The following is a 72,089-nucleotide window of genomic DNA, read 5'->3' as shown; positions in this document are numbered from 1 at the left end:
ATATTGAACTGCTGTAATTTTTTTTCGTTATTGTAGGATTATGGAGGAAACATACTTGTTAGCCATACAGAATGAATTATATGGAGAAACGGAATCATGATAGAACTCAATTCTGAGTACACAGCAAATAAACGAAGTAAGGAGTTTTCCCAGTATGCTTCACGTAAAATATACAGAACAAAAAGCCTGATCTATTTTACACATTGGCCTCATCATATAACGCCCATGCACACATGATAAGTTTTTTTGAACGTAAAGAAAATGCTTCCACTTATCTTTAAACAAGAAGAAAATTGCACTTAAAGCCCCCCATACACATTACACGTAAGAACCCAAACCTTCTTAATATTCTAACAAAACCCCATTTTATACTCAAGCTTATATTTGGGCTTGACCTAACCATCAAGAGTGGATATCTCAACAGTTATGATAATGAGGAGAACACGTTTATACTATGTTATATAACTATTGTTGTGAAAAATGATATTTATTATCTAAAAACAAAATATATCAATCTTGTGTAAATTTATGTTATATATATATATATATATATATAGTATAACTTATTCTTATATTCGCACTTTTATTTTAAATATATTAACTTTTTTATTGGACAACCTACTATTTTAGACTTATTACCTTATTTCAATTGGAAGATTTGACAAGGTTCAAATTAATATGAATTGATGAGTTAAACGGATTACAAAAGAAGGCACTACAATAAAAAAATACTTTTTACACCAATTAAAAAGGAATCGGTATAAAAACTATGAGCTATGACATTTTTGTAAATAAATAGATTTGAAATAACACTTTTTACACTAGTTTAGCTACCACTACAAGAAAACAAGGGATTTGGGACGGAATTTTGTGACAGAACATAAAGAGTCACAAATGCATCTCAAATCCATTCCAAATTTTGTCCCAAATATTTGCCACAGATTTTGGGACACTAAATTCTGTCCCAAAAGTTTGGGTTGCAATTTGGGACACAATTTGGTGTTTCAAATTATTGCGACGGACTTTGGCATAACAAACGGCGTCCCAAATATTTGTGACAGAAAGTGTGACTAATTTATTTGTCCTAAAAATATTTGTGATGGATTTTTGGGATGGAATATTCCTTCACAATGGATTTTGTCCCAAAGGCGTGACAAAGCCGTCGCAAATATTTAATGATATATATTTATATATTTTAATTATAATTATTTTCATAATAAATATGATAACAGGTCAATTTAATTAATATGAAATTATATAATTTTTTTAATTTTTTATTTAACACAAATGTCAATTTTAGTAATATTTTAAAAAAATATATTTATACTAATTTTTTTGATTAATTTATATTATTTAATTATAAATTATTTGATTAGAATAATATGTTATTGATTATAATTAAAGTTAAAATGATGAAACACAAGGTTTTATAAATTGTTAGTTTGAAAATTATTGACATTAGCTAATAAAAATAGGTAGAACGGAATCTTTGATTACACTATTCTGTTTATAGTTAAAATACAAGGGCACATTCCAATCTTTGATTATAAGTGATTTACCTTTTTCAACAATCTCATCATGGTAAGAGTAATCTTGTTTAACTTCTCTACTAATCAAATTATTATCTTGTTTAGAATTACTATATACACCTCACATTTCTTAAATCTTTGTTTGACCAAATATTCTATTGAATAATTAAAGTTTTATTTTTGATATAGCACGTGGGAGGTCATCCAATAGATTTATAAAATCTTCAATCCAATGTATATTAAAAAATAAGTTTATAATATAAAAAAAACTATAAAATATTAATTTAAATATTTTAGACATTATTTAAATATATTACATATATATTTAATGTTAAAGTACTGTCAAAGGATGATACCTAGAGTAGTGGGTGTTCAGCTATTTTCCTTGCGTGATTTTTTTTTCCCAATCAAACATTAAAAGTTAAAAACTGATGGTTCAAACACAAACCCATTGGATAAAAAAAAGTTCCCTCAACTAACATGCTAACGTGATACAAGCACCACTGAGTTCCATTTTTTATTTAAATAATTATTGTTTCAATTAACAAAAGTCCAAATATTAGAATATTTTCCTCCCTCGGTTCCCTCGTTCATTTCGAAGAAAAGCCAAAAAATTCCCTTTTCTCCCCTCTTACTTCTCATTTTTGTAGTGGGCACTGTAGACCTCGTTCATTTTCTCCATTTTCAGCGGTAAGTCTCTTTTTTGTTCCTTTTACAACTCTCTTTTTCTTTCTCTCTTCATTTCAACAACTTACTCTAATTTTTTCCCCTTCATTTCTCAGTTATAACAGAGATTCTTTTCACAATTTTATCTGACTTGGGGTTTTAAATGCGCACTTTTGAAGTCTTCCAAGCTTTATATTCAAGTGTGACATTGTTCTATTTGAGATCTTTCCCAGGTTTGTCTTTTTTCTACTTTACTATTTATTATTTTGTCATGTGGGAGCTGCTATTGACTGAAAAAAAAGTGGGGCTATTATTTTCTCAAATTTTATCTTTTTTATGCTTATTATAATACATCATTTTTGTATTTTAGTGTACTCTTATGGGTCATGTTGGTATGCTATGAAAGGCTTTGTCTTTCTTTATCTTATGATGCTACCAAATTCTTGTCGGTCATGTATAGGATCAAGAATAAAATATATCTCTCCATTTTCCTATTTATGAAACAACCTTCGTCATTGTTGTAGCTCGTGCGTCTTTTTCTCATTAATTAACTCTAATGTTCTTCCAATCACCCATTCTTCCCACAAGAAAGAAAAGCTAGTGTCCTATCTACATTATTATTCAACCTCCCCTGCTTGTTTTGATATTAAAGCATTTTACTTTGATACATGAAAATTTTAGAAGCCTAACCTTGTTCCTAAATTATCATGCATTAATTAAACAAAGAATGTAGCTATAACACTCCATTATAATCAACTTGTGCCTCTTGTTCCCAATCTCTCCCACCTACAGTAACTATGTGTCAAGTGCAAATATTTTCTTATTTGAAGACTATTGGTTCATATGCTTATACCTTTATAATGTTTTAGACTTGTTCATTTGTAATTATATATCTTGAATTCTTTAGTTTATATACGGAGTTGTATATTGAATGAAACTCACTTTAAATGAATCTCAAAATAAAATAGTGAGGAGAATGGATGCTTTAAAAAGTCATAGATGGATGTACAATAGAATAGATTCAAGATATGGATACTTGACAAAAGAATTTATTGAAGGTGTCAAAGGGTTTCTTAATCACGCATGTCAATTGCCTTCTTACATAGATTCAAGAGAAATTAGGTGTCTATGTGCTAGGTGTAAATGCCTAAATCATGTATCTCTTGATAATGTAAAGTCACATCTCTATAAATATGGGTTTAAGGTAGATTATTATCAGTGGACTAGTCATAGTGAAGAGTCTATTGAGGCAAGTACAAGCCTCAATCCACTAAATATTAATAAAAGTAATTCTCATGATCAACTTGGTGAACATTTCATCTGCTATGAGTCTATGGTGATAGATGCAGCAGGGCCAAGCTTTAGGAATAACTACAATGACAATCTAAAAGAAGCACTAAATCTTGATGCACAAGCCTTGCATGAGATGTTGCATGCTGCACAACAACCTTTATAGGAAGGTTGTGATGATTGGTCTCAACTTGCAGTAGCTGTACACTTGCTAAATATTAAGGCAAATTCCAACATGTCACATCAAACTTATAATGAAATTTCATGGTTTGTGAGGGCTGTGAATCCTAAAGGCACTTGTATGCCAAAAAATTTATACTAAACAAAGAAGTTAATGTCAAAGCTAAGGCTTGATTATAAGAAGATTGATTGTTATGAGAATGGGTGTATGCTATATTATAAAGATGATTTAAATGCAACCCTTTGTAAGTTTTGTGGTGAAGCAAGGTATTTTGAAAAAAAAATAATAGGGGAAGAAAAAAGAAAATTGCAAAAAAGCAATTACGGTTCTTACAACTCATACCTAGACTTCAAAGATTATTTACTTCTAAAAAAAATAGCAAAGGAAATGAGGTGGCACTATGAGAATCATTGAGATGTTGGCATCCTGTCTCATCCCTCTGATGGAGAAGCATGGAAGGTGTTTGATAACACCTACCCTGAATTTGCATGTGATCCACAAAATGTGAGACTCAGGTTATATGTTGATGGGTTTAACATATTTGCCCAATATGGAAGGAGTTACTCTTATTGGCCAATTATTGTCACTCCATATAACTTGCCACCTGAGTTGTGCATGAAAAAAGAGTACATGTTCCTCACATTGATTATTCCAGGACCAAATAATCCTAAGAACAAAATAGATGTTTATCTCCAACCGTTGATAGATGAATTGAAGTTGTTATGGGAAATGGGTGTACTAACATATGATGCTTCATTAAGACAGAACTTTCAAATGCGTGCCACATTATTATGGACAATCAATGATCTTCTCGCATATGCCATGCTGTCCGGTTAGTCAACCGCAGGGAAGTTAGCATGTCCTGTATGTATAGAGAACTTAAAGGCATTCACATTGAAGCATGGGAGGAAAATATCTTGATTTGATTATCATCGTCAATTTCTTCCACATGATCATCAATATAGGAGAAATAAAAGATCATTTTATAAGAATAGAGTTAAGAACTCAATGCCTCCACCACGGCTAGATGGGGAAGAAGTTTCATGAAGAATATGCAATTTGCTAAGAATAATTGAGTATGGAAAAGTTTGAATTGAGGGGTATGGGGTCACTCACAATTGGAAGAAACAAAGCATATTTTGGGAGTTACCGTATTGGAAAACTAATCTCATTCGACACAATCTTGATGTCATGCATATTGAAAAAAATGTGTTTGACAATGTCTTTTATACTATCATGGACATAAAGGAGAAAACTAAAGATACTTTGAAGGCTCGAATGGACTTGCCAGAGTATTGTTGACGCAAGGAACCTAAAGTACAATATTCATTCAATCTTGAACAAAAACGAGCTATTTGTCAATAGGTAAAGAACCTAAAACTCCCAAATGGGTATGCATCTAATTTGGTTTGATGTGTTAATATAAAGGAGGCAAAATTACATAGAATGAAAAGTCATGATTGTCATATGTTTATGGAACGTTTGCTTCCTATAGCTTTCAATGCTTTGCCAAAAGTTGTTTGGGAACCTTTAGCTGAGTTGAGTCTATTCTTTAGAGAAATTTGTTCAAACACCTTAATGATTTCTAAACTAAAGGTGTTAGAGAAAAATATTATTGAAACATTGTGCAAGTTAGAAAGGATTCTTCCTTTAGGGTTTTTTGACTCAATGGAACACCTACTAATTCACCTTACTTATGAAGCTAAGGTTAGAGGACCAATTCAATATTGATGGATGTATCCATTTGAAAGGTAGTAAAAGTTGTCTATATATTTTAATAAACTTTAACTTTATTTTAAAACTAGGTCACCATGCTCATGGTCACTTGATGTAGGTTTCTACACACCTTAAAGCTTAAAGTGAAGAATAAAACTCATGTGGAAGGCTCTATTTGTGAGGCTTATATAATAGAAGAGATTGCAACATTTTGCTCTCATTACTTTAAGCTAGATGCTCAATCAATAATGATGCGACTTCTAAGAAATGATAATGGTGGAGAATAAGATCTACCTATAATTTCCATTTTTAACTATCTAGGACAACCTTATGGAGAATGCAAATCTCGTTATTTAGAGGATAAAGAAGCAAAAGCTACCACAAGATATATTCTATTGAATTGTGATGAAGTACATCCTTATATAGAGTAAGTGACATTAATTAAAAACTTGCATCATTGTTTATTTACAGATTAATATACTTTTTTTCTACAGGTTATTTGTTCAATGTTTAACTTCATGTAGCCCCTAAATTTTAGATAATGAGATAGAAGATCAAATTAAAACCCAATTCTCTATTTAGTTTCAAGATCATCTAACATCAACCAATAATGTTGACCTGCTTTTACATGACATTGCTAAAGGACCAAAACGGGTAGTTACAACATGACCTGTCTACTTTGTTAATGGTTATAAGTTTCACACACATTCATACACTCATAGAAAATCTACTATAAATAGTGGAGTTTGTGTTAAGGGTTCTAATTATAGCGAATCAGAGTGTGAGTACTATGGCATACTACAAGAGATTGTGCAAATAGAATATACTGAGCTTCTTGAGAAAAAACTAGTGTTGTTCAATTGTGAGTGGTTTGATTCAACTCCTAATCATGGTATGACAATTCATGAGCAATACAAGATTGTTGAAATTAACACATCAAGGAGGTATAACAAGTATGATCCTTTCATTCTTGCACAACAAGTAATGCAAGTATATTATACATCTTATCCAAGTTGTGTTCATTAGAAATCTAATTATATAGTTGTCATTAAAGAAAAGGCTTGAAGCATAATTGATGCGCCACTATGTACAACTAACATTGGGGCATTTCAAGATGATGGGTTGCAAGTTATATTACCTTTTTTTATTTTTCATGATGATGAAATGTACAACCTAATGGATATTGAAGATGGTTGTGAAGTAGGTGATAAAGAAAATAAAGAAAATGATGAAGAAAGAGAAGGAAGGGAGGATGAGGAGGAGGAGGAGGAAGAGGATTGGTACTTAGAAGATGATACTGAAGAAGGTGATGATAAACATGATGTTGAAAATGAAGAAGCAGATGATTCAAAAGATGATATTTAGAGGAATTCATAGTGCACGTTAAATTCTCGATTTGTTTAAAATTTCATTTTTTATGTATTTGATTTTATTTTTAATATGTTACATATTGTTATGCAAATGTAACTTATTCATGTTAATTGTACACATGATAGGTCATGGCATCAAACATTGTTATTGCCGGCTTAACAGCCTCGTGACACCACCAGCTGGTGTTGGATCATTATCTCCTCCTAATCAATCTCCTTCTGTTGGCATATCTAATCCCTCTGTAGGATCTACAGCAGAGCCTATCATATCATCTTCAAAACTTAAGAGTCGAGATCCCATAGATGGTCAAATTTAGGTAGAACTTGATAATGATACATAAGCTAACAATTTTGATATGTTACTTTATTATAAATTTTATGTTTATTTCAATTTTGTAACTTTTTATAACAATTGGCTGTGTTGATCTAAATGTAGGCTTAACCCTGCTAATGCTGTTAGGAGTTTTCTTCCCATTATTAAATCCAAATTTGAGTACCCATGTTTCACAATAGGGAATACACCTCCTGAGGTTCAGGGTTACTGGTTCTCTGAATGGATGGTATTTCTATTTGAATATTTTGACTTAATGTATTTGAGTTCTTATTCTTTATTTCATTAATGATTTATGACCTTTTCATTTTATACATAGAAAAATTTCAAATGGCTACCATAAAATGATGCAAGAATTAAGACTAACTAGAAGAAAAAGTATGGTGATATCTTGAGAAAACATATGACTAGAGTCAAGAGTTCAAGTATTAGGCCAAATTGGATTCCAGAAATAGTATGGAAAGAATTAAAAGTGCAATGGAATAAGCTAGAATATCATAACAAGAAACAAAAGGTTAAGGCAAATTGAGCCTCTGCTAAAGGAGGAATGAAGAATAGATGTGGTAGCATTTCTGTATCTGAGCATAAAAGAAGGATGGTAAGTTTTTTTTAAAATCAAATTACAAATTATTTCTCATATTGAATGAATATTTATAATTATTGTTAATAATTGTAGACTATAGAGCTTGGAAGAGAGCCAACAATGGTTGAGCTATTTAAGCGCACACATTATAATGAAAAGACTAGACAATTTGTTGATCAGAGGTCAGCTGATGTATATGTAAGTTTATATATATATTTCTTTGTTTTGATTTTTTCATTGGGATTATATTGATGGCTGGAGGCTTGACTACCTATTGTGGGAGTCATTTTTATCATTGAAATTTTTTATACTTGATAAAGTTGTGAGTTATTAGATTTGAATGAAATTGACATAAAATTGTACTTCTCATTGTATTTTTTTATGGAATGTTAAACATTTGCATTTTAATCTTTCTTTATAGCTACCTTGTCAATTTGTTAAGTTAAATGAATGCTTATCAGTCAATTTGTTGAGTTATGAAATTGAGTTAAATTATAATTTAATTACCTATCTTTTTATAGGAACATTATATGACTCTAAAGAGGTCTAGTAGATCCTCTAATCAAGGAGAGCTCCCAGATATGGATCCACCTCTTGAAGAAGTAGAAGAAGACTATGCTGATGATATAGAATTATGGTTGAAAGTTGTGGGTGGTGTTAACAGGAAAGGATGCATTTTTGGTATTAGATCTGAGGCTCCTTCATATCATAGCTCTTGCTCTGTAGAGGATGCCTCTTATCATACAAGACTCCACCCAGAATTTGAAAATGAGCTGCAAAAGCATGTAAATGCTTTGACAGAGATGAACAAAAAGCTTGAGTCACTAATAAATGAGCAACGACAAGAGCTTCAAAATTGCTAAAAGAATATCAATATTTTGCTTAAGCATATACTGCCCGTGGAGGATGAAGATAAAGATGAAGATGATGAAGCTCAAGCTTCTGTTTGATGTTGTTTAGTGATTATGATGTTATTTGACTACTTTAAATGCTTTTGAATGATTTTCCTATGCTTTGACATTTGAGTATGATTGTATCAAATTTTAAGTACTAAATGAGATATTTTGTTCTTGATGCTTTAAGTTAAATTTCTTATAATTTTACTTATTTTTATATATAAAATTATTGTTACAGGTTGAGATTGTAAAACAATGATGGGGGAAATAACAATTGAAATTAAATAAATAATTAAAAAATATTTCTTTCAAATATAAATTTGTGATGGATTTGTGACAAAAAAGCCCTTCATAGAATTTGAAACACATTTGCGACGGAATTTCCTTCACAAATATTGGCACGTGTTTGTGACGAAAATTCCTTCACAAATTTTTGGGACAGATATGTGACACCATAATCCGTCCTAAATTAGGGACACCATTGCGACATTAAGATCTATCCCAAATTAGGAACAGAAGTTCTGTCTCAAAATATCCGTCTCAAATTGGAATGCAATTTCAAATTCCGTCGTAAATAATTTGTAACCAGCAAAATAGTGACGGAAGGTTATCTGTCACAAATTCCATCCTAAACTACATTTGTGACAACAATTTCGTCCCAAAATTAGGGTAAAATCCATCACAAAATGGATGTTTTTTAGTAGTGTACATCGATTCCGCATGCAACTAGTGTAGAAAGTTTGGAAAATTAAAAAAAAATGTATATATGACATTTCTACACTAGGTCTTCTTATACCAAGTGTAGAAAGTGGTTACATTTTTTACAAAAAATATATAAAAAAATAAAAATGTTTCTATACTGATTGTAACTAGAATGGGTGTACTTTCTATTCCATCTTTTTATATTAGTTCCGAAATTGGTGTAAAAATTTATTTTTAACTAATGTAAAAAGTGTTTTTTGTAATAGTGCGGAAAAGCTTTCCTACCAAATATTTAATGTCTCTACATTCTTAGAAATAAAATTCAAGACATTTGATTAAGATAATATAATCTTTGCTAATTGAACAAACTTAAATGCTCTGGGTGATATATAATTTTTGTATTAAGTCAGTAACTTATTAAGAGTGATAAGATTTTATAGATATAATCATCTTGACTAAGATATTATAAATATATATATATATATATATATTGTTTGTTTGTATTATTTTTTTAAATTATTTATATTTTTATACATTGATTTTTGTTTCAGGGAAAATTGCCATAAAATTTAACGTTGGGAAGGAAATTATTTTGAAGGACCAAAACCAATTTAAAGACCAAATACATCCCAAGCCAAAAACCTTACACCACAAGTCTCTTACCTTACACACATAAAGATCAAAATTTCATTAAAATACAACCTATTACCTTGAAAGTGATAGTTTACCAAAAAAATAATAATAACATAGACAATGAATTGTTCAAGCCGCAAGCATGTAAATTACATAATATTTCCAAAGGTTAACATATAACTTTGTTGTGCAAGATCATAGGCTTGGGGTACAAGGTGATGAGCTTAAGATATAATTTCACAGGCTTAGTGTGCAAAGTAATAAGCTTGATGTGCATTTAATTCTTAAATTGGTCTTGGTCTCTTTACACAATTTTACTAAAGGATTTTATGGCAATTTTCCCTATTATTTATACATTAAAGTGTTTATCTTATTACTAATTGTAATTGGTTACATCAATGAGTTCTATATATAGGGTTAGACAAACTGGCGTCTTGATGAAGACACCCACACATAATGCACATGCTAATAGTTTAAAGGGTAAGACTTATTTATTTATCTTGATATGCTTAATATACTTATATCTAATTAAATTATTAGAGGTTGATCTTAATATGTTAATTAAATAAATAACAAGAAACCAAGAAATTTAATCTTCGAGGTAAATCCTTGATGATTTCATTTAGAAGTCCCAAGCTCAACACCAAAAATAAATAATTAAATAACAAAAATTTATTATAGAATAAGTAATCTATAGAAGATACATATATCTTGATTTAATTAAAAAAATGCATTAAATACATAAGCCTAAATATATAAGTTTTAGGGAAAATGACAATTAAGACCCCTAAGGACTAAGGGATTTAAAAAAAATGTAGATTATCTTAAATGCCTCTGAGAAAAAATATCAAAATACCCACACATGCAGCCCTATTTCTTGTTCTATTTTGGCATCTCCTTCTTTCTTCTTTTGTTCCTATTCTTTGTCGTTTCTTGGCGTGTCCATATTAGCTCTAATATTGTGAACACATCATACCAGATTTGGGATTTGTTGCGGTTCATCTCTGTCAGAGCTTTGTACTCTTTCCTCTCACTCGACTTTACCCTTTTCAAATGGTAGTGACACTATCACTATTGAAGAGAAGATTGATTAAGAAAGCTAAAGAAATTGTTGATGATGAGCATGCCATTGAGTGAAAAAGTGCACTATAGTGAAGAGACTGTTTAGAACAAAAACTTACAAATCAGGAATGGGGAATGTAGAATTGGCTATTTCAACAAATGAAAAAGAGAAACTCTCTCTAAAAAATAAAAATGACGTCTACTAAACACACAAATTAGATCATTCCTTCATTCCTCACCTTCAATGACCTCAATACCAAACATGCTTTAATGGATGAACAACAAAAAATATTCATACTAAAAAATCATTACAATAGATAAAAAATGATCTATGATAGTATTATTAATAAGCTTTGAGTGAGAAATCTAGACCAAAAATCAATGTAGCACATAGGAGTTGAACTAATACTAAATACTAAATAAAAGGCAATAATAAAATAGTAAAACCAACTAATACAAATATGATAACCCATAATGAATTCAGTGCTGTTATTTAACTCCATTCCCATAAGACAAATAAGAGACGAAGCTGATAACAACATGAAAATTTTTTGAGTTTTTCAAACTATGATCCAGTTAGTAACGAACAAAGTATAGTTAAACTCAAAATTAAGTAAACCAAAATATACATCCATGTTAAACAATATATTTTTTAAGTGGGGTTTTATGTTTTCACAACATATGTTAGGCATTTTTTCAAGTCCGTTTAGTGGATTCCTAAGTGACGTTATTAGATCCTAATTTGGACAAGTCACTTTTTCATTAACAATTTATTCTCAAGTAGAGTTTTGTGTTTACACAATTTATGTTAAGCATTTTCCCAAGCCGGGTTAATGGATTCTCAAGTGATATTACTGGAACCCAATTTGGACAAGTCACTTTTTGTAACATCCTCAATTTTAAATCAAGATTAATTAAGTTCAAATAGACTAATTAAGAGTATTAGTAAGGTATGTGGCCAGAAAGGCCTAACGGGTATGTTTTGTCTCGATTTCAGTTCTAAATGCAGGTTCAAAGGAGAATCGGGTCACCCAAGAATGGAAGAGGAAGAATTTTTAAAGAAAGTAATTTTGTGCCATGCGCCACGGCTTGTGGATGGGCCGCCATGATGCATGCATGATAACACACCTGGAAGAGGCTCTCTATGCCATACGCCGCGACACATTGTGTGTCCACTACAGTGCATGGTCATTTTTCTGTTAAAATAAGTCGTGAATTTGATACATCAGAGAAGAAAACAAATGAAAAAATGAAAGAGCAATGAAAAAACAGTGCTCAGGCTTAAGAAAATTAAGTATTGGGAGTATTTTAAAGCTCATAAATATCAAAGGTAAGCTTTTCTACTTAAATCTTCCTCTCTTCTTGCATTTTCTTGATGGTAGAGGTTAGGGTTTGATTGATAATGGTGACTTTTGGTTTATAAAAGCTATAGGTCTGAACCCATTGATTAAAATAGAGCTAATGGGAGTGGATTGAGTTAAGTAAACATGATATTTATGGTTTTATGATGATTAGTAGTTGAAGGACATTAAATGTCCAAAATTCTCATAAATTTGGTGGTTGGGAACAATGTAGTTTCATTAATGATCATTTAAGAGCTTAATGTTATTAATGAGAGTTAAAGGAAGCTAAGAAGCTTTATGGGTACTTTTACATGAATCAAGAATAAATCTTAAGTATTAAAAATTAATGAAGTGTTAGTGAAAAATAGTTCAAAAATGAATATTAATATTTTGCATGGTAAATGCTTGTAGAGTAACTATCATTAGCATCATTCAAGCTTCTTAAAAGCTTTGGGAGTGACTAATTGAGGGGTGAAATTGACTTCTCAAAGGTTTGAGATAACTGAAAAAATTCTATCTTATGCTTTTGCGTATCTATTAGTTTATGAATTTATGATTTATCATTGAAATGTGTAAATTAAAAAGGCATGCAAGTGTGGCTTGATTTGTTAAAAAATCTACTAGATAAAATTTGTGAGTTTTATTCCTTTTGATGTAAAAATATCTTAGAGAACAATATCAGTAGATTTTCGTATTATGTTTATTGGGAGTTCAATGATTTTGCAAATTGAGAAGTAACATGAATCTTTGTTTATGAGAAGTTCAATAATGTTTTAAATAGTAAAGTTCAATGATTTTGAAAGTATGAATGTACAATGATTGTGAAGTTGGAGTTCAATGACTTATTTGGTTTAAAGTTCCATGAAAATGTGTTTAAGCAATGATTTGTGTAATGATGAAATTCAATGAAAATTGATAATGTGAAGTTCTATGAATTGTATATGTGTGAATTATAGCATAAATGTGAATTGCATAATCTTAAAAGGCGGGAGTTCGCTTAGGAAGAGGAGTAAATGATAAAATCCGCATGGTAAGGCCCATTCGTGAGATGGTTTACCAAATTGATTATATCTATATTGTCCTACTGGTTTAATGAGAGACTTAAACCTAGTTAGCTATCCACCAATTTAATGAGGGGGCTAGTTTAAGGTGTATGGCACTCCATAGTGTCAGAAATTAGGGAAAACCATGTTCCATAAGTGAGTTAGGTATGCCTTGATCAGGTAATCCCCTCACAAGTGTTTAAGCTAGGGAAGTCATGGAATATAGACTATCCCATTAAGTTGTAACCTACAGTTTCATATCAGAGGAATAAGGACGATATAAAGGAGGTGTAATTATGTATATAGTGAGTAAGGGCGCCCATTGTCTATATTGTGTCCTAATGATGACATCACGAGTTGAGTCTTATTTTTTTTCCAATGTATTTGTCAATGAATTGTTTGACTAGCTCTCTTTATATGAAAAGTGCTAAAAAGCATTGTTTCTCAAGTAAATGCTATTATATGAGTGAAATTGTGGATATCTATTTTCAAATATTTTACATGGGCTAAAGTATTGACATTAATTGTCACTTGCATTTAAAGTAATTGATATGCATTAGTATAGGTTAGTCAAACCTTAGTTACTAAGTAGTTGCACTCACCCTATTATCTTCAATATTATAGGGAATAACTCAAGAGGTATGCACAGAGAAAAAAACCCAAAGGCTTAGAACCATGATCCTTTTATAGTATGCCTCTTTATTTTGAGTAATTATATGTGTGTGACAATTTTAAATTGTCAATTAGGAATTCTCATTTGTTCTTTACTTGCATTATATGAATTGTAAATGGTAAGTGTATTTTAAGCCTTGAGGAGTAAATTGATGAATACGTATTATTGTGATAAGGCCAAAATACTAATACAAGTAAGAGTAGTGCATATTATGAGATGATTTGGAAAACTTAATAAAAATTATGGTAAACTCTCCTTTTTTATATTTTTGAGTTTAAGGGGTTGAGTAGTAAAAATTTAATCTAGGAGTATTTCATGTAATATGGTGCATTGCACGAATTAATCTTAATAATTTGAATGTGGTCAAATTAGTATCGATAGCTATTGGCCTATGGTATTTGGTTTGGACACTTGATTTTGCAAAAATTATTGTAAAAGTGTAAGTTTTGAAAAGTATGTCCAATTTTTTTAGAAAGAATTTGAGTCTAATACTAATGTCATTAGTTAGAGCTCGGAAAGAGTTTTCTGTAGACAACCTAGTTCATGTCATTTAGACATCAGATAGAGATTTAGGGCTCGTCGGAAGTTGGCCCTAATGCTGTTAAATTAATAGCAGAATTTATTGTCAAAATTCATGCAATTGTGCCACGATGTGTGTCATAGAGGCGAGCACACCACGACGCATGTTCAACGAGCTGTGGTGCACGCCTCAAAATTTTTTAAAAATTTTCTTGTTTCAAATTCTTAAACAAATGCACTCATACAAGTAATGATCCCATGCTTCCACATATTTATGAACTCTAATTTGTCTAGTTGCAAGACTTGAAAATGATTTTAGTTTTGTAAACTTGGGGTCTCCATTTTGCTAACCATTAAAAACTTTGTATTTTGAATATTTACTATAATCTCATTCCCTAATTACTTGGGATTTGATTTTAAATATGGGATTAGAAGAGGGAGGATATTACACTTTTTCTTAAACAATCTATTTCCAAGTAAGGTTTATGTTTTCACAATATACATTAGGCATTTTTTTAAGTTGGGTTAGTAGATTCTCAAGTGACGTTACTAGATCCCAATTTGGACAAGTCACTTTTTTTAAACAATCTATTCTCAAGTAGGGTTTCATATTTTCACAATATCCTATCTATCTAAATGGTACTTATGTAGTTTGCTTCTCAAAAAACAATGTAGACTGCAAGCTTATTTACATAACTTGCCATCTCCACAAATACAAAAAATATGGTGTGGGTGTCTATATAAAAAATTATTCAATAGCAAAATGCACAAAATATGTAACCAATTCTATGAGTAAGGCTGTACTTATATAGTTCTTTTCTAAAAACAATTGCATCATCAAAAGTCTGGCCAATACTTATAATAAATCCTTCCATTTTACTAAATGTTACTCAGACAGCGATGCAACAGCATTTTGTATTGAACATGGCAAAGAAGGTGATATACTTTTAAGCTCTTATTTAGAGGAAGATGTAACATCCCAAAAATTTTAAGACTCAAATTTATTTTAAAAAAATAAAATAAAATATATATATTTAAATTAAAATTTAGAATAATTTGATAGAGGTCTAGAGTTTGAATTTTTCTCATCAAAATTTTGGTTTTGTTTGATTTTTAACTATGGAAAAAATTACCAAAGTTGACCCAGGCTTTTGTGTTATAATAAAAAATGTTGGGCCCTTTATTGTAATTTTTCTCAAAGTCTAATATCAGCAATTTAAGAGGGAAAACAGACGCAAAATTGCAGAAAAGGAAAAGGAAAAGAAAGGAAACGTGTGAGAGAGAGAGAGGAAGAAGAAAGGAGAAAGAGAATGAGTTAGGCTCAGATCCAGGAGACTTTGCGTCCATTGCGAGCTCGGCTACGCAATATGTAAACTCCCTACTTCAATCTTCTTCCCTTTCTCTTTGTTTTTCTCAATTTTTGGAAGAGAAAATTTGTGGATTTTGATTCCAAAGGCTTTATTCTTGTAAGCTTTTATTTCTTTGGATCCTAAGGAGGATGTTTTGAGTTTCTATATAATGATCTAATATTTTGAGTGGATAATTGGATGAAAAGAGGTGTTTTGGGCACAAATTAAACCCTGAGAGATTGGGTTTTTCTCCTCAATGGTTTAAGCCTATTGATTTAGTTATAATTGTGCTATTTAAGCTCAATAGGATTTAAATTAAGGTTTGGTTTTCATTATAAGGGCTAATAGTGAAAGTTGGTGACACTAAGTGAGGGTTTTTAATTGATTAAAAATTATATAAATTGGAAATTAGCATAGTGATGGCTAATAAATGGTTTTGGTGGTTAAGTGATACTATGTGAATGGTTGGTTTAATATATGGACCATTGGGATGGATTATGGCTCATAGACCCAAGTTGTGTGGTATGAGTTATAGTCTTCATTAATGCTATTTGACATGATAAGTGATGTGGATCACTTATATATTGTAGGAATTGTTGGTGGAATTTGTTTGAAAGTTAAGGAACAAGTCGAGTCCTATTTTATACAAGAGGAACCCTTTTGGTACCAAAGGGTTGAGGTAACAGAGAAATTTATATTTCTTATTTCTTTGTTTTAGCTATTTTTGAATAAATATTACTAGCTATCATGCATTACATGTTTTAAAAGATTAAATGTGCTTTATAAGGGGTTATGGGGTACTACTTTGATTATAGTGTAAATATGTTTTCTAATTGTTTAACAACAATGTTTTTATGGAAATGAGATTTGTTTATATGTATTTCAATCATAAGGAATAGAAGTTGCACTTAAGGAAGTGTAACTAAGTAAGGTACCTTAGATAGGCTAAGGAACCGTTTAAGGGAGATTTATAAATGTTATACTACCTTAGAGTGTTGAAGTGGTCAATACTCAGGAAAGGTAGACACGAATAAAAGGCATGATCTCGGTAGGAGTTCACCAATGAAAAGGTGTGGACTTTTGATATTCTATGGCACACTGCCAGTACCCAGTATTGCCTTACGTATTATGGGCTCAGTGCACTAAAGTGGTTAGTGTATTGAGTGTTCGACACCTCTCAGTAGGGGAGGGAATCCAACATATGAAGTGTGAGGTTGAGTGCCTAGGTCAAGGTAGCCCTCACATGGAGAGTAAGTCGGGCTAGCTCTGGAAGGGAGTTAGCTTTGACTGCTCAGGATTCACGTCGAAGGGGCATAGGCGGTTCGGTGAATTAGATCATGCCTTAGATTATGTTTTGTGCCTGTGGAGGTACAAGTAGGTATAAAGTTTACCTGCAAGTTAAAGAGAACCAGGGGGCATTCTGTTGGTCATGAAAGGCCATACCGGCTTAGATCATGCATTCATGCATTTTAAATGGCTAAATTATATACTATGTTGAATTTATTATTCGCTTATTTGATTATGGCTTGCTTTGTAATAATCAATGTAGATTTCTCTGTTACTGAGACTATAGTTGTCTCACCCCTTTCTTTTCAATATTCTAGGTCCAGGCGAAGGAACCAGTGGAGGACGGGAAAAGGAGCAGAGCTAGGGGTTATTTGTGAATTGTAAAGAACTGCAACCCCTTTCTTTTGAACAAATATATTGTAATATATTTAGGATTAGGGTGCTAGTAAGATATGATTATGTATATGTGCGTGAGTATGTGTGGATTGTATGGCTTGTGTATAAATTTTTAATTACTTGTAGACTTGTGGCTAGGAAACTTGGCTATGGTATGTGGTTTTGATGAATTTATTTAGTAGATCAAGTTTTCACTGTAAAAAAATATTTATTTTGATATATATGTGATTCTACAAGCAAATGCAAAGTGATTGCATTGCAAATGGTGTGTTATGGGCAAACATATATCTTGGATATAGAGAGTGGGTGCGTGGGCCCCACAAAGATCTCTGAGCCAAGTGAAAATGTTTAGCGTGTATATTCATATGTGTATATGATATTTGGAATAGTTTTTAATTACTCTTGTGTGATTTGTGCATTTTGGGGGTTTAGGGTCCATTTTGGGAAATGGCACCTGAGTGGTCAAATTTTGGTATAAAGGGTTTTTCTACCATTTAAATGTTCTATCAGGTGTTTTTAGTCCTATTTGACATGTCCAAAATGTTCCCACAAGTTTGTGACCATTAGGATAAGATTTGGACAATTTTGAAAATGGTTTTTACCAAAAACCTGCACTTTTGCATCCAGGTGTCCAAATCTTAATCCGACCGTTGGATTTCTCTAAAATTTGGGTCACAAGTAAAACCTTTTATAAGCTTCGTGTGGGCTTTGGAATCACTTCGATTAGATATCGAATGGAGAAACAGCGCACTCTAGAATTTGGTTTGGAGGTGCTGTCATGACAGCAATATATGTTAATGTTGCAACATACACGAAATTTAATCTATCTGTTGGATCTTTTCAAAATTTGATATTTTAATAGTACTATTTAAAAGTGACATGTGGGCTTTGAAATCGCTCCGATCGGAGGTCGGATGATGAAATGGTGCACCCCAGTAGTCCGGAGGTGCTGTCATGACAGCTTTTTAGCTGTCATGACAGCAAAAATAATTAATCTTTTAACATGTCTAATTTTTAATCCGACCGTTGGATCTTTTTGAAATTCAGTACACTTATAGTACCCTTTGAATGTAACGTGTGAACTTTAAAATCACTTCGATCGAAGATCGAATAACGGAATGACGTCTCCCGAAAATTGGCCCGGGAGGGCTGTCATGACAGCAATTTAATGCTGTCATGACAGCATCTTTTTATTCCACTTTTGTCTAACTTGCTTCGGTGCGCTATAGGTAGAACTTATAATTTTTTAAGGTTTTAAATGATTTATTTCTCAAGTTGGTTAGAGGATCAACTACTTAACCACACTTAGTTTATTTGAATTATGTGATTTTTGGATAACACTCGGGGTAAGTGTTACGGAAGATCCTAACAGTGGTAAGAAATCCTCAATCTTGCATTTACAAGTACTCACAGGTCAATATAAATGGTGATTAAACTAATTAAAATCACTAATAATTAAGAACAACAACTTCCTCCATTGAATAATATATTGCTCCATGTATTTCATTATCATTTCTCTCAACATAAAGTTGTACTGACTCATCATTATACTTTATCAAATGTTGTACTCCCTCATCGTCTAATAGATCTATGTATGTGTTTGCATTAAACTTCACTGTAAATTTTAAGTCAATTGCAATACTTTCAACTCTTATCACTGATGACATCATCTTCAATAGCTCTTCACAATTTATGCCTTTACTAATCTAATTAGAAATTAATCTCCCACTTTTATAGGTCATTCTCCCTTGTGAATCTTTTACAAAATGTTCTTTAATGTGAAAATAACAAAATACTTCTTTTGTTGAAGTGCTTACCATATGAGAAATAAATCTGAAACAACTAGAAACAACATACAAATTTATTACTTCACAACTATCCTTCCTATAATCCCAACTATGACTACAACAATTCAACATCCATGTTGCATTTTTCAACATTAATGCATTTTTTATTACAAAACAAAAAAATTTAGCATCCTTGTTACATCTTTCTTGCTTTTTACTCAATTTTTTTAACATTATTATTCTCAAAAATCATTTGTGTGTGTCTATATATATAATCTATTAATCATCAAAAAAATTACTTATTTTTAACTATAAAAGAGAAATGGTGTAAGACAGCATTTACAAAGATATAAAAATTCTTTTGTGCATGCATGACAAAGGGGATGTAAAGATAAAGAAGAGGAAACTGTAGATTTTTCTTGCATGCATGATAGAGGAGAAGATGTAAAAGAAGCAATGCATGTAATTACCTATTACCAAGAAAGGAAAAGATGATGATCCACTCGATTAATTTTTCGCCCAAATTTTTCGCACACAAAAGCACATGAGAGTAGATTTTTTGCACTCAAAAATAAGAATAGAGTACACAACATAACCTGTTTTGCTATTACCTTTTAGTATTTAGTGAAGGGGCAATTTTATGAAGTTAGATATATTTTTATCCTAATTAAGGACCATAAATGGGATTTCAAAATTTTGTGGTCCCTAATTGGGATTAATGTCCTTAGGGAATCCTTAATTATTATTTTCCCTAAGTTTTTTCTTAGTTTAAATTATATTCTTTGCAGTGCACATGTCAACATTCTAGTTTAAAGGTATTTCTTATGTCAATAATTCATTCAATGTGTAATTATTATATTAATTTTAATAATATATCAACACACCACAGTATGAGAATAGTTGTGTCCTATAATTTGATGGCATTTAAAAATTAAAACCCCCTCTTCCCCTCATGAAGGTTTCTAGTTTCTACGTGTGTTTAGTTAAGAAATAGATTATTCTATTGAAGGTAATTTCTTTTCTAAAGGAAAAATAATTAGCTCTAATTTTTATTAGTTTTTCAAAAATGTTGTTCAGGTTATTCTGGCATGGGTACTCCATAAATCAATAGGTAAGAGACCTCAAAATAGAGTTGTATTAAGAAAATTTAATTATTCAATAGGTTGCATGCGAATTGATAATTGCATATAGCTAGGAGTAGAAATGGGCTAAGCCCTTGATATACAGGCTAGCCTATTTTAGGCCAGGCTAGGTCTATTTTTACTAGGCCTAGCCTATGAATCTTATAGGCCAGCCTATTTACATATATATTATTATATAATATATTACCTATATATAATATGTAATATATAATATTTAATTTAGAAATTTAGATATAGTCAACTCTATCTATCCCCTTTTCTTCAAGCCCTTCTCGTTCTTCGAGATCAAACTCAAAAGCACTAGACATTTCTTCCTTGCCTATGTTCTTTTTTATTATCTTTTACAGGATGAATTTATTATATGCTAGTTTGATCACCATTTAATTTTTTAATAAATATATTCCTTTTCATTTATAGTTTCTCAATTATGTTTTCAATTAGATTAAACTGATGCATGTATTGATGTCAATGTTATTACCATATCGTTGTATTGTATTGTAATCGATAAGTCTTCTTCCTATTATATATTTTAGTTAGTAAATTAAGTTGTACATATGTAGGTTTTAAATAATCCTAAAAAGGCTAAAATTTGTGAGACTTTTAAAGCTTTTTATGCAAGCCTAAAGTAAGCTTTTAAATAAGCTTTTAAATCAGGTCAAGTTTTAAATAGACTCAAGCTTGAATCATAAAAAAAGCTTTATATAGACTTCAGGTTAGGCTTAGGTCTCTAACTTATCATAAAGGCTTAGGCCTATTTATTCAAAGCCTGACTTGACCCAGCCTATTTTCACCCTTACATATAGCCCTAACCAAGAGATTATTCCTTTTTTTTTTTAGCAAAAACCAAGAGATTCCATTTGATTGTTGTAAATACCACTCAATCCAAGAGATTTGATTTGTATTGTCTTGCTCTGGTAACTTTAATGATCTATTATTTACAAATGTGTCATATATAACTCTAGGTTCTTTAATTTATAATTTACAGCTAGTGTGAATCCTATATGATAAAAATTGTTAAAACTGTTCATGTCCTACAACTATAAAACTTTTATATTATGTATAGTTGTAATCATGCCAGTTCTCTCTCTCTCTCTCTCTCTCTCTCTCTCTCTCATATTTAATGGCACTCATTCAATTCAAGAATAGATAAATAACAAAGGATTGATGTTGTACTGTTGCAATGAAGCATTGTAGTTTTGAACCAAGTACTTCCCCCAGAAGCAATTATTTGCAGATTGATCCTTTCCTATGCTTAAAGTACAGTGTCCACAGCATCACAATATCCACATGAACAAAACTAATTTAGTGATCCAAAATATTGGTAAACACAAATATCTGATAACATGCACAGAAAACGAACTAAAAAAGATCCTACACGAGGAGTATAGATAAAAGAGAAGCATTGTCAATAAGATTGTATCATCATCTTCTATCATGAATTAAACTAGTCTCTAAAATATCCCCAAACACATAAAAAACTGCATTCTTTGAACCCATAAAATGCCAATGTAGAGAACAAAATGGGATAGTGACTATAAAAAATTACAAACAAATTACGATCTTTTGAAGCATCAATGTTTCATGATATATATACAATTTGAAAATTCAGAATTGAAATGTCACTGTTGAATTGCAAAGCAAGGGAGTCATGACAAGTAGACAGCTCTGGTTAGGTATATAGTGTTGCACTGCTGACTATTTAGCACGGATACTTCAAAAAAGTAAACGTACCCGTATCCGATACGTATCCGATACGATACTTGTAGGATACTTCTGCATACGTATCCCAGATTCTAACATTTGTGATATGATTTTTTTTCAATAACTTCTTACTATATCACTTAAAAACTTGGAAAAATACTTAATATTTTAGTTAATTACTATAAATATCTTTATATTACTATAGAAATTCTTGTTTAAAAATCAAAATACCTATACTTATATCATAAAATGTTGAAATATACATTATAAATATCCCTGTACCCGTATCCTAAAATTTTGAAAATTTGCCGTATCCCCGTATCATGCTGTATCGTATCGGATACTCGTACCTGTATCTATGCAACCTAGCTGCTGAGATGGATGATGATGATGATGACAACTTCCTCTACAACTACAAGATCGTTCCCAATAGCCATACATGCAAGATGAACAAATAACCAATAACTCCTAACCTTGCTCTGGGACGACTCATGAGAGCCTGACCACTAGATACCCTGCAGAAACAAGTTAATTATTGGGAAGTACTGCATTTGAGACTTGAGATTTTACATTTGCATTTCAAGTTTCATCGCTCATGATTGGAGAGAATCAACAGTTCGTGAGACAAACGACTAGAGAAACACTTACCAGATTCCATCCAAACGATCTGCAATTAACTTTCCTCGTTTGGGTACAAATCCAGTTGTGTTGAGAGACTTGAATAGATGCCCTGTACAACAATCTAGAGTTAAGTCTTTCAATTTTTGTTGTAATATATGAAGCATATTTGAGTAATTGGAATCTCATAATTACCTTTATCATCAATATTAGCTTCTTTGATTAAGCTATTAGATTCTGAATCAATATCAACTGCAAGATGGTCAGTAGACCCTTTTCGCATATTTAGCATGTGAGAAGCCGGTGGGATAGAAGATTTTGCTTTCATTCCAAGGGATCCCTGTAAAAGGAAACAAAATTTTTACACATGCAACTTCATAGACTAACTTCCACCAAACCACCTTTTTAGACATCAAATATTGATACATGGGATGATAGTCAATCGGCAACTAGCCCAGAGACAAAAATTATGCATCTTCAGCCAACATAGAATCCGATTTGATATAGATGAAAACTTCAAATGATGTGAGTTTAATTGAATATCCCTCCTGCTTACTCTACTGTATAGAGGAGCTTTTCAGTGGTATGATGTTAAGAATTCAGTGTTCTATGAAATAGGTCTCAAATGCAATGAAAAAAAATCTTTCTAGACAAAGCATCAGGCATTGTATTTCTTCCCAAAAAACTCGTATGGATGCAGTAAGCAGTCAAAGCTAATCAGATGAAGGAACATCAAATAGAAAATGGAGAAACAAGAAGAATAGTAGATATAGACCCATGTATTAACATAGTATATGGATTTTTAAGAATATAATTCATATGTGTCAGTTCCAACTATTCAAGTTGACATTGGAGTCAAACTTAGATGGGGATGATATACAGTATAATCCAATTATGTCAACATTAACATTTGAGAATGGACTCTGTTAACATGATTATGAAGCATAACTTTAACCACCTTTTCAATTTCAGATATCTCAGATGCAACGGGTAATGAGGCTACTTCAAATACGCTCCTTTCTTGATGAATCTCTGGCTGAGAAGTCCCATTTTGAAGTGAATGTTCAAGTAACTTGACCTTGGTCGTTAATTCATCAATGACCTTCTGGCTACCAAGCAACTTACTACTCAGTTCCTGGTCTCTAGCTTTTAATTTTTCAGATACTAGAAGAATAGTCGCAACCTGCTTGTCCAGTACTGTCATTAGTCCCTTCACACCTGCGGACTTTTTGTCTTCGTTCCAATCACTGCCTCCCAACATATCTAGTATTTTCTCCAAAGAAAAGGTAAGCTCAGAGTCATCATTCTTCCCATTTTTGGAATCTTCCCAATCTCTATTAAGTTGGTTGAGTTCCGCCTTCAGACGCTTAACTTCAAGAACTTTTTTGTCAATGGTTAAATGCAGCTCTTCTTTGTCACGAGACAAAGAATTCATATGTTGCTCCAAACTAGTAACAAAATCAATGATGTGAAAAAGCTTCTCTACAGTGGCTGAAGTATGGGACTCCATATCTTCTTCTGACTCCATGACAGGTATTTCAATCTTATCTATCTCGCCAGAAAGGGCCCTAACCTCAGATGTGGAAAGGAGAGATCTCTCTGTCCCTGAAAAAAGACATCATATCATATACGAGCAATGAAAAAAAAAGCCAATATTTAAGTCAAGAAAGATTCCAACATTTACCTTGTTCTTTTGCTGATAAAGTACTATGCAATGATAAAATTTCTGTCTCTTTTTCTTTTAACTTGTCTTGTAAGGCATGATAATCCGCTAAATCATTTCTAAGCTCCCTGCTTGAACTTCGTAGTACTTGTATATCAGACTCTAGTTGTACAGATCTATTTTGATTAAGATCTCTTTCTTCAACGACCATATCCAAATCAACTCTTGTTCCATTCAACCTATTCTGCAGATCTTCTACTGTAGCAGCTACCTCCTTGCTTCTTAGTTCAAATTGTTTCAAAAAAGTTTGAGTTATTCTAGTAGCATTTATCAACTTTTGTGCTGCTTCCATATATTTGTTGTTCTGCTGATTGCTTTCTTGTACATCTTTTTCATTTTTAAATTTTTCCACCTCAAAATTGGAATCTGATTCCATAACATGCCTTTCAATTTCTATCTGAAGTTCTCTGGTTGAATCAATGCACGCAGACATCAAAATTTCAATATCATTCTCTAAAGTGTCAATAGTTTTTTCCTTCTTATCTCTTAATATTTCCATGGTATTTGCTTTTTCTTTCAGAGTTTCCATGTACTTAAAGGTAGTTTCCACATCAGTCTTTAGTTCTTGTAGTTTTGCTGAAAGAAGAGTGACTAACTCGTCGATACAAACAGAGAAAGCATCAAACTTTTCAGCAATGAGTTTGTTTCTCACCTGAAACTCTTTCACTAGTTTTCCAAATAACGAAATTATACCATCAATATCAGCATCATTTATCTCACTGTTTTCAGATTTGTCGTCAAACCTTTCAATGCCATTGGACAAATCTTTTCTCACAAGCAAATCTTCCTGGGGTAAAAAATTATAAAATACATATTTAGAAAAGAAAATAACAAAAATGGCATTCGGTTAATAATAGTCAATAAGTTAACCAATGGAGAGAAAATCTAAAATAAAAAGGAAAAAAGATATATAAGATATTTTAAGGGCTAAGACATTTAATTTCAAATAAAACACACAGCCTATGGGGGCATACGTGTGCAAGTCAAAAGATTGTCGCTTGAGAGAAACAATAAGAAATAATAAAGAAAAGGTAAAGTCACTATTACGTCTAGAGTAAGATGTCTTTTAGGTTCCATGCCAGTCATGTCATAAATACGGTCCCTGGTATTTTCAATAAGGAGATCCATGGTCTTCAGGCTCTCAAATTTCTTTTCCAGACTTTGTTTTACTCTGGGAGATAAAGTATCCTCTTTAATAAGAACTTGTAAATCGTTGAGGAATCCAATGAGCTCAACAGATTCATTATGAAAGCTGCGGCCCTTACCAGCTAACTCATCAAGGCATGAATTTAACTTGAGTTGGAGTGTTGATATCTCCTCTTTAGCAAGTTTATTTGCATCTTCAAGGATAGAAATATCATCTTGTGCTTTCAGCAATGCATCGTTCAAGGATTTGATAGTTTCAGATGAATCCTTCAATTTCCGAGCCTGATAATCAGCTTCATCTTGCCATTTTTCCAACTCATTTTCCATGTTGGTCTTGATAATTTGATCATTATTATGTTTTCCGGTCAACAAAATAACATCACTCTTAACCCCAGATAGTGCATTTTCTATATCCTCTATATTTTTCCTGGCATCCGCTAGTTTACATGTTTGTGGTGTAGCTTCTTCTTTAACTCTCTCTAAGTCCGTATCTACAGCTTCCCTATTGTCTTGATCCTGCTCCTTTTCATTGGAGAGAATATAAATAGAATTTTCTGTCTGTAATAATGTATCTTTAAGTGATATCACACTCATGCAAACCTCAGCAGCTTCTTCTTTCACTTTCTGTAATTCCTCCTGAACGTTCATTTTCTCAACTTCTAATTCCCTCTTTTCTTCAGCAAGTTGAAAAATACTATTCTCTGAAGAAGATAATGCTTTCTCCATGGATTTAACATTTTCCTGGGCTTCAGCTGATATTCTTTCAGAAACACTGGCTCCCTCCTTTACTAGCTGCAACTCTTTCTCTGCAAGTAGTTTGGCATTCAAACATTCACTGACATAACCAGCAAGCCACCTCACCTTTTGCACAGGTTTTTCAAATACTAAATCAACTGGAAGAACTATACCATTTATCGACTCTGCCAGTCTCTGTAACAGGTTATTTCTCTCTAACAAGAACTGCTCAAATTGATTCCTTTCATTTTCCATTGACAGAAGATCAGACTTCAGCTTTGGAATGCTTTCCAACTCCTGAGATAATCTATTAATCTGTTCCCTGTAATTGGAAATTACAGATTCTTGATTTTGAATATCAAGCTTTAACTGCTCAATCCCCAAGGTCTTTTCATCTAGAAAACTTTTTAGGTTGTCCCTGTCTTGAACTAACCCTTTGCCTTTGTTAACTGCCATGGATAATTTATCCCTAAGCAGAGCTGCCTTCTCCTCAGATCGTCCAAGATCTTTCTGTAGGGAGCCCTTCTCTTCTTTCAATCTTAGAATTTCCTCACGTGCCACTTTCAACTCATTTGACAGCTTATTCATCTCAGATCTAATCAGAATCTCGTCTTCTAGTACATCCCCATAGAGTGTTAATTCACTGTCTTTAAGATACAAGAGACTTTTAATTCTTTCTAGCATTTCAGGGGACGGACCTCTATGTTGTTTTATCATTTGGAAGCAGAGGTTAATGATCGCAAATGTATCAGAAGAAAATAGGTCAATATTATTATCTGCCATGTTAATGTTGGAGAGCTCAACTAAGGTTTTCACAATATAATCCTTCTCTTGTGAAATCTGAAGACTCTTTTGAAAAATCTCCCCATATTTGTCCCTCAAATTAGCCAATTCGGCTTGAAGGTAATATTTTTCCTGGAATCCCATCAAAAGTGATAGACTTAAGTGGTCTATACAGTCTTGGGCTGATCCCTTAATCGTAGAAATTTCTTCATGCAAAACATTCATATCATCCCTGGCACTTCGAAAAAAGCCACTGAGCCAATTTATTTGAGATTCTAAATTTGATGATGAGACAGGTTCTGGCATGTCCATCAAAGATAGAGCATCCTGCAATTTTTCGAACTCTAGGAATGCATCCTTGAGCATATTTCTATCATCCACAAGCCATCTTAATCTCTCCTGCTCATCTGACAATTCAGGTTTATCAGGTTCAGTTTCTGACAAGATTTCTTTTGCTTTTTCAAAAAATGTATTACTTTGTTCTAAGGAATTCTTCAGGAATGCAATCATATTTTCACTCCGGACTAACTCCTCTTTTGTAATTTCAGCAGCTTCTAGCATATCTGACTTCTCTTTCAACTCCATCAAACAGGCCTCAAGCTCAGTGGATTTAGCAACAAGAGACTGCTTTAATGTCTCACGCTTCAGTATCAATGCCTTTCCTTTTCCCACTGCCTTACTAAGCTTTTCTTTGGTGTTGGCATAATTAACCTTATACTGCTCGAGTTCCGTTTTCATATTCTCAAGTTCTGCATTCAACGTCCTTGTCAGTGCCCTCACCTTATCAAGTTCTTCCACCATTTCCTGATTTTCATCATCTAAATGAGCTACTTTTTCAACGAGTTCTGCTTCCTTTCTCTTGAGCCCTAGTAATTCATCACAAGCAGCGACAAGGATGTTGTTAGCACAGTTCTCCCTTGTATCCAATGCTACCTTAGAGAACGATTGCGCAAATTGTTCAATTTCAGACTTGATTTGATTATAGTTTTCAATCAAAAGAGAAGTTCCTTTTTCAATATGAACTATTTTGCCACTAACAGAATCATCCAATACTTGCTCTTGATTGACTACTGTTGCAATTGAGAGTATTATTTTATCCATCACAATCTCAATATTACGATACTTTTCAAGCTGAACTTCTGAATTCTTCTCATTTGAGTCAAAGGAAGATGCAACGCATTCAGCGACATCTTGTGATACTAATGAAACAGCAACCTTTGTATTAAGATCTAGTATCTCTTTATCTTTCATTGAAAGAAGGGATTGAAGGTGCCTCATGGTAGCCTCAGCGTTTGATCGTTCTTCAGAAGTAGTTATAGCAAACTCCAAGCATTCATTCATCAGTTCCTTCGTTGGAATATTAGCCATTTGAACCTCCTGATCCCTAACTTCAACATTAGCGTCATTTGGCAATGACTCCTCACCAGCGAGAGCCTTTAGCTGACGGTGAAGATTGAGCACAACTTGGGCTAAAGTTTCTCTTTCTTCCTGCATCACAAACAACATTAATTGTCTAATCGATACAGAATTTGAACAGAAAAATTAATATTACGCAATGGACCTTGTATTGTTGCGCAATACTATCTTCATCAGTAACGGTCTTGACCATTGAATGCTGCGACTGTTCTTGCTGGTGTGTCAGGTAACCATCTCTTACCTCATTGCCCAGTTCACCAGAATAACTCGGCCGTTGTAGAGTCCGATTTGCTTCAGATTTCTCTTTCGCTTCTCCTACTTCCACTTCTTCCTTCGTATCAATTTTCCTAACATCGTACGTGTTAAGCCCGTTTGGGTAATCAACAAATGCATCGTCTTTTGCAGTATCCGTAGATCTCTTGTCAACGTGATCTTCTCGTGCTGTACCTATCAAAGCCGCATTATCCAGATCAACACTTTCTATCTGCGCCAAACAGTTTCAACAATGTAACACACAATAGATAGGCTATCTACTCGATATTTGAATGAAAAATTAGCATCCGTCTAATTTAATTTCCATAGCTTCTGTACCTGATTACTATCAGTGGAGGGTTCAGGTGGGGATTGGATAGTTCCATTTGATTGTTCTTCAGTTTTGGCCGCATGGTCATGCCCCAAATCAGATGCTCCAGAAGTATCCGGATTCATTGCCAGATATTCATTTTCATTTGAGATCCCCTCTACATTTTGCTCTTGGCTTCCTCCAGCAGCTTCATAGCCTTCGGAATGCTGTCCTGACTCGTGATTCACTATCTTATGCTCGAGATTCTCAGACATTCAGACGATCATGATCGAACTGCCTCGCAAACGAGATTCAGATCTGCATCTAGTAAGTGCGCTCGCGTGTGCATATATATTGAAATTGAGAGATACAATTAAAAACCAAAACTCAAGCCGAGAGATGATAAACTTATCAACTGAACGGACCAAAGACATTAAATTACCGAAACTGGAGAAATGATTGTCTGGCTCGAAGAGTGACCGATTCGAGAATTCCGAGAGAATGCGAAGCAAACTTGAGTACCTGAATGTGTAAATCGAAATTTGGAACCTCGTTTCTCTTTTTTCTTGAATAGAGAAAGAAAGAGAGATCGTGTTCAGTTATTTGGTTGCCCTGGGTTGGTTGTCACTTGGCGCCACAAGATCAGGCCCTGCATTTGTCGTTTGCCTTTCAATTTTTTTTTTTTCCCCCTCAGCCGACGCCTTTTTAAATTTTAATTAGTTCCCTCCTTTAAAAAAATAAAAATTTAAGAAATTTAAGACCTGTCTGATTTTTATTCTCCCTTTTTATTTGTAAAAATTATTTTATAATACAGTTTTTAAAATAAAATAATAAAAATTCATTTGGTTATGTTAATTTAAAAATAATTTTAAAATTAAAAAATAGATTAATAGTAATAATTATAGATGGTTAATAATGATGATTTTGTATAAAAATTAATCAAAATAACTGTAATTTTTAATAATTAAATGTGGTATATTTTTAAAATAAAAAAAGAAAACAACTTGAACTTTTATTGTTTTTAAAAACAAAAAATGAAAACAGTTTTAAAAATAATTAAATCAAAAATATTAATTCAAACAAGTTTTAAAATTTTTCTGTTTTTAAAATAAAAAAATTAAAAATAGCAAGCAAACAAACCCTTAGTTAATTTTAATAATTGTATCTAAAATTAAAAAAAATAATTTTATTTTTAATCTTTCATTTTTTTTAATTTAATGATATTATTATTTAAAGAGAATAATAGACGTTTATAGCTGGTCCCAAGCCCGGGTAAAGGAGGAGGGTTGTGTTAGGCCATCACCAGCCAATGTAAAACTTTATTGAATCTATCATGAACATGGACAATAGACGTTTGATCTTAAATGTTTTGATGGAATATATTCAAGGAAAAATTCCTAAATGTATGCTCTTCGCGAATGATATAGTTCTTATAGCAAAGACAAGAAAAGAGGTTAATTGCAAACTTGAGTTATGGAGGAGGACATTGGAGTCGAAAGATTTTCGTCTGAGTAGAAGTAAGACGGAATATTTATATTGTAAATTTGGTAAAGGGCTATTCGATAATAATTTGCAAGTGAAATTGGGAGATCAAATTATATCTCAAGTGAAAAAGTTTAGATATTTGGGAGCCATTATTCAAAATGATATTTCACATAGAATTCAAGTTGGATGGTTTAATTGGAGAAAAGTTAAAGGAGTTATTTGCGACCGTAAGGTGCCTAATAAACTTAAAGAAAAGTTTTATCGCACTGCTATCAGACCGGCAATGTTATATAGTAGTGAATGCTGGGCTCTAACGGGACAGTAAGAGCATAAAGTTGGAGTAGCAGAGATGAGAATGTTACGATGGATGTGCGGACATACACGTAAAGATAAAATTCGAAATGAGCACGTACGTGAAAAAGTGAGGATAGCACCTATTGAGGAAAAAATAGTAGAAAATTGGTTGAAATGGTTTGGGCATGTACAAAGAAGACCAAGGGAGGCACCAGTGAGAAGGGTGGAACATATAACTTTGAGTCAGATTAAGAGAGGTAGAGGAAGACCTAAGAGAATACTCTTGGAAGTTGTTAAATACGATCTCTTAATTAATAATATTCCTAAAAGCTTGATAAATGATAGAGCACAATGACGTCTTGCAATCCATGTAGCCAACCCCACCTAGTGGGATAAAGGCTTGTTGTTGTTGTTGTATTATTTAAAGGAAAATTGAAGAAAGATGTCATTTTTTTAAACAAAGTCAAATACTATTAACTATAAAATGAGAACAAACAAAAAATGCCTTTAAAACATAAGTTCCAAAAGCCCAGGGTGACACAGCATTACAGTCACGCCAATGCAAGAAACAGACACAACATTACAGGCTTGAGTGAGAAAAACTGAAACAACAAGAACAAGAATAAAACATCAGCAACTTGAACAACAAACCAACAAAAATCTGAAGTTATTATAATTTTGATCACGTAGATACGATGTAACTTTGAAATTGACATCAGTCAAGTAAGGAAACAGTTCAATAACTGGTTCAGAATCTGGTATAAAAAGTCCCAAGAGCAAGGAAATGAATTAATTTTCATTAAACTTTTTTGAGAAAATCAATCTACATAGAAATATCATGTAGGATTTGAGATTTGAAAGCCAAACATGTAAAAGACTTAGTTTTTTAAAACATCTATATGCATGAACAAGGATATAACAACCATAGACCTTACAATAAAAAAGAACAGATAATCAGAGAAATATCTCATAAATATTTTTTGAAAATTATTGTTTTTCTTATAAAAAAATAATGTAATTTTTGTATATATATTTAAAAAAGGAGACACTACTTAATATCCAGTTTTCCAATGAACGAGTGACATTTGTATCTCTTAAACACATCATCAAGTATGACCGTGAAATAAATGGCTTCTTTGTCTCCATCTTCCATTCTAAAAGAAACATACATGTGGTTAATTCTCAACAAGACTAGAAACTTTTATCAAAGATGCAAATTTAACACTACTATGCATGTCAATGATATAAATTTTGAGTTAATTTTCAAGTATCATTAATTTCATTGAAGAATGTTATTACAAAATTGAGACTTGAGATCGCTTTAAACAATAGCAAAAATTTTAGTTCTCCCTCTCCTTCAACCTATTTTTTGGAGGTTGTCCTCAATTTCTCACACTCAGTCTCACATTTTCACTCCATTTACTGTCTCTTATCTCAAATTCTGTTCCTTAGCAAAGAGTCTCTTCATCTTCTTGTCTTTTGATCTTCGTTTAATTTTTGTATGCTTTAAAATTTTACATTTCATTTTTATTAGGATTATTTATTATTTAGTTTGACTTTAATTTTGTAAAATATTAAAAAAGAAAATTAAAATTATATTCTTGCACAAATAATCTAAATTTAAATATAATGAATTCAAAATTTAAATTTATTAAGCTTAAGTGAAACATAAAAGACTCCAATATTTTTAAACTCATACATTTTAGTTTGCCATTATTTAAAACTCCAACCTCCTTGTTATAATTTTTTTCAAATTGAGGGCGCTAATTGCCCACCCTCAACCATATGTACGTCCGCCACTATTTAATTGGAGAACTTGACAATAAATACTACTTCAGTTAATATTATAAGATATTTTTTAAAAATATTATATTAAAAAATATAAGATATTTTAAATCTTTTAAAATATAATTAATAAAATTTAAAAAATATATCATTAATTTGGGGTGTAACACTTCAACTGCTCAACTTGCATAGAAGTTTTGAAGGCCATCATCGTGTTTTGTTGTTTAGCTTATGTTTCCGTCTGCTTGATTTTTGTGTCATTTTTGTTTTTGTTTTTTTTTTTTGTTTTTTGTTTTGGTTTGTTTCTTTTCTTTTCTTTCTTTCCCTTAGTTTTGAACAATGGGTATGTTTGTGTCTGCGGCTCTGCCTCGGCCTGGGAGATTTGTTCGTTAATCATCTGGGCCATGTTCCTTCATTGTAATTGTGTTATTTTAAAACAATTACATACAAATCCTACACAACACATTTAAATATTACAAAATTCATTAACAATTAAGTAAATCTTTTTTACTAAGTTGTTAGTTGACTTTGTAGTATTTAATTGTATTATGAGTGACATCAAAGTAATTCTCTCTTTATTTTAACAAATTGATTGTTGTTCAAAAACAAAAAATATGCGGGATATGTTTTGGCACATAGAAAATAAATTTATAAAAAATGAAAAAAAATATGAAAAATATCATTTTTAATAATATATATTTGAATTTGGACCCTCTAAATTAATTAATTAAACTTGAAAAAACTCAAATCTTATTTTATAATCCCTTCTTTTAACTTTTCATGCATTTAGCTTAACACGCAATATCAGGAATTATCATTGATTCCCCTCAATTTCTCATGTCAAATAAATGATCTCCTCAATAATAACTTAATACACCAATGAAATTGTGAAAACATCGTGAATTCATTACATAACCAAATTTCAATATAAATTCATAATCCTGAGCAACCTTTATATTACTCCCTCCAGACCATAATATAAGTTATTTTCTAAGAGCTTTACTTTATTCAAAACATAGGCAATTAGGTAGGTGTTATATATATTTTTCAATTATATCCTTACTTTATTAAATAATTAATACAAGTTTTTGAATAAATCAAATTTTATATTTATTATACTCAAGAGCATGATTGAAAAAATATATAAAATTTTAAAAAATCCATATTTTAACCAACTTTTATAAGAAATGTAACCTAATTAACAATGACTTATATTATAGTTTGAAAAAATGAGCAACATGGTTGCAATAAATAACTAATTCATCCAAACATAACAATTGCTTCCTCTATTCTTATTTTTAAATTACTTCTTTCATATTTTACTGAAAAAAAAAATTAAATCTCATTAGTTCTGTTTCAAAATTCAATAACTTTCCATCTCTATCCTTGATAAGAATAAAAAAGATTTTTTAAATAATTTTTTAACATTTAATAAGTGTACAAAAGTAAAAAAAAAATATAAAAAAAATAAACAGCCTTATAAATGAAATTAAATTTAACTATTTTTTTTTACCATATAAATAGAACCAAAACATCCCCACGAAAATTTGTTGAACGCTCAATGAATTACTTGAAAAGCAAGAAACTCAGCATCACAATTGACCAGTCCTCTTCAACGAAAACAACTCTAGGAATAATGATTCAATGACTTGTCGTTTATCATGTCAACAGCACAAAAGATTGCTTTGAACGTTGAAACCAAAACGAAGCAATGTTCGGCCAATTTCGTCAATTCGTCCCACATTAAATGTAATGCCCATTCTAAAATTGGCCGAATTTGTGGGCTTATCCGTCCACGTCAATGCTTCAATGCCACATATTATTACTATATTTAATATCATGTTTCAATGTGATTTCTGGTTTAGATTTGAATATTTATAAAAGAAGATTCGATTTTCAACTGTCCCTCACAGAGTATATAATAATGACACCCACCTGGACTCTGAATTCGCCAAAGATATAATCTGAAGTGAACAAATGAAGAAAATAAAAGAGCAGATTCTCGATGAAGTCAGCATGAGCTGTTCAAACACAATTTTCAGGCTCCATGAATGCTACATGTATAAATCACAAACAGGAAATAGTTAGGGGAAATAAGAATTAGGGAGCCTATAAGAAATATTAATAATAATTATAGAGTTTCAATGATTAAAATCCAAAAAAAAAACATGATTCTTACTTACAATTAAAAAAAATCTTGAAAAATCTACCAATTACAACTGAAACTATTTTGAATGTTAGTTGAAAATTTATAAAAATTAATTAATAATTTTAATTTTTTATTGTCAATATACAGATAAATTATTTGAAAAATTAAATAAATATACTTAAAATTATTTGTAATGTTAGTTAAAAATTTGTAAGTGTTAGTTGTAAATCATAAGCCAATTATTTATATTTTTTACTTTTAATATATAAATAAATTACTTGAAAAATTTACTACATACACTTAGAATTATTTATAACATCAATTGATAATTTACAAAAGTCAATTATGAAATAAATCAAAAGTCAATTGCTCATGATTTTTTGCTATACCTTATGAAATCAACAAAAGACTGTTGGAAACTTTGTAGTTTTAGTTGAAAATTTATTAAAATTTGTTGTAAATTTCAAGCCAATCAATAAAAAATAATTTATTATAAATAAGGACCATGGTTTGTTATTGATATTTTAATAATTTAGTGCATGTAATTGTCATTAATATTCTTATAGAATTTCTAATTATCATTTTCTCACATAGTTATGCCAAGAAAGTTGTAGTAAGGCTACGAAATGGAAACTCGGTGCAGTATTATAAGATACTTTTTTATGAAATATCATGTTAAAAATATTTGGCATTTTAAATCTTTCAAAATGTAAATAACAATTTTTTTTTCAAAAAAAGGCACTTACTTGAGGAGTGTACTTGTGTGATTAAAAAAAATTTCTAATTAAAACACCATACTAAATTAAGATAAATATAGAAAAAATGTGTAGTTTTTTAATTAAAAGCACTTTAAAATTCTAAACCAACGAAGTACCATTGGCTAACAAAAGGAGGGGAAAATAAAAATTAAACCCAGAAAAAGATCAATTAGTGAGTTAAACAACAAATTAGCAGTTAAAAAGGAAGAGTTGCTCCATTCCATTCCTAATTGGAAAACTAAACCTAAAAAAAGGGAGTGACAATTGAAGATCCCGCAAGGAAATTAATGCAAAGTAAAGACTTTTAAGTTGTAAATTCCTAATATTTCAGTTATGAATTCTTAATGTTTCAGTTGTGAAATGTCTAAGATATTTTTCAAGGATCCTTACTTGTTGTTCTTTCAAAAAAACAATTGGCAAGGAAGAAGCACCCTATTTTCATTTCTGAACATGAACAAGATATTAAAAACTGTATCAATTATTGAATTGGTTGAAACAATAGTTCAAGAATTAATGATCCAACCATCATTAAACCAAGATCAATTCACTCATAAGTAAAATAATATAGTTTAATTAAGGTATGCAAAACATTCCTATATTATAACCTCAAAAAAGTCAGATTTAAATGAAAAAGATATTAATTTACAAGTGAAAAAAATATTTATGCATAAATCACACATAATCTAACAAAACAGAGTTCTTTTTTTTTTTCAATCAACAACAAAAAAAAGTTATTAAACCACAAATTTGACGTATTGATTTCATATTTTTTAAAAAAACTCAACAATATCGTTTCACACTCAAAAAATAAAATAAAATCCAACCCAGTTGACCCATCCAAAACTATTAACCAAGCTAGCTAAGGGACTGGTTCACTAGTCTGAAAAGCCAACCCAAGTTGGGTTTTAATACCATCATGAATTCAAGACCTGCTCCAACAAGTAACGTAAAAGATGGATTTGAATAAAGGGTCCTCTACGATGACTTCGAAGAAGGGGTCCCTATAATATACATTATAAATTGTCTACAATGACATAGATATGCATGGACTAAAATTCCATAACTTTATCTTATCAGAGCAATGCAGAGTTGTCTAGAAACATTTCCCAGCACCAGGCTGTATTCACATTTGCGGCCTGGCTTTCGTTTCCTGTACATGATGATTTTCATCATAATCATAATATGGATAAAATCAAATCAAGTATTCATAATACATTAGGAAGAGTGCATCCGGGTAATCTTTAGGTAAGCTATTGATGTAGAGGTAGAAACGCAACAAGTCCTCTTTCGACACTGTTTCAGAATCGACAACGTCTTCGTTACAAGTCAGTACCCACAAGTCCTCTGAATTAACTCTCCTCAAGCTACCGCGGCAAAACGGACAAGACTCTGACCTTGTGTTCCTGCAAGAACATAAAAGAGCGTAAAATTCAAAACACATTTTGCGTACAGACGACTCAACATGTTTTCCTATACATTACACATGGTGGGAGAAATGAAATATAACCACTCACAGCTTATAAACGATAAAAAAATTGATTATTTGATCCTGAATATCATTCATACACACAATTCAATCCCTGGAAATTGTTTACTTGCTGTTCATTAGTCTTTTGGAACAAATACAATTGCCTTGTCTGCTCCTGTTCAAGATTGACCAAAGCCAACTATCAGAGTTCAAAAATTTTCAGAAGACTAAAAAATGCATTCCCTCAAAACTGAAAACTGGTTCTAACCAGTTTTCACCAGTTCTTGACTAGTTCTCTTTCTTCCCAGTCCAGGGGGATGACCGGATAGGAGCACAGGCCAGTTTCCACTGGTCGAACCAATTAGTTTAGATAACATTGCAAATTAGAATTTCACATGGTGGATTCTTTGGAATCATGTGTGATAAACAGAGAAGTAAACACAAACTAAAACTAAAAGAACGTCTTGCAGGTTAAGATAGAACATAATGCGCTTACCACTTGCGGTAGCATTTAATACACATGGCATGGCAGCAATTAGGCAAAACCATTTTGGTGCAAGGTTCCAAGCAAATTCCACATTCATCCTCTCTCTCAAGGTCCACACTGCTTAGTCTCCCATCTGCTTCAATCATCTTCCTCTTAGAACTTGAACCTTCTATGCTAGAATAACCTTCCTTAGAAATTTCCAACTTCTCCAAGCTCCCATGAAGCCGCTGGAGAGATGGTAATATAACGGCTAAAATTCAAATTTGGATGACACAAACAAAACGAGATATAATTAGTAAAGACATCACAATCAATCATTTTTTCTTTTTGTAAGATAAAATAAAGTTCCTTTTCGGAAGTCCATAACTCACACACCATAAAAGTCCCTGATGGTAGCCTTTCTTCCATAAGTAGATATGTTTGATCTTCCCTCTTTGTGAACCTATTATAAGTAAAAATAGGAGAGCCATGAGGAATAAGACTCTAGCAAACCTCTCCCAGAATAGAACACAATGGATCAATACACAACCAAATTTCTCAAAAGAAGCCCTGTATATGTCTAAAACATATCCAACACTTGTGTCCATCACTTTAAATTACAAATATACACTTTCACCAAAAACAAAATTTACAAACATACACTTTAGATTTTATCAGGTGATGGTGTGCTTGTCCTTGTCAGTGTCATGTTCATCATCCATGTTTCCTCTAGCTAACAATAAATGAAGCTTACCTTATAGATAAGCACATGAAAGAGACTCAGATATCTGTGAAGAAAGCAAGAGCAAGAGCAATCCATCCACTGTAGCAAGAAGAAAAAGAGTGGAGCCCAGTCATTGTAAACCAATTTCATTTGAAGAAGAGTCCCACCCTTGGTTCTGGGAATCGCAGCAGCCCTACAGAGTACAGACCCAGAATCCAAATTTAGAGGGAGGAAAAACTGCCCCCAAGCAATATGACTATAAAATTAGGGCTATGAGCTGCAAATTCGACGAAGGAGTTCATTTATACGGTTGAATTTAATCGACTTTTTAAGTTGGAATAGCCACAAACGACGAATTACAAACGAAAAGGCTTTCATATGCGTCTCAGGGTTTAGAACAACCAAAATAATCAAAAGCGAGTAGCGTATCAACCACGGTACTGATCGCAATGACTAATTCAACTTCCCAACGACAATGATCAAAAACTGCTAAAACGAACAAGAACCCAACTTACAAACCTCAGTCTTTTCCAAAATTAACACGATCATCAGAAAAACAAAAAAAGAACAAAGAGAAGAAGGGAAATTAAATTGAACTTACAAAGCATTGGCATGCTGAATATCAGCCTCAAGCACTTTGAGGGAATCCTGGTAAGGTAATCGGGAAAGCTGGTATGGCATCATTTCCATCTTTCCCAAAACTTTTTGTGGGGGATGAAGAAAAATCAACTGGAGAGCAATTAGGTGAAGAAGATGGCTTAGAAAAGCAGCAGACGTGGTGGGGTTTTCAAAGCAGAGAAGGATAATGTTCCAGCGAAAAGCAGAAACAGGAGAGAGAAAGAAGGAAAATACAAAGAAAGAGAGAAAGGAATCGGCGAAGGAACGAAAGGGGCTTTCTCTTTCTTCAACCTTTGCTGCTTCAGGATCCGAAGGGCGGCTCTGGATATAACTCTTGTGGGGATGGCGAAGACGAAACGGCTAAGGGTATGTATTGCCGTAGAAGAACGAATATAGAGTGACGAGACGAGACTTACGAGACGATAACTTGGATTTGTTGGGAAGCTTAGCACCGTATATTCTTATTTTAAGAAAATATATAATCCCATTTTAAAAAATTCACTTTTCATTTTTTATACTTCTTGAAAGATTTTATTATAATTTTTCAATTTTATAAAATATTTTTTCAATCTTCTTCTAAATCTAAAATTTTTTAACTATTGATATATTAAGTTTATTTTTTAAAAAATAATAATGATTAGTGAAAAATATATTTTATGAAATTAATGGTTCAAATTAAATTAAATCTTGTATAAAATAAGAAGGTCAAATATTGATTTTTTATATAATTTTTGTTTTTTAAATAGAAACCCTCAACGTTAAGAAATGGGTAGGAAAAACAGAATTTTTTTGACCTGAATCTGAATGGTAAAATGAGAACTAAGGCATATAAAAAATTAAAAATATAAAATATAATTTCGGGTGGGTTAGCGCCGTGGATTCTGATTTAATTATAGTTCCTACTGTATTGTCTCTTTTGAGTTGGTTAAGTTTCTATTCTATGTTCCTTTCTTATCAATATCATTATAATATAATTATAAATTTAATTTAAATTATAAATTATTTATTATAGTTGAGTAGAGTAAAAATGACCTATTTTCTTAAATAAGATTGAGAGTCAAAATCTTATGAATAAAAAACATATTTAAAATATTACCCTTATTGGAGCAATCTTTAATAATGACAATAAAAGGTAGATGCTCCCTCTGTTTATAAATCTAACGCATTTTTAATTAAATCTTACCTCTCAATAAAATAATTATTTATTTTTAATTAATCATATTATTTTATATTAATTCTTATTAAACACCCTACAATAAATATAAAGTCATTATCAATAGGGATACTTAAAAAAAAAAAGTAATGATTACACTTTAAAAGACTAGAAATCTCTTATATTTTTTAATATCCAACTCCTTAAAAAAATATTTTACATTTTTAAATGGTGGGAGTATCATATAATTAATCTATGCTCTGTAGTCCAAATTGTAAAACATTTTTAACTAATTCCTACTTTCAAGAAAACAATTAATAGTATAAAAAAAGCCATATATTTTTTCAAGTTTTTGTTATTTAATAAGATAAGAAAAGATAACTTAATTACAAATAAATATAAAAATTTCATTAATTTTAAATACTCCACAACAGCAATTTTGGAGGAAATCTCTCAATTAGTCTTAGTAAAATGTCAAAATTCCTTATATTTTTATGCATAATATTTATAAAAATGTCTTATAATTTTAAAGCAGGAAGTATTGTAACATGAAAATTCTAGCAACTTGTTTTATTTATAAATCATCCAGTGCACAACACTCAATCGCCATATTAGTTGTGTACATAATTACATATACATATAATTCTTTCTAAAGGCCAACTAATTTCTTAATCATGAGAATACATATCCACTTTCTTTCATGTCTATAAAAATTTAATTTTTCCTCTCCAACCTCTTTTGATATATATAATATAATATAATAATAATTTATTGACTGATTTCCTTCCTATTCTGGTGTTGAATTATAAAATGCATATGTTTCCTATTTTTTAGGGGATAATGCCAAGTACCTCATAGGTAAAAGATTTATAGATTTGATCTCTTAAATTTAATTTCCATATTTTAAGAATTTATTAATGGAGACCTTAATATTATGAGAGAAATTAACAATGTTAAGTTACACTGACATAGCTAACGAAATGATGATATAGCATCCATGTAAATTAATAATATGGGAAGCAAGAATAATAATTTGGATAAAAGGGGGAAAAAAGCCATGCAGATTAAGTGTGCGTTTGGTTTTCAGTTTGCCAAAAGTTCATTTGGTGAAAGTTCATTTGGAGAAAGTCAGTTTAATGAAAGTCAGTTGTTGTAACGAAATTTGTGTTTGGATATATTTTTTTAAAAGTCAGTTTGATACATTGAAAGTTGTTTGGTTTGTCATAGTGAAATGTGCTTTTGAATGTACAATTATCAAAAAGGACATTGATTTATAATGATTTATAATTTTTATTATATAAATATAATATATTCAAAATATTTAAAAAATATAATAAAGATTATAAATAACATAAATTTTGATCTATAATGCTAAAAATTTGATCTTTAATTATTTGTATTTTTTAATTTGTAATTTTAAAAGATGTAATAAAGATTTGTAATTTTTATTATACATTAATGCTAAAAATTAACATGATTAATTACTTAATTTATAATACTAAAAAAATTGATACCTAATTATTATTATTAAAATAATAATTATATTTTTAATGAATTAACTATTTTTTAAATAAAAAATAAGAGATTAAACTTAGGGTAGTATGGTCAAATAACATCCTACTTTTCAAATCCACTTTTCAAAAGCTTCAGACAGTTACGTTTCAGAAATCCACTTTCAACTACTGTTTGAATGTACTTTCAGGATGTGCTTTTCTATCAAATATTTTACCCAAATAACTTTCAACTTTTTGAAAGTAAAATTTTACTTTCTGAACGCGAAACGGAGGAAAACCAAACGCACCCTAAATTTGAGCTATAAAATAGTAAAATTAATGATATCTCAGCAGTTAAAAGCAGGAGATTTGGCTTATGTGTGTAAGTGTAATAATTAATCCATGTATATATATTCTACATCGGCAGCCCAATTTACTCGTCATCTTTTTTTTTTTAATGTTAATTTGTCTTGCAAAACTTAAAAGACTAATTTAATAACTGAAGTAAACATTAAAAACTAAAATGATAGAAAATAAATTTAAGAATCAATAACTCTTTCAAATATAGAAACTAAAAGTTGCGTTTTTTTTAGTATGGTGGGATATTTTCTTAGTTTCACAAGAAATTATAATACTAACATACTTGACATTATATACTACTTTCATTTTAAATTATAAAATAATTTTAAAAATTTTAACATTTTAAAATATAAGACAGTTTGATAAAAATAAAATTTTATTTATAATACTTTTTTTATATTATATTTTTCATTATATTCTTTTTCTTTAATAACATTTCACAAAGAGGAATTCAAATGAAGAATAATTTTTAAAATTTATATTTTATTTTTAAAAAATAAGATTGCAAAGTATATTTAATAAAAAATTTTAATATATGTGATTTTTTTAAAAAAAATATCTTATGAATTAGTAGAACGGAGAGAGTATTAAAATTAAACTTATTAATTAACAAAGAAAATCAATAAATTAGAAGCGTCTACTCCGTCCAACTTTTAACCACCTTCTAATAATATTGAACATCCACTCATTTGAATCTAACACCGCTTTCATTAAAAAAAAAAAAAAATTAAATTCAAGCTAGTATTAAACAAACTTAATATGCGCGTGATGTGCGTGTGTGTGTGTGTAATGATTGATGAGGATAGATTCTCGTTTTTAATGGTTGTTATTTATTTATTTATTTATTTATTTTTTGAGAGAGTATATGCTTGTATTTAATTGCATTCCATGCTTTAACGATACAATAATACAGAGGCTGATATCAGAACATTAGATATTTGTCCAATTTGATGAGTAAATATACTACATTAATTAAACAAATTAAATAAAAACATGCAAGTGATCAACAGGAGTTAAGTCTAATGGATGAACCTTATCACTTATAATATGATAAATCAAAATTTAAATTCTCATTAAAAAAAATTTCTACATTTAATACCGTACTTCAAATAGAATTATGCCTATGGTCAATTAAAAAAAAAAAGGCATGCAAGTGAATGGAAATCCAATTAATACCATATGAAATCAATTAGTTTACAGATGTACATTAGGTATTTAAAATTAGATCAGTCATTGAATTGATCAAGACAATGAATTTCAAGTTAATAGTTCAATCGGGGGTCAATCTAAAGTCAAACCGATCTTAATTAAAATAATTTAATTTAATTTAATTTATATACACAAAAATATTCATATTTATATAAAAAAAATATCAAAATAAAAATCATTAATTCTCAATTATCCATAAAATCTTATACATGTCGCCATAATCACAATAATAAGTTAAATAGTTTAGCTTGAACAACCTAACAGAAATTTAATATAAAATTATAATATTTATTTAAAAAATCATGATAATAAAAATAAAAACAATTAAATAGTAAAAAAAATTAATAATGATAACATAAATATGAATTTGGAATCTGGAGAACTAAAAAATAAAAAAAATTAAAATATAATTGAAAATAAAAAATATTAAAATAAATGACCTGATACACTAAATAAAATATATAATATTAAAATCTGATTAGTTATTAAGATATACTTATCAACATATATTTGATAATATCAAAATCAAAATTTAAAAATCACATCATCTAAGAAAAGTGGGGAAACTGTGCATTTGTGGAGATATTTTGCCAGTTTCAGTTGCTTTCTTCTCCTCCTTGTTCTTTTCTTCTGTGTCTCTCCCAAAAATTGAATCAACTCCAACAACGAGATGAAGACAGTGGGCACCAACAAGAAACTAACACCAAAACTTGACACCATGATGAGATGAACGATCAACAAGGCAAGATAGAGTTCGAACCAAGAAAGTGATGGTCAACAAAACAAGTTCAAACCAGGAGAGCGACAATGGTAGAGAGGACAATGATGATAGCCGACGATTGAGGATTCACCAACCAAGGCCAAAGAGAGTAACGATCAACTTGAGCTAGGGCTAGAGATGACTGGTGAGAATTTGAAATTGATTGCAGGCATTCGACTTTTAAAATTGAGTTCAGTTTTACAATTTTTAGTTTTTTTAATTTTTTTAAACCCCAAATAAGCAGCCTGATCAACTTAGCTAATTGTCAGATTATCCCAAGTTACACTGGGTTATGTCTTCATTGGGTTAGATGAAAAACTAGATTGATAGAGAGGTCAATTCACAAGTTGACCATGCCGGTTCGATCCGGTTTTTCATACAATAGATGGACATATTTTAATTAAATTAAAAAACAAAATAAAACTCATGAGGCACATATGTTACATATGCATCTTCTCCTTACTATGGAAATTAAAATATTTGAAATTATTAAATTAGTTATAAGTTCTAAGTCTTAATGAGAAATAAAATAAAAAAACAGAACGTAAGACAGAGAGATTTCTCGTACATAATCATTCATCAGTTAAATAGGTTATGGAATGGAATTGATGATGAGTTGGAATTCATATTTTTATTTATTAAAAAAATGTGCTGGCGGATCAATCAATAATCGATCATTTGCTTTAAGTTTATCCAATTTCTAGTGGCCCGCTATCTATTAATCAATAATCACTTAATTAATTGACTTAATTTTTTGGTAATCAATTTTTTTTTGGCCAGTGTAATTAATTAATTGAATTCCGCACGTGAAAGCAGCTGTTTTTGAAAACTTTGGAATTAGTTTTAAATTTTAAAATACTCATTGCTAACGTACGATATATGTATAAATGTCAGAAAAGTTATTGACGATATAAATCAATTGATAAAGGTTTTTTAACTACGTTTTACTAAAATATTTTTTTTACTATTTTTCTACCTACTATTAGAAATATTTTCTTACATTTTAAAGTAATTGTTACTTTATAATTTTTATTTTGTCCAAAATAATTGATTGATGGTAACTTTAAGATTCCGACAGAGTATTACCTGTATTTTAGCCCTTTTTTAATTCCGGATATCTATGGATGAAGTGAATCTGTAAAAGATAGTAAAACAGTTAAAATAATAATATTTTAATCAAATGATGATCAAACTTTCTACCTTGCTAAATATTCTAACTTTCCTGATATAATAAAAAATTTCCCACCGGCTAAACTATTTAAAAATTAAATTGTTTTAAATATTTGTGCATTATGTCAAAGAATAATGATCAAAATTTTGACAATGAAAATTATTTTCAAATAAAATTAAAATATTGAAATGATATTTCATTTAAATTAAAAAGAAATGCAATCTTTCAAACCAAAAAAATATGAAAAATTGTTTTTCCCAGAGACATAAAAATAAAATCTCCATTAATATATTTATATTTTTGTGTAAAAGAGTAAAATGACCCCTAATTTCTAAACCCTAAACTCTTTTTTTGTGTAATGTCTTCCTTCCATTTTTTAAAATAGTGCAATCTAAATCCTACTATTAATTCACCAAAAATGACATAAAAAGACCACAAAATTATAGAAAAGAACCAAAACATTACAGTATAAGATCCAAAATTACATGTAAAGATTCAAAAATCACAAGAGAGGATAAAAAATTTTATTGGTCTTTTTTTATAATTTTGAGATCCTTTTATGTTATTTTTTAATTAACTAACAGTCAAAATTAACTATTGTCAATGATATGAGCTAAATTGGGTTGTTCTCAAAGTTAAAAGGATATGTTGCATAAAAAATGAATTAAAGTCCTAAATGTTATAAAACTTATAATTTAGAAATCAATTTACTTTTTTACCTTATATTTTTTCAAAAAAAAAAAAACTCCACTCATCTTAAGTTCATATTATGTGAGAAATTTTGAAATATAAAGAACATTAGATGAGTTCACAAATATGGTGAAAAAAAAACAGATCAGAAATTTATAAATAATAGATGGATAGCTATAATACTGTTGATTGACTTGGATAGAGAATGATTGTTATTGATGACCACATAAAAACTAACCAAATATATAGAAATAAATTTTAAAAAATAAGTAAAAGGGAGTTTGTGACTGTGTAACTAGAAAGGTATAAATGTCAACAATCATTTTGATTCTCATCCTCGGTTTATTTTATTTTATTTTATTTTTTATTGTGCCAACAGATTCTTAATTATGACTAATATTTATAATCTCATTCAGGAAGCGTATATGAGACAGTTGTTGGCCACCTAAATAAATAATTAAATATGTGGCCAGTACTTTGGATAAACAAGCAATAATTTATTTTCATTTAATAGCCATATTTTCATAATATTATAATTAGGCACGCCAGTTAGGTTTCGGACATGCCATTAAAAAAAAAAATCAAGCATTTTACTTAATAGAGTTGGGGTTCTCCAAATACGCAATCTATGAAAATACAGGTCAAATATACGTTAAATTAGAAAAATAATAATAATATCTTTTAAATTATATAAATAATATTTTTAATTTCTCAAAATATTATAATTTTTTTTTAAAATTTTTAGAGACTTTTTTTATTAAAAAATTAATATAAATGATCAAATTGGAGAGGTTAGCAGTTGTGCCATTTGTTGGCCGCTAATGATTTTGTCACATTACATTATTTTTTGATCAACTCTCGTCATAACGTATTAAGTTGGAGGCTGAATGATGAAAGCGTATGCATGATAGACTTGACTAGTTTTTAATCTTTTTCTGACTACAAAACTCTTTTCATTCCAAAAAAAAAAATTGAGAAAAAGGATGATTAAGTTGAGATTTGAAATAACTAAAGCTAGATTAAGAATTGAAATTTTAAAGAAATTGCAATAAAATTTGGATAAATCTAATCCATAAATTAATAGTAGATTTGGTTTAAATGTAAATATAAATTTCCACTAATTCAAAAATAACAGTTTATGATTTCTGAGTCATATCAAATGAATGTGTTCAAGGAGAGAACAGGAAGCACCAATTTTAATTGCTTGTGCTGTCATAATCTGGTGACCTCTCATGCTAATCTGGTCCTATTTAAAGGCAATTTCAACATGTTTCACCATAACTAAAAAAAACATTAAAACTCGTTAATTTTATCTAAAAATTTAATAATTTTTTGATTTTGTCCCTATTAAATATATATATTTTAACAATGTATTTTTTTTCTCCAACATTCAATAAAGGTTAAATGAAGAAATTCACAATAAAAATTTAATGAAGTGGCTTATAAATAAGACAAAAAAAATCTTCTCTCTCTATTTTATAAATAAAATCAGAGTAAGTATATAACAAGAAAATAAGCACATTTCTTGGAATTAATCATGATTGATAGCCATCATGGACAAGTATATTAATCATTTCTAGCTGTTGGAAATTTAAATTTGATTTTACTAAGTTTAACTTAACTGTCCTTTATTCCAATTCAATGATACGTAATATGAACAATAAACCAAATTAACATCCATTCCAATCCAACGGTCACACTTGCGCCACGTGCAGATGAAACATTTATTACATAATATTGAAATTCTTCGTATACTTTTCATCCAAAACTATGTTGCTTCATAATGCCATCCAAAACTATGTTGCTTCATAATGCTTGTTTGCACTTATAATGCTTCTACTCTTACTTAACGTGGGACTTGATACCTTATCCAACATAGTCATTACTTTAAATGGTACAGCAATGAGAAGAAGTAGCATTTACAATGGAAATGGCTTAGGATGATATAGAGAAATTTTGGAGTCCTGATGCTAAAATTTTAATTATGATAGTCATTTGCACTTCAGAAATGAATCTAGATGGTTTCATTTTTTTTTTTTTTACATGTCAGTGATGTTATTGTGGAATTTGATTATGAAGAACCCTCTTGTTATCGGTTTGGATGTGGAGAAAAATCTAGAGGAAAAGAAAATGAAGGAGAAAAGTTTTTTAAAAAATAACGTTACAATTCTTTATATTGGATGGACATAAAAAAAACACGAAAAAAAAAAAGCTAATGTTGTGAAAGATTGTATACGTCTTGAAGGGTGAAACAAACTTAATCTTATTCAAAGTACTGTTATATATAAATATAAGTACTTTTCTTTGTAAAAATTTAAACCTTATTTTACTAAGTCATGAGGAATTAGCCCATTCCGGTAAACTTAATTCCATTAATTAAATAGATGTAGTTTGTAAGAGATTTGTGCCAGGGAGGAACTTAGGAAGCCCACCTTCATTTTGATCCTTAATTAGTAAGGAATTTTAATTATAGACATATTTTTCAATAAAAATTTAAATCATATTAATTTGTCATGGTATAAGAGATTAGTCCTTCCATTAGACTCAATTTTCATTAATAAATTATAAAAATAATTATATACAATAATAATATAATCAATTAGATGGAACACAAGTGAATGGCAATTCGCGCAAATGGTTTGATAAAATGATTGTAAAGAAGTTATAACAATAAAATAATATATGATTACACTTTCTTTATGAGTAGGCTTTTATAGAATTAAATAAATAAAATTATATACTTTTCTTTTATTTAATTAAAGTTATCAGTGAATTTGTTAGTTCGCTTGATCGTTATTTGATTATATACATTCGTCAAATACATTATATGACCACAAATGATCTGACGTTGAGTTGAACGAGTTTAGCTTATTTATCATTGCTATCGAGGACTCAAGCTCTAAGCTCTAGTTTCAATGGAGCCATGGAAGCAAAATCTGTCAATTCAGAAAACACTGAAATTTGTAGACGTTGTTATTTCTCATCATTATCCTCTCCACAGTTACTATCGTGTAGGCATATGCAAGTGTATCATTCATCATTCTCATAAACATTCTTTCAGAAGATATTCACAAACCCAGACCAAAAACTACATTCTAATTACCTTGCGGTAGGGAGGCAACCATTAGACAAGTCAGGGGTCTCAATTTCAAGGAAGCTTGTGAGTAGAGTTTTTCTCGAAGTTTGAGCCTTCGAACTACCTGAGGATGATAATTTCATATCGCTGTTTGTTCCTTTCTCAATTTTGACTGCTTCTTGTATTGCCAGTATGATCTCTTGCATCCTCGGCCTGCACGCCCCGTGTTGTTCAACGCATTGCATCGCGATTTCAGCAACCCTCCAAATCGATTCCATTTTCACGTTCCCTACTAAACAAGGATCCATGATACTCATCACATCGCCTTTGCGTATTAAGGATCTTGCCTGCAATCCAATTCAACGACGTTTAGTGTTCCCGCTGATTTTGCTGAACTGAATCTTACACTGTCATGATTTTTCGTGCATTCTATACACTCTTTATGAATAAGCCGAATGATTCACTGTAAATTCTACATTTTATACTGATATATTGAAAATAATGAGACTGGCAATTATGGTGTTTTGGCATGATTTTCCAAACATACCCAGTGAACAATATTCATTTCGGCACCGTAATCTTCTGATGACACAGGCTTTCTTCCGGCGATCAGTTCAAAAAGTACAACTCCAAAGCTGTATACGTCACTCTTCTCTGTCAATTGCTGAGTCGCATAGTACCTGTTGGACAAATTTACCGACTGAGCTTAGCACGTGAAGGAGAAGAACAATATGATGATCACGGACAACACAGGACCAGACCCATAATTACTTACTCAGGATCCAAGTAGCCTACAGTTCCCCTTGCAATACTTGATATATGAGTTAAATCTTCTTCAGCTAATCTTGAGAGTCCAAAATCTGACACTTTTGCTCTCATGTTGATGTCTAGGAGAATATTGCTGGTCTTCACGTCTCGGTGTATGATACTCGGATTGCATCCTGTATGTAAGTATTCAAGACCTACAGGGATCGAAAATTGTTGTGTGATTTTCTGCTTGTATAGCACTTCTTCAAATTCATTTTCAAAAAAGAAATCAAGAGGATGCAAATTGTATAATTACTTGTGGACCAAGATGGTGGTCAGAAACTAACCTTTGGCTGCATCTTCTGCTATACGAAGACGACTTAACCAGTCCAAGTTTTTCTTCTTAGCAGAATCTGTCAAGAACTAGGAAATTTATTTTCATGAAATAATATTTTACTGCCAAGCATATAAATGAATACAAGGGTGAGGGATTAGACCATGAATGTGATCGCGCAAGGTGCCATTGTGCATATACTCGTAAACCAGAATTCGCTGACATTCTTCTTCACAATATCCAATCAAAGGAACCAAGTTTCTGTGATGAATTCGGGACAGAAGGGCAACCTGAATTTGTGATTTTTCAATCAATTAATTAAGAAAGCTTTTATTAAAATTCTTATAGTTTTTCTTAGCTAGTGATGATGAAATGTATGCTTTAAAGTGGATCTTCTGCAACTTGACCTCACCTGGGAGACCAATAAAAACCTAATACTGTTATAGCAGTGCAATATTTACATTTTAACTATGCAAAATGCTGTGCTAATGGAATGAAAGCATCTGATTTTTTTGATTGAAGATGTATCTTCTTAATTGTGATGATTAATAACTGAGAACAAATTCTACTGAATGTGCAGTAAAAAAAAAGTTTTCTTTCGGGATTTGATTAAATATAAAAGTTCTTAAAGGGTTGAATTTGAACACTACCTCAGTCACAAATTGATGGTTCCCATAGGTGGATGAATCACTCATAATTTTAACAGCCACTTCTTTTCCATCTTTCATTTTTCCATAGTAGACAGATCCGAAGCTTCCTTTGCCGATTTTCTTTGCAAAATCGTTAGTAGCTTCTTTCAAGTGTGAGAGCCCAATGTAGCATGCAATACCTTCATCCATTAGACTCCCTCCCCGAACAAGTGAGTATGGACCTATAGGTTTAGTTATACTGCGTCCAGAGATACCTGATGGGCACAAGAAATCTCAGTTGGAAAAGTTAGCTTCTCTATCTGGTTAAAGTTACTAGATTTGACTTCATTGACTAACCATTTTCATTACATTTATGTTGAGATGCCCTTCGAAGATTATGCATTAGCATCAAACTTCCTAAAAATAATATCAATAGAATCACAAGAACTCCTATTGAACTTCCCAGTATCAACTTGAAGTGTTTCTTGGTCCCTCTATGCAGTCCAGGATTACCATCATAGCTGGAAGAGAAAACAAGTTGACCATTACTTTCTACGGTACTTTATTATGTTCATACTGATATTCCTGTCAAATGTTTAGCATCTAATCGAAATTTACTTCAATATTAGAAATATATGCTGTTGTAGGCACACTTACTTGAAAATGATTTTTCCAGATACTAATCCTGCTGGTATTTCCCCAGTAAACGAGTTATTTTGTATGAACCTGACACAATTTGACAAATGATGCATAATCAATGGACATAGAGAAGAAATGCACTGAAATGTCTCATTTTTCCTGGAATCTCAGGTTTCTAACATTGATGAAATAAGATTACTACATACAGTGCTTCTAAGCTTGGCAAACTACCCAGGTAAGAAGGTAATGGACCACTCAATTGGTTGTTCTCTAGATGCCTGCAAGTCATTGATTGCAAAATTGAAGTCAAGGGAAAAAAATTGTTTTTCACTTCAAGAATTTGGAAAAACCAGTTCCTACAGAACACTCTAAAATAAGTTATTCAGGAAACTGAATAACTTACACAATCTTTAGATGGATAAGATTGCCTATGTCAGGCAGTGACCCTGTAATCAAGTTTCCATCCAACCACCTAAGAAAACCAGAACACATCACCAAAGAAATTATATCAGCGTATAATTTGAGAAATTTACTGTCGAAAAAGTTATTCATTACTTACAACTCCGTCAATTCTTCCATGTTGTTAATGTCAGACGGGATTGTGCCCGTAACATTCCTTCTTGACAGGTTTCTAACACAAATAACTAGAGTTAGTAAAAATGATTACAGCTTAAACGTCTAGCATATATTTCAAATGGAAAGTTCTCTTTGAATCTCAAATGTGTCTAGTTAATCCTAAACAAAATTTATCCCAGCATCTCAAATTCTTGGAAAGCAACTCTTTTTTGATGCAGGTTAGAAGTCAATATTCTTATGTGTTCTAAGAAATGCTATGGAATGTCTGATTAGTGCAGCGGCAATGATACTGACATGAAATAGACTTGACAATGAAAAAGTAGGGAGTAATTACATTTTTGTGATTCTTGGAAGCGTGGCAGCACTACAATTTACCCACTCCCAGGGAGTTGGAACACAAGGATCACCTTCGTTCTTCTGGACACTTTCTACGGACATGGAGGAAAATTCATTTACAACAGTCACTGAAAAACGATGAAAAGGTCAGCAATCAGTTTTACTCGATACAGCAATGTAAATGTTGGAAGTTATTCATACAATTTCATCAAGACTTAATTACCCATCCATATAAACTAATGTTGTACCCCAGCCAAAAGATGAAAATTTTCACGGATACATACTGACTGTAATGACTTACAATCTTGCCTGTCAGTCTTTAAAGCAATCCGTTGGTATTTGCTTATTTCCATTGCATTCAGAAGTGGCCCTCGAGTAGAATCCCGGGTCTTAACAAAGGAGAATGACAGAACAAAATCCAGAGTCACATTCATGTAACTAGGCTCATAAAGAGTGCAGCTTCCATTGGCATTCTCAGCAATGTTAACCACTGCATTGCTATAGTCAGGAATAAAGGGTTGCTCCAATTTGAATTTTCGGGTCTCATTCTTACCCAGATCTTCAATCTCTGCGAAAAATGCATAAGCTCGAGCATTGGCAGGGAAGTCTTCCAGATTAATTCTGTAGCTGAGTAACCCTTTTGTGCCAACAACTGCAGTTTGCATAACTTTAACAGGTGGGTATTCTCTTGTTCCTATCTCTATGTTCTTTGTTGTATTAATCCTTTCTGTGCCTGGGGCCACTCCAACAAGATAGTTTTGCCTTTTAACAAGATCTGATTCCCAAATTCTATCATAGGGGTCATCAGGATACCTGAAATTTATCGATAAAAAAAAAAAGAGATTAATTTAAATTGATTACATCACTCATCCGGATATTTTCCAATAAAACTAGCTCTGGTTCAAGTGATTGATTTAGTTTCTCCTCCTATCTATCATTTCAGGTCCAATTTTAAAATTCTTCGAGCAGATATAGAATATCTAAACCTGATAGCATCCTCACTAGAAGCACCAAAATTGATTCTTGCAGCAACTTTTAAGAAGAAATCGTCTTCAAAATCCGTAGCATACATAGATTGATTCAAGGGCCTTAGCTCTAGAGTTGAAATGAATGGTGAACCAGTGGTAGCACAACACATGCACACATCAATAGAGTTTGAAGGTGCCCTGATAATCATTTCCTTCACATAAATTCTTGAGGCATCGTATATTGACACAGTAGCCCATTTGGTTGCATCCAAGTAGAGCTGAAACTGAGGGTATGTGTCTCCACTTTTCAAATTTCCATACTGAAACGTTGCTCGCACCAGGTATCTTCTTCTCTCCTCGGTGTTTAGCGTGTAACAGTATTTCCTGTTGTCTATGGGAAAGTCTCTGCGTTTCTGATACTGTATCCTGTTTCCATTCGGACCTTCTACTTCCACTGGAGTGCCATGGTTCATAATCCCATAGTCTGAAATCCATGCCAACCCTGTGCTTTTATCAGTGTAATTACCACTTCCTCCACAGTCTATGCTGATGAACTCTGCATAAAATCCAATTATTGCACAGATTTAAAACCCAATGAAGGTCCTCTTTTCTTTTTAGTAGCATTACATGGCATGATTTTCCAAGATTATGCAGCTTCTACTTTGGGTTTCTGTGTCGGTGTGATTCGTGAATAAATTGAAGTTTAAGCATGCAAGATTTCTTCAGCTGAAACTGAAATCTGAAGCTACAGAATACACAGACATACCTTGAACTTGGCATACTGCAGATGATATTAAAAGATAAAATATAAGTATAATCAGAAGAGAAAATACACCCATTGAAGCCAGGAAGACAAACTAACAATTTGCATTTAAGAAATTTGAGTGATTGGTAAAAATTAACTGCTTGTTAGATTTCAGCATCTCAACCAGCTTTCGTCCACTTACCTCTCTCATCTCAACTTTTATTTATTGATAAGTTTGTCGATTGTTCATTCACTTTTGCATCTTTACTGGTGTTGGAATCTTGCTTTTTTCAACAAAAGAAGATTTCAGGCTTCCTTTTCTTTATTTTTTTTTTCTTCTTAAAATTAGGGTCACACACGCCCTGGGCTCAATCTACAATGCCCAAAAAAAAAAAGGACCTTCGAGACCATTCACTTGCTTATATTATAACATTGATTTTATGCATAAAAAATTCTTGGGGCTACATGACAACATGTAAAGATATGATGTCGCGTTATAAAAACAGACTGTACCTATATTTCTACCATGCACCATATTGATGGATTTGCTTTATCTTGTTTTCTTGTTAAATGATATATCGGACTGAATTCAAAATAAGTTCTTTGGTGGTATGGGAATGGTTTATAAAATTACTGTTATACTATCTCTCGGTTTATAGTATAAGATATTGATAATCACATCACTATTTTCACAGAAAGTTCGTTAAAATCTTGATCTTTTAAAAAATTATATTTTTTTAGTTATACTTTAATTAAATATTTTATATAAGTATCTTATAATGACAGTGAAAATTCAGAAGAAATAATAAATAAAGTAAGGAATAATTAAAAAATTATAAAAGCCAGTTAATGTCTTATATTTTGAATCAAATAGACTAAAAAATGTTAATGAAGACATTAACTCACATTAAAAAAATTTTATTGTAAAAGGGGGTATGAAATCCCAATGGAGAATGAAGATTAATCATTGGTTTCCAGGGCTCATAATCTTATCAACTGCGTAACTTTGGACCATGTTGGGTTCAACTTTATAAAGTTTGAAAAAGTATGCATATCATGAACGTCGGTATCTGGTTTGGTGCATGTGGTCCCCTCTTCTGTCTAAATACAATCTGTGGTACAAATATTTTGCAGAGTTTTTTGTCCTTCTGGGGGAAAAAAACTCAAAACACTCTTCTACACCTTGGGCTCAGTCTTGCAACTCGAATTATGCAAACAAAAAAAAAAAAAGAATATTTTATCGTCCACCAATCATCAATTTATATTTTAGGGATTGTATTATTTCAAAAGAGCATAAATATTATCCATATAATACAATTGGCGAATCTAGATTCAGATATTACCAGCCATCACGTGCAAGCTGGCAAATAGCAAATCATTTTATCCCCCCTCCCAAAAAGGAAAAAAAAAACTAAAATACACAAATTTCTCCCAAATTTTGAGGTAATTACGTATAATCCTCTTATTTTTTTATTTTTAATTATCTTACTAAATGTCATATAAAAAAAAACACATAACAGCTTACTTGACATTTAATATAAGTTAATAATAACAAAAAATTATGGATAAAATTTTTATAAAGCCATTATTAGCTTATATTGAACATCACATAAGTTGCTATTAAGATGACAACTTTTTTTAGTAAGATAATTAAGAAATAACAATAGAAAAGTCAATGATAAAAAAATAAAAGATTAGAGATATTAATTTTAAACTTATAAAAGTGAGGGGCATTGTACACAACTATTTCAAAGTCCAAAAATTTTTGTATATTTAAGCCAAAAAAAAACTCATTTAAACCATAATTTAAGGCACTAGTCTTTTTCTTTTTTGCTTTTTTAACCTAACCCAAGGGCTATTAAATATTATCATTGTTAGTGGTGAAAATGTGGAAAACCACATTTTTTAAAAGATTATTTATGAAAAATGCAGTTTTTTTAATAATAGGCCACGGGAAAACTGTGCTATGTGATACAATGTCTCATATCAGTGTACAAGAAATTTATACAAACAAGAGGCGGAGTATTAAAAATATGAACTCTAGGGCTTCTGATGGGAGCTTGGTGAGCTAATCAATTCGTGCATTTATTTGCTTCGCTAAAAACATAATCAAAAGTGATCATCCAATCTCTCATAAGGATATCTCTGATTTTATTGATGGTTGCAGTAAGGGGATGATTTGTAGAGAATTTATTGCGTATTAATGCGAGAGCTTCTATAGAGTCAGAGTAGAAATTAACCTTATCAAATTTTTTCGCCTAGCAAATGTTAAGTCTTTTTAATATACCCATAAACTCTGTTGCCGTACTTGTGTGGTAACCAAGCTATTTAGAGAAGCCTTTAATCCAATTGCCTTTCCCATCTTGAATGAGGCTGTCACAGGAAGTTGCACCTTGATTATTGGTGGAGCTATCTATGTCAAGTCTGATCCATCCGTCTTCAGGAGATAACCATTTAGCTTTAAATCTATCGCTTTTTTGAGTTAAGAAGTTGATTTTTCATTGGAGGAATTGATCATTAAGAATATCTTGGATGTTAATGAATGTAATGTCTTTGTTAGGAGTGTCTTCCTCAGAATATATAATTTTACATCTTTCTTTCCATATGTTTTAGTACACATGGGAGAAAAGTCTTTGCCAGGAGATCTTTCTAGCACAAGGTTTGCTCACATCATTCTTTGCATGTTAAAGTATCCATTACTGTAAAGGGAGAGAAAAGAAAGTGTTAAGTATAGACTATTTAACTAATTTTTTTCCAAACCTCTTTTGATTTCTCACAATCTTTAAGGATATGAGCAGTTGAGTCCAATGTGTTACAGCCAAAGGGACAAGTCCTAAGGCAGGAATTATCACTATTAGAATAGGTGAATTTAGGTTAAAGACGATCCCAAGCTACTTTCGAAAGAAACATTTTAATCTTCTCATATGTTGGCCATTTACAAATCACGAACCAAATTTTAGATCTAAAAGTGTCATAATGATTATCAATGGTCTTACAAGCAAATTTGATTGTAAAATTGCCATCATTAGAGGGCCTCCAACAGATAACATTATCATCAACGTTAGGATTAGGAGGTTGAACAATGGTGATTTGTTTGATGATATCATGGTGAAGATATCTGTGTAACTGTCCTACCTTCCAACTACTTGTAGCAGTACAAAAATCAGACACTTTTTTATAAAGAATCGAGTCAGCATTAGGGGAAGCATAATTAACTAAAGGTTCAGGTAGGGGACACCATTTGTCATACAAGAAAGATATTTGGTTCCCCTTCCTTACCTTCCAGGTCACATAAGATATAAATTGATCCCAGACTTTGCAAATACTGGACCATACATAAGAACAAGAGTTAGATTTACAGACCATGGGAATGATAGGGTTATTGCATTTGTATTTGTCACGAAAAACACAAATCCATAAACTATTTGGTTTTGTTATGATTCCCTGATAGAGCTTCATAATATAGGCCTTATTTTGACTTTTAAGATTTTTGAAGCCAACACCTCTATGATTTTTTATCCTTGGTGATATAGTCCCAAGATAAGAGATAGGGCTTTTTAGTTCCGTCTGTTGAATCCCAAAGGAAATTATAGGAGTAAGATTTCATTTCAGTCATAACATTATCAAGAAAGAGCATAGTTTGCATAGTATAACTAGGAATAGAAGAAAGGACGGACTTAATAAGAATAGCCTTCCCAGCAGTGTTAAGAAAATGACTCTTTTAATTGGAAAGACAAGAGTTAATTTTATCAAGTAGAGGAGAGAAGGTGAGTTTAGAAACTCTTTCATGAATAATAGGCATCCTTAAGTATTTGCTAAGGTTTCCAATCAAGGGTATTCTCATTTCTTCACTAATCTGATTGACTCTATTGATATTGACATTCTTGGAACAAAATAGCTTGGATTTAGTATTGTTGACTTTTTGTCCTAATGCATTGCAGAAATTAGCAAGACATCATTGTATAATCCTCGCTTGTTTGAGTGAAGATTTTGTAAAAAGAAATAAGTCATCAGCAAAAAATAGATGTGAGATAGGGGATCCATTAGTTGTTAGGCTAATGGGTTTTCATTCATTTTTATCAATGCTACTATAGATGCTATCACTCAAACATTCGATACAAAGAATAAAGAGATAAGGAGAAAGATGATCTCTCTATCTAATGCCACGTGGTGATGAAATTTCATTTGAAGGTTCTCCATTCCATAAGACTCTCATATGAGTAGTAGAGATGGCTGTCATGATGAGCTTTCTGAAGTTCTTATTGAGACTGATAATATGAAGAGTATCATTAATAAAATCCCAAGAGAGCTTGTCGAAAGCTTTTTCAAGGTCGATCTTAAGAGCGATGAATCCCTTCTTCCTAACTTTTTTCTCATAGAGTGGATGATCTTTTGAACTATAATGATATTATCACTTCTTTATCTTCCTTGTAAAAAGCTACATTATTTATCCCTAATCAAATGATTCATGCATTGTTGCATTCTATTTGAGAGGATTTTGGTGATAATTTTGTAGCTTACATTACATAGAGATATCGGACGAAAATCCTTCATGCAAGTGAGGCTCTCATTTTTAAGGATAAGAGTGATAAAGGTGTCATTGATTCATTAATGATAGAGGGGTCAGTGAATACTCTCTTGACATAATGATTTTAAGGTCATGTGATGCTAGTTTCATACAATGCTATTGGAATGACCTCAAAGATAGCATCAATCATTGTGTCAAGAGAGTATTTATTAACCCCTCTGTCATTAAACATTTGTTATCCCTGCTAATAATGAATAACTACAAAAGCTTTAATTTATTTGTCAACATTCTTTTATGAGAGAATCTGATTTAGGGTCTCTAGAAAACAAAAATTTGCATTTAGGATCTAACAGAATCTAAATATTCACCCCAAGCCTGAGGGCATTTCTTTGCAAATTTTATTGTATTTGAAAAGATGCAATTACCCTTGTCTCAACAGAATGTATATATATGCACAACATGAGATCTACGAATTCTTAATACAATGTTTATAAATGCACAACACATTTGGTGGATGTAGTTTAACTTGAAGTGAAATGTACAAGCAAGTAAATAATGAATAACACAATGTCCATAAATGCACAATACGATATCTATCAATTATTGACACAGTAAACATATATAGACCTATAATGTTTATACAACATAAAATTCATAATAAACAACATACTTTAAGTTAATATTCATCATATGTGTTGTGCATTCATAATATTATGTTGAGAATTTATGGACATAATGTTGTGCATACATGAAAATGTTGGAATATTGATTTATTTATGGATTTACATTAATTAATAAGCCTAAACAGATTGGTCTTTATGATCTTGTGTGGACCGTGATAGGAAGACCACACAAGTGAGTTCAATGGGCAGAGGCCCAACCCACAACCCAGTAGCCATCAGTTATTCTCTATCTCTTAACTGATTGAGTTAGAGATAATAAAATATATAATTATTTATTATTTAATAAGGCGGTTACCGATCTGATCTATATAACACGATTAGTCAATAATTGCAAACACACGACTCATTTCTTCTACTCTATTATCTCTAAACTTTCTGAAGGTTCTGGGGACCTGTGGGTTGTATACCTATCTATACTCGAGGTAATCGAGATTTCTCATGCACCCATGGATTCTTCAGGTACACATACATTACTTTATTCTATCATATTCAATTATATATGAATTAAGATATTTAAACATAACACTTGGTATTAGAGCTTAGTTATAAATATTAATCTATATCTCTCAATTCATTATTTAATTTTGCGTATGTTATGAATTAATAGAAATTCACTTATGAGCATGTTCAAATTTTATTAACGTGCTTAATAATTTTTCCTTCTATTATTGTTATTGAAATTGAGTATGATATTTAATGTATTGCCGTGTGACTCTCTCCCTTCTCTTCCCTTTTATTCCTGTTTTAATCATTGTCGGAGGAGCTTTTTTTTCGTTGGCTTCCATGGTCCAAGCGACAATGTTCTTTCTCGCCAGTGTGATAGGTTCACGTTCTTCCTACCGTGTGAGCGAGCAAGGTTCGGAGTCTGAATCACGTGTATGACGATCAATGGGCAAAAGGGAACCAAAGCAAGTCTCGCCTGATGAACAGTCGCCGTGAACCACGCGTCGTGGTGGCTGGCTGCCGCTCCATGGATGTCAGCATTGTAAGGGTGGAACAACCATGAATGCCAGTACCCCCTTCTTCCTGGTTCCTCCTGTGCGGTAGTCACATACCTAGGAGAACAAGGTCAAAAACTGGATCTTAGGGATTCGGTTTCCTGGGTACTGGGCCTAACGTCGTTACAATTAAAATATATATATATATATATATATGTAAGGAATTTAGGCCACATGTGAAACAGACAGTTTCACTTAGCAGTACCGGGCCTTACTCTCGGCCCAGTAGTACTAAAAAAAGGGTTTCTATTAATTATGTTTTAACTCCAGGATAGAATTACCTCATTCGGCCCAAAATTTCTAGAATTTCCTCCATGACCTCAATAAATTTCTTAAAATTATATTTTAGTCCCTTTAACTTCCAAAATTGCAATTTTAACCCAAATCTCTTTTAGAATTACTTATTTGCCTCTTATTACCTTTTAAAATTTCACTTAAGTCCTAAATTTGTTCCTTAATTCCCAAAAGACCCTAAGGACTTTGAAATTATTTTCTTTTATCCTAAGGTCATAAAATTTGTGACTTTGTGAATTATTGATGATGTTTAGAATCTTATAACATTGACAATGGATATACCCCGTAGGTGTGACATTATTAATGTGATTTGATGGTTGGTTTTAAGGATAGGCTAATAGCACTCATTTAATGTGTTAGATATTTGTTGTACCCTATAGGTATGGAAATGTTTAATGCATTATTTTGTATGAACTTTTGTATGAGCTAAATTTTTATGGTATATGAGCCTTCTTGGTGCATGATTATAGTTGCATAATTGATAATCGCTTGTTGGGGAATTCTATTTTATAATTATGTTGTGCACACATAATTAATATTTTCCATTTTCTGTTTTGCAATTTCAATTTTCCCTTTTACGCAACTATCTTTTATGAAGGCTCTCAATGGGACTAACTATGATGACTGGAAAGAGTCCCTGAATATATATCTGACCATTTTTGAGAAATATTTAGCTTTAATAGAACCCAAGCCTATGAATCTCTCTTCTGAGTCCAGTGCTTCTGAAATGGCCTTCTATAAACAATGGAGTAAGTCTATCCAGATCTGTCTAGCGATCATCAAGTACACAATTGAAAAGAGAATTAAGGACAGCATTCCTGAAAAGGATACTACAGTGGAGTACTTGAAAGTTATTGGTAACAAATACAAGAAGCTTGACAAGACTCAAAAGAACTATTATCTGTCACTTCTTGACAATACTCAATATGACAGAGTTTCTGGTGTCAGGGAGCACATTTTGAAGCTTGTTCATTACTATAACAAGTTTAAGTCATATAGGATTGATTTGGGTGAAAGCACCTTGATTTACTGTGTTCTTTAATCACTGCCATCATAGTACGCATTCTTGAGGCCTTCATACAACTCACAAGAAGCTGAATGGTCTGTTGATCAGATGATATCGATAGTCACTCAAGAAGAGGAAGCCATAAAGAAGAATTCCTCTCACTCAATAAACTATGTTTCTCATGGCTTTAGCAGCAAATTTAGAGGGTCATATAAGAAAAAGGGGAAGAAGCATGATGCCCCAAAGCCTAATAATCCAACCTTTAAGAAGGATAGTGACAAGAGTGAGAAGTTAAGGAAGAAACCCTTTAAGGGGTTATGTAATTATTGTAAGAAACTGGGTCACATTAAAGCTAATTGCTTCAAACTGAAGAACAAACAAGAAAGTGAAGGTACAATTCTTCAAACTGCCCCTCTAGCTCTAGTCTATTTTAAATCTAACACTATTGAAACTTCCTTTGACTGATGGTGGCTAGATTCTAATGCCATTGTATATGTTGTGAATTCTCTATAGGGGTTAAGAAACTAGAAGGTTCCAAGTGAGGCACAAAAGTCAGTCTTTGGTATAGTAGGGAGCAAGGCATCAGTTGAATGCATTGAAACTTTTTCGTTGTATTTAAATTCTGGTCATGTTTTACATTTGAACAATATTATTTATGTACCTTCTGTGAAGAGGAATTTAATTTCAACTTCTGCATTGGATATTTGTGGCTATTCATTCTTCCAAGAAAATAGAAAAATTGACATTTGTTTGATTCCATTAATGTTGGTGTCGCTTCCTTGATATATGGTTTATATCGATTGAATCATTGGTCATTTGAACTTCCTAATCTCCATATCAATGCTGCTATTGAGCATAAATGTCAAAGGCCCAATAATAATTCCTTTATGTTATGGCATCGTTGTTTGGGTCATATCTCTAGAGAGAGATTGGAGCGCATGACTAAGCAAGGTGTCTTACGAGACCTTAATTTCTCAAATTTTGAGACTTGTGTTGATTGCATAAAGGAAAAATTCCCTACTAGAGTAAGAACCAAAGGGGCAAAGAGATTTGAAAACACTTTAGACCTAATCCATATTGATTTTGTGACCTATCACACCTCCGGCTATGGGTGATTTTAGATATTTCATCACCTTCACAGATGATTACTCTCATCATGGATCGATTGAACTCTCCCTTAATGCATTCAAGACCTTTAAAGTGGCAGTCGAATTAAAATCTGGTAAGTTGATCAAGTTTGTGAGATCTAATAGAGGAGAAGAATTTTATGAGAGATATACTGAGACTGGTAGGAACCCTGGGCCATTTGCTTTGTACCTTCAAGGGCATGTCATTGAAGCTCAGTATACTATGCCTGGAACCCTGCAGCAAAATGGGGTTGCAGAAAGACAAAATCATACTCCCATGGATATAGTTAGAAGCATGATCAATCACTCCTCACTGCTGGAATTCTTGTGGGGTGATGTACTTAAAATTGCTGTCTATATTTTGAATCAAGTTTCTAGCAAGTCAGTTCCAAAGGCTCCATATGAGTTATATTTGGGAAGGGCTCCTGTACTGAAACATATGCGAGTTTGGGGTTGTAAAGCACAAGTAAAACTTTACAATCCATAACAGATGAAGCTTGATGCTAAAACTGTTGATGGTTTCTTTATTGGTTATTATATCGAATCTCATGGGTATAGATTCTATTGTCCAAGTCATACTACTAGAGTAATTGAATCTGACCGAGATTATTTCTTTGAAGATGCCTTAGACAGTGGGAGCTCTGTGCCTAGGCATATTACTTTACATGACGAAAGTAGCATTTTGCCTATGCCTATCTTGACAACCATTCATGTTGATAGAAATAATGCCGTGAATCAGGATGAAGCTCAAGATGAATCACCTTTAGAGGGTGATAGGGATCCGGTTATTGAACCAAGATGATCTTAAAGGGTTCGCAGGTCTGGTATTCCAGATGATTACATAGTGTATTTGTAGGAATTTGATTCAGATGCTATTGATAGTTTAGACCTAATATCTTACCAAGAGGCTATTTCTAGCTCACATTCTTCTGAATGGTTGGAGGCTGAGTGAAGAAATTGCCTCTATGTACCGCAATCATGTATGGGAGCTTATAGAGCTACTAAAAGGTTTTAAACCAGTGGGTTGCAAGTGGGTTTTTAAAACAAAATGAGGAGCTAGAGGTGAAATTGATAGATATAAAGCTAGACTTGTAGCTAAGGGCTACAACCAGAAAGAAGGTATTGATTACACAGAAACTTTCTCTCCGATATCTACCAAAGATGCTTTTAGAGTAGTAGTGGCTTTAGTTGCACAACTTGATCTTGATCTTCACCAGATAGATGTTAAGACTGTGTTCTTGAATGGCTATTTGTATGAAGATGTCTACATGATACAACCTGATGGTTTTGTTGAATCTGATAAAGAACATCTAGTGTGCAAATTGAAGAGATCCATCTATGGGCTAAAACAGGCCTCTAGGCAGTGGTATCTGAAATTTAATGAAGTTATCACCTCGCTCGGTTTTATTGAGAATGTCTCAAATTAGTGCATTTATCAAAAGTTTGATGGGAAAAATTTTGCCATTCTTATTCTTTATGTTGATAATATCTTGTTAGCTAGCAATTCAATAAATTTTCTCAATGAGATAAAGCACCTATTGTCTTGTCATTTTGACATGAAGGATATGGGTGAAGCCTCCTTCGTTCTTGGGATACAGATTCACCGTGATAGATCTCGTGGTATTCTTGGTTTATCACAAACCACTTATATTGAGCGGGTACTTAAGAGATTCAAAATAAATTTATGTTCTCCCTCACTTACTCCTGTACAAAAAGGTGAGCTGTTGTCAGAGTTACAGTGTCCTAATGATGATAAGAAGAGGGCTGAAATGAGAAAGATACCATACGCTTCCGCTATCGGCAGCCTTATGTATGTTCAAGTGTGTACTTGACCAAATATAGCTTTTGCCATTAGAGTGCTGGGTCAATACTTAAATGATCCAGGTCCGGATCATTGAAAAGTTGCTAAGAAAGTTATGAGGTATCTTCAAAGTACAAAGAATCATATGTTGACTTATAGAAGGTCAAAATCTCTTGAGGTTGTTGGGTATTTTGATTATGACTTTAAGGGATCAAAAGATCTTGAAATTGTTGGCTTTTCATATTTTAATTTTTCCTCTTGTCTAGATGATCGTAAATCCACGATCGACTATATTTTCATATTGTCTAGAGGAGCTGTCTCTTGAAAAAGTGTGAAACAGACACTTACAGCAATTTCATCTATGGAAGCTGGGTATATTGCTTGCTTTGAGACTACACATCACGCTATATGGCTAAGGAAGTTGATATCTGGCATATGCCTAGTTGAATTAATATTACATCCTTTAACCATTTACTGTGATAACAAATCTGCAGTATACTATGCTAATACCCATAGAAATTCTAATCGTACAAAGCATTTTGATATCAAACTTATGTTTGTGAAAGAGAAAATTGATGAGTCTCAAACCCATGTGGTACACATTCCTAGCACGCAGATGCTTGCAGATCCGCTGACCAAGGGCTTACATGTAGAAGTTTTTCAAAATCATGTAACTTGTATGGGTATTGTGAATTCCTTTGATACCCTAGTTTAGTGGGAGTTTAAGAACTTTTTATGTTGCAATTTCTCTTTAGGCTTTGTTTTCTTCTGTGAGTTATGTTCAGTTTAGTTAGATGTGTCTATATCATTTGTATCCCCATAGGATTCAATGATTCTGTTGTGGTATGCTATGCACGTCACTTGTTTCCCCATAAGAATCTATGATTTATGAGCTGTGTTTGGAATAAAAATTTCATATTTTATTCAGATTATGAGACATTATATCACTTGTTTTCTTATAGGATCCAGTGATTTTGTGGAGTTTCATTTTCTGAATCTTGTTTGTGGCTTGTTTATACAACTTGCTTAATTAATGCAATCCAAGTGGGAGATTGTTGGAATATTTATTTATTTATGGATTTATATTGATTAGTAAGCCAAAACAGATTAGTCTTTATGATCTTGTGTGGACTGTGATAGGAGGACCACACAAGTGAGTCCAATGGGCAAAGACCCAACCCATAACCCAGTAGCAATCAGTTATTCCCTATTTCTTAACTAACTGAGTCAGAGATAATAAAATATATAATTATTTATTATTTAATAAGGCGGTTACCGATCTGATCTATATAAGACGATTAGTCGATAACCGCAAACACAACTCATTTCTTCTACTCTATTATCTCTGAACTTTTTGAAAGCTCTGAGGACCTGTGGGTTGTATACCTATCTATACTCGAGGTAATCGAAATTTTTCATACACTCATGAATTCTTTAGGTACATATACATTACTTTATTCTATCATATACAATTATATATGAATTGAGATATTTAAACATAACAGATAATTTTATTAAGACAAAGGAAAATGCACCTTTTAGTCAATAACAAAAGTTGCAAAAAGGGCCATTGGAACTGCAATGCGTTTTTAGTTTCTATTAGATTTAAATGTAAATTTTTGTATTTTGAGGGCTTTAACTGAGATTTTCCCTTCTTTTGTTTTGTTCGTCCTATACCGTTATGCAGATTGTGCACATTTGCTATTTAATTCAGTGGGCAAACACAGAGCCCCCCTTGACTGATTGAATAACTTTATTCTCTGTGGTTGGTCATAGTTCTAGTGGCCATGGATTAATATTTAAAGGGTTGTCACGTTAAATCGGAAATGACAATTTCAATAATCCAAGACTTTGATGCTTTTTAATTATAATAAAATATAAGTATAACAAAATGAAATAAAACTACAGAATTATTCAGTCCACACACAAATGAAAGGGAAGAGAAATGTATCATGGGGAAAAGTGTATTCTCATTATTTTTTTTTTAGTATGGTTAACGCTGAATTAAATTGGATATTTGGAAATGAAGTTGATCAAATATTTAGATAATTTAATGTAGAATTATTAACGGCTATGATATTGCTTGGAAACTAAATTAATAACATATGTCTCATAAAAAATGAATAACATATTCAAGAAAGAAGTTAGCTTTTGGAAATTGACAACTAGTTTTTTCTAATAGTGACAAGTCAAGTTTAAATATCAATAAGTGATTGTTTAGATGTTAACATCAATTCATGAAAATTCTCAGAACCCAAAAATTATATATATATATATATAAAATATATATATATATATTTATTAAAAAATATAAGGTATTTTTAATCGAATCTTACCGCTCAATCAAACAGTTATTTGTATTCAAATTAACCATTTTTTTCATATTTACTTTTATTTAATGAGATTTTTCATCATAAAATAAATATAAAATGATTTATTTAATAGGGACATTTAAAAAAATTGATAACATTTTAAAAGACTAAAAATATTTTACAATTTTTAATATCCAACTCCTCAAAAAATATATTACAGAAGTATTATTTTGCATTAGATATTTTAAATATTTAGTTGGTTCAATGGTTTTTTATGTTTTGGGGAACTAAGGAATAGTGTCCAAACCCTCTTGATCCCCTTCTAGAGTTATCTACCATTGGTCATGTTGCTAGCGTTGAAGTTTCAGTGATCAATGACGGTGGCTTGGTGCTTGTGGCCAGCATGTCTTTTTTTTTTTTCAAGAACACAAGGGCATTTAGGTAATTAAGTCATAGAAATGTTTAAGATCTTTAGGCCTTTCACGTAATTTCAGAATACTTGGGGCCTTTCATGTTATAAATTCTTTTTCAGGTCCTCGCATTTTATATTGTCCCTAAAAAAATAAGAAAAAAAAAAGAATAAAATAAATAAAAATAAAGCATAAAGACCTTCCATCATGGTGCCACCACGCACTCTCTTTTCTAGGGATGCTTTTGCGTTGTTGCTAATTAGTCTCAGTCAAAATCAGTTGCGGAAAAGCATGAAGGACAAGATGATTCCTTAATTTAAGGTTAATTCTCATAATTAACAACCGTAATGCACTCAACCTGATCAAAAATAATATTAGAAAGGAAAAAATGGTTTTTAGTATAAGTCATCAAAATGGTGTTTTCATTACATTTTTCTTTTTCAAAATTGCTCCAATATACACTGCTCTATTTTCAAATACGTCAGAAAAAATAATCAATTTACATAGATTAAAAAAAATAGTTAAGTATAATAATTATATCTGAAATTTAAAAAAATTAAACTAAATTGTCCTTATAATTAATGAGATAAGTTTGTCTGGTAAGAATAAATATTGATTTTGTAAAGGATAATTTTAAAAAATGCGATAAATGTTTTGTGAAATTTATAGTTTTGTTTATAAATAAAAATAAAAAGATGAATGGTAGTTTTTCCTATGTTCGGAAACGGAGGGAATACTTTGAAACAATTTTCTTCGATGGCTCTTTGAATGCAATCGATGGTTTTAAATTTGAAGATATTTTTAATTTAAAAAAATTAATGATTTAACCAGTTTTTTAATTGCTAATAAGAAGGTTAGAAATTTTATAATAAAAATCATAAGGAATAACAATGCTGAGATGTTTGAGTTCTCTCTAATGCATGAGTTGGATTAAACTTAAAAAGCCACTCCCTCCGTCTTTTTGCCGACAGCTACTCCCTCCATTTAGAATTATTATAAAATATTTTTAACTAATTTACAATTAAAGTTACTCCTTTCTAAATTATAAAACATTTTTAGATAAAATCTTATATACTAATAAATTTTATTAAATACACTCACTACTACAGAATATATCTTTAGGAGCGGGTATTTAGGAGTACTTTTTAAATAAGCGCTATAAAATGTGAATGCAGAATTTACCGGAGCACTTTTCTAAACAAGTACTCCTATATGTTAGGCTTCTCAATAAAATAGTGCTCCCAATTAATATAAATAAAATATTGTAAAAAATTTAAAAATACCTTCGAGAGTGCTCGTACTTAAGCGCTCTGGAAGATACTGTTTAGGAGCGCTCCTTCACGAGTGCACCCAAAGATTGAATATTCCGGAGCCCTCTTAAAGAGCGCTTGACGACGAGCGCTCCAGAAGAGCTTTTGGAGCGCTCTTCGACGAGCGCTTCGAAACACTGATTCCACCCTTTATTTATTTTCCATCAATTTTCTTTTCTTCATTCAGTTTTTTTCAAACCTCTCTCTCTTTTGCTGAGGCCGTAAGTTCCAAATCTTTGTTGTATCAGTCTATCATCATTGGTGTTTGCTGTTCCAGTTTGCTGTTCGCCGCTTGTCCATCTCTGTGTCATGCATCTGTTTCTGTTTCTGTGCCACGTCGCCGTTCATCTCTGCCGTCGCAGTCGCAGTCCATCTATCTCTGTTGAGCGCTGTTCACTGTTTGTTGTTCCAGATCTGAATCTCTGTTCCAGATCTGCATTGCTGTTGCAGATCTGTGCCGCTACTATACACCGGAGGAAGCAACGCCGTGAAGACCTCTGTTGCTAACGTGCATCGCTGCTGTACACCGGAGGAAGCGACGTCGCTGCTACCGTGAATACTGCCATTTTCTGCCGTGAAGACTACACTTTAAAGGTATTTTTTTAATAATTAATTTATATATATTTGAGAATAAATTTTAAATTTTTTTTAATAATTAATATTATAGATAATATATGAATTGAAGTTATTTATATTAAAATTATAGAGTATTTGTAGTTGATAATTTAGATTAAAGTTGAGAAAACTACTTAAACATTTTTATTTTATTTATGAAATATACTTTTAAGGGAGATTATTATTATTATTAATTAAATTACAATTGATTGACAGAATTTAGATGCATTATGCTACTAAATTTTTATTTGGATGAATTGACTTTTTTAGTTTAAATGTATTGTGTTGTGGAATTCAATTATTTGTTCATTTAGGAGGTTCTTCTTTTAAGGAAGATGCTGTTTAATTTTTTTTATAGAAATCTAAGTCTTTTGTTTATTGAATTTTGATAATCATATTAGTGATTGAATCGTAAGTGGATGTCAGCTAATTGACTATCTAGAAAATATTAGGATGGTGTGGATGAATTCATTGAATTTGCATTTTGTCGTGATCAAGACCCCTGTGGAGTCATATGTCCTTGTTTGAACTGTTGCTATGGAAAAAGAGTAAAGCCAATATAATTGAAAGATCATTTAATATGTAATGGGATTGATCCAACTTATACTTATTGGATCATGCATGGGGAGACAAGGAATAATGCAAGTGATTGGAAGGATAGTGCGAGCTACTCAACATTTGATTGTAATAGTGGGATATATGATGTTGACTGTCTTGATAAAATGATTGATGTGATTGAAGAGGATCTTAGGGACTGTCTTGAGATGTTTGAGAGATTGAACAGTGATGCTGATAAACCATTATACCCCCGTTGTAAAAAGTTCACAAAACTATCAGTTATTTTGAAACTATACAACCTAAAAGCAGCGAATGGATGGAGCGATAAGAGTTTCATGGATTTGCTTGAACTCTTATATGAAATGTTACCTGAGTACAACGAACTTCCACCTAATACTTATGAAGCTAAAAAGTGCTCTATTCTATTAGGATGAGCTATGAGAATATACATGCATGTCCAAATGATTGTGTCCTCTTTCAGAAAGAGTATTTAGCCTTAGATAAGTGTCCAAAATGTGATGCATCACGATACAAAAGAAATGGATGTAGCCCAGCGAAGGCATTGTGGTATTTTCCAATCATATCAAGATTTAGACGTCTATACAGCATTGCAGAAGATGCTAAACACGACATGGCATGCTGATGAGAGAATTAAGGATGGCAAGCTACGGCACCCTGCAGATTTTCCTCAATGGAAAAAAGTTTGATCTTATATACCCTGAGTTTTGGGTTGAAGATAGAAACTTACGTCTTGCACTAGCCATTGACAGAATGAACCCATATGGCATGCAAAGTAGTACTCATAGTACATGGCCGATTATTTTAATGATCTACAACCTCGCTCCAACATTGTACATGAAGCGCAAATTTATGATGCTGTTATTGTTGATTTCTGGGTCTCGACAATCAGGAAATGATATAGATGTGTACTTAGCTCCTTTGATTAAAGATCTAAAGATTTTGTGGGAGACAGGTGTGGAAGTTTATGATGGGTATAGAGAAGAACATTTCATCCTGCAAGCAATGTTGTTTGGTATCATAAATTACTTTCCTACCTATGGCAATTTATCAAGATATAGTATCAAAGGACGAGATGCATGTCCAATATGTGAGAAGCACACTTATTCAGTGTGGTTGGAACATTGTAGGAAGAATGTCTTCATTGGTCATCGACAATTTTTGCCACAAACACATCATTATCAACAACTGAAGAAGGCTTTTAATGGTCACCTGGAGAAGGGTAGAGTTCCCATGCCATTAACTGGTGAGCAGCTCTTTGAAAAGGTCAAAGATTTAAAATATTAATTTTAAATTTTTAGGGCGAGTCTCAATCTCAATTATGGTTAAAATCACCACATTGTCGTGTTGTGGCACTCGGATCTGTGTATAATGACAATAGTATTACTATACACTCGAAATCGTTGCCTGCTGATCACTTAAAGGTGACTATAACTATTCAAATGGAAAATGATGCTGAGTTGCCAATGCAAATAGAAGATGAGGATATATTCACAATTTTTGATGTCGTTGAAACTTATGTGGCTTGGCCTTCAAAGCTCATTAAATTACATGTATAATAATTGATGGTTCTTTAAAACCATTCATGTTTTCTTACGGCCTTACCAATCCATTTTACATCTTGTAGTCCTCAAAATTTAAAGAAGTTATAAAGAAGCCAATCAAAGTAAAAGGAAAGCCGTCGAAAGGATCTACTTCTGTGACTAAGGCAGGGAAGACCAGCACAGAATCCACTCAGTTGAAATATCCTCATCAAAATACACTTGAAGTGATTATATGGACATTTAAAAATGAGATCCGTGAAGTACAATTTAAAAAGGAGATTTATGGTGAAATAATTAGTGAAAAATTAGCAGCTGAAAATATTAACGAGATTCTGACCAAGGATTGGCTACAAATCACACAAATTAGTTTATACATCAAGTACTTTCTCAATTTTATTACTTATTGTGGTATTTATTTAATTTTAGTTGTGAATGATTCTATTTGTTTTCATTTTAGGTACTTATATCATACTTTTGTGGTGCCGGGCTCATTGATAACAAAATTTTCATTTATTAGCCCGCATAATACTAGTACCTACAGTGTTGAGTACCATTCTCAAAAGATTACTGATGCATTCAAAGCCAAAGGCAAAAGAAACATTTATTTTTAGCTCCTCACAATTTAGGGTAAATTGTTATTATTATTTATTTTTAACTTTAGTTGATATTTTAGTTAATGAAATATTTTATTTTTTCAGGCAACATTGGGTGCTTGTTTGTATCAATCCATTCGTCCCTGTGATTTATTATCTTGATTCATTAAGAGATAATGACTTTAAGAACTACAAATCTATGAGGATATTATTTAATCAGAAAGTTTTTAGTTCTATATTCTTTATATATGTTTATTATAACAATTAATTTTTACTTGGTATGCTTAATCATTATATAATAGGGTTGTAGCACGTTATCGAGGAGGTAAAGGTATCCTTCCAAATACTGAAAGATCTGATCCTGTTGAGTTTTATTCATGGAAAAGAATAAAGGTTTGTATTATTTTTTTAATAAAACAAGCTGGTACATATCTAAATGATTGTTTGATTGATATTTTATGTTTGTTATTATGAATA

The 72,089-nt window shown here is 31.6% G+C and overlaps 3 protein-coding genes, 1 long non-coding RNA gene and 1 other non-coding gene across 17 annotated transcripts; 1 reads left to right on the top strand and 4 right to left on the bottom strand.

The window, feature by feature from the left end:
* Positions 1–11,435: 11,435 nt before the first annotated feature.
* On the bottom strand, positions 11,436–11,544 carry LOC129310235 (small nucleolar RNA snoR97). Its single transcript, XR_008593072.1, has one exon. It is a non-coding gene; the product is annotated as a small nucleolar RNA snoR97 (small nucleolar RNA).
* A 10,463-nt stretch (positions 11,545–22,007) lies between these two features.
* LOC129309624 (trans-Golgi network-localized SYP41-interacting protein 1-like) lies at positions 22,008–29,810 on the bottom strand. Of its 3 annotated transcripts, none has more exons than XM_054951265.1 (9): positions 29,625–29,810; positions 29,212–29,506; positions 28,766–29,104; positions 25,588–28,692; positions 24,502–25,327; positions 23,776–24,422; positions 23,013–23,157; positions 22,848–22,929; positions 22,008–22,714 (listed from the first exon to the last, which is right to left on the bottom strand). In XM_054951265.1, the coding sequence occupies exons 2-9, from the start codon at positions 29,455–29,457 to the stop codon at positions 22,612–22,614; spliced, it is 5,493 nt and encodes a 1,830-aa protein (XP_054807240.1). In that variant the 5' UTR covers positions 29,458–29,506; positions 29,625–29,810; the 3' UTR covers positions 22,008–22,611. The 3 variants fall into 3 exon arrangements, with proteins under 3 accessions (XP_054807240.1, XP_054807242.1, XP_054807241.1); XM_054951267.1 differs by having other exon boundaries at positions 29,212–29,500; XM_054951266.1 differs by having other exon boundaries at positions 29,212–29,476.
* A 6,801-nt stretch (positions 29,811–36,611) lies between these two features.
* Positions 36,612–39,309, bottom strand: LOC129309263 (E3 ubiquitin-protein ligase AIRP2-like). The gene is made up of 5 exons (XM_054950752.1): positions 38,913–39,309; positions 38,342–38,504; positions 37,984–38,050; positions 37,618–37,858; positions 36,612–37,056 (listed from the first exon to the last, which is right to left on the bottom strand). Exons 1-5 carry the CDS (start codon positions 38,999–39,001, stop codon positions 36,846–36,848), a joined length of 771 nt encoding a protein of 256 aa, XP_054806727.1. The 5' UTR covers positions 39,002–39,309; the 3' UTR covers positions 36,612–36,845.
* Positions 39,310–48,702: 9,393 nt separating this feature from the next.
* LOC129308765 (probable LRR receptor-like serine/threonine-protein kinase At1g67720) lies at positions 48,703–54,151 on the bottom strand. Of its 3 annotated transcripts, none has more exons than XM_054950114.1 (15): positions 54,018–54,151; positions 53,089–53,626; positions 52,404–52,915; positions 52,101–52,230; positions 51,750–51,821; positions 51,594–51,662; positions 51,397–51,468; positions 51,209–51,277; positions 50,909–51,072; positions 50,573–50,826; positions 50,086–50,212; positions 49,936–50,001; positions 49,617–49,803; positions 49,389–49,521; positions 48,703–49,188 (listed from the first exon to the last, which is right to left on the bottom strand). In XM_054950114.1, exons 2-15 carry the CDS (start codon positions 53,541–53,543, stop codon positions 48,865–48,867), a joined length of 2,634 nt encoding a protein of 877 aa, XP_054806089.1. In that variant the 5' UTR covers positions 53,544–53,626; positions 54,018–54,151; the 3' UTR covers positions 48,703–48,864. The 3 variants fall into 3 exon arrangements, with proteins under 3 accessions (XP_054806089.1, XP_054806087.1, XP_054806088.1); XM_054950112.1 differs by lacking the exon at positions 54,018–54,151 and adding an exon at positions 53,837–54,009; XM_054950113.1 differs by lacking the exon at positions 54,018–54,151 and adding an exon at positions 53,837–54,009 and having other exon boundaries at positions 50,921–51,072.
* On the top strand, positions 48,786–53,660 carry LOC129308766 (uncharacterized). 9 transcript variants are annotated; one of them, XR_008592726.1, is made up of 8 exons: positions 48,786–48,925; positions 49,033–49,627; positions 49,733–49,788; positions 51,054–51,108; positions 51,362–51,425; positions 52,121–52,248; positions 52,419–52,778; positions 53,046–53,660. It is a non-coding gene; the product is annotated as an uncharacterized LOC129308766 (long non-coding RNA). The 9 variants fall into 9 exon arrangements; XR_008592725.1 differs by having other exon boundaries at positions 52,045–52,248; XR_008592724.1 differs by having other exon boundaries at positions 52,040–52,248.
* Positions 54,152–72,089: the final 17,938 nt, after the last annotated feature.

The sequence above is a fragment of the Prosopis cineraria genome, unplaced genomic scaffold (assembly GCF_029017545.1).
Source record: "Prosopis cineraria cultivar Desert tree isolate PC_DT_omini unplaced genomic scaffold, ASM2901754v1 PC4, whole genome shotgun sequence".
Lineage (NCBI taxonomy): Eukaryota > Viridiplantae > Streptophyta > Magnoliopsida > Fabales > Fabaceae > Prosopis > Prosopis cineraria.
This window is presented reverse-complemented; position numbering and strand designations above follow the sequence as displayed.

What these genes read in the sequence shown, in the direction of transcription:
- LOC129309624 (XM_054951265.1), bottom strand. Translation starts at nt 29,457, where the DNA reads ATGTCTGAGAATCTCGAGCATAAGATAGTGAATCACGAGTCAGGACAG. An exon ending in TTTATCAGCAAAAGAACAAG is followed by an intron (nt 24,423 to 24,501) that starts GTAAATGTTGGA and finishes GTCTTTTTTCAG; the next exon opens with GGACAGAGAGATCTCTCCTT. An exon ending in AGCTAATATTGATGATAAAG is followed by an intron (nt 22,930 to 23,012) that starts GTAATTATGAGA and finishes ATTGTTGTACAG; the next exon opens with GGCATCTATTCAAGTCTCTC.
- LOC129309263 (XM_054950752.1), bottom strand. Translation starts at nt 39,001, where the DNA reads ATGGAAATGATGCCATACCAGCTTTCCCGATTACCTTACCAGGATTCC. An exon ending in ATTCAGCATGCCAATGCTTT is followed by an intron (nt 38,505 to 38,912) that starts GTAAGTTCAATT and finishes TGTACTCTGTAG; the next exon opens with GGCTGCTGCGATTCCCAGAA. An exon ending in ATTAAATGCTACCGCAAGTG is followed by an intron (nt 37,057 to 37,617) that starts GTAAGCGCATTA and finishes ATGTTCTTGCAG; the next exon opens with GAACACAAGGTCAGAGTCTT.
- LOC129308765 (XM_054950112.1), bottom strand. Translation starts at nt 53,909, where the DNA reads ATGGGTGTATTTTCTCTTCTGATTATACTTATATTTTATCTTTTAATA. An exon ending in TGCAGTATGCCAAGTTCAAG is followed by an intron (nt 53,627 to 53,836) that starts GTATGTCTGTGT and finishes GATTTTATGCAG; the next exon opens with AGTTCATCAGCATAGACTGT. An exon ending in ACATAAATGTAATGAAAATG is followed by an intron (nt 50,827 to 50,908) that starts GTTAGTCAATGA and finishes TGTGCCCATCAG; the next exon opens with GTATCTCTGGACGCAGTATA.